The following is a 72,089-nucleotide window of genomic DNA, read 5'->3' on the forward strand; positions in this document are numbered from 1 at the left end:
AAAGCTGTAATTGAAAAGGTCAATTCCAAGTATCATGTCACGTCAAGCTTAATGAACGCCCTTGGTTCGAAATTTTGGCGTGTCCGACAGCTTATTCTAGAGAATTCAAAAGATCCTTAAAGCTTTGAAAATCTCTGACATGGTCCTACTAAAATCTACTATAATTGAATTTTTTTTGCAATTGACTCTAAACTTTCATGGTACCGGAGATTGTTGAAGTTGACTGTAAACTTTAAAGATCATTTGAAGTTAGACTTAAACTTCTGATCATGCTTGAAACGTTTGAAATTTACTACAAACTTCTAGTAATGCTTAAAGCCCAGTTAGAAGTCTTGGGGTATCTGGAACTGTGATGAATGAATCCTGGAATTTTTGAGATTTTCTCAAAAATTATATCCCAGTTACAATTCTCAATGTAACTTCAGTCTTGACTTGTTGGAGAGATCTTCTTCTTGAGAATTTTTGAGTCCCTCTCAAAATTCTGTCCCAGTTTCTATTGTAAAGAAAAATAGAAATCTTACGAGAGATACGATCGAGCAATTGTGGCGCGTACGTATCCTATTGAGGCAGGAATTAGGTTAAACGTAGTTGCCCCTCAAAGATAAATAGAAATAGGAAAAAAAATCTAAGGAACCGACCGAGGCCAACATAGGCCGCCTACGTATCTCATTCTTGAGAATTCAGGTAGAACGTAGTTCAAAGCAAAGAAAAAACATTAAAAGGGATAAAGGGTGACCGAGGCCGACATAGGCCGCCTACGTATCTCACTTTTGAGAATTCAGGTCAAACGTAGTTCATTACAAGAGATAATTTTCTAACTACAGAACATAAGACGATTACAAATAAAAGATGCGATTACAAGGAAAGAAATAAAAGAAACTCTTAATCTTCAAATATCATAGCTCTTAATAGCATATGCGTTGATTGGAAACTTGAGATGGATGTCTATGTTCAACCACGACATGTGATCAAACAAATGCATCAATGTATTTTCTAAGTAAACTGTTGAGTTCTTTTTTTCGAGCTTCTCTCAGATGGACCCTGATTCTGACTAGTTTGACACAGTCATCCTTTCCTAGATTTACAGTTTCTGTCTCATCCAAATTTGACTTACTCTAAGCCTCGAACTGTTTCAAATTTTTGACAAGGTGTTCGAATATCATGATCTCCTCGTCATACTCTTCAAACTCATCTCCATCTACCTCATTCTGTTTATTCAACTTGTGACATGACATGATATTGACAGGTTTAAAAAATTATTTTTTACTGAAACAAAACAAAGACTGTTAGATAGAAGAATTAAAGCAAGTAAAAATAAATTTTCTCAATAGAAGAGGCTTTCATTGAAAATAAGGAAATACGAACTTTGGCTATGACCATGAGTCATTTTGCCTTTTTCAAAACATTACGAGGGAAATTAAAACCCAATTAATTAAAATGACATAAAAAATGGGTTTTGGGCCGTATTCGGACTACCACCGATTTTAGAAATAGCCTAAAATTCATCTTTATCTATCAAGATGAGCGAGGAATCAAGAGCGGAGTCGAAGTCCGATTAAGAAATTGCTCAATTGGCTCGACATCTCATATGCTTGGTGTCTTGATCATCCTCTTAAAAAAGATCCCCAATTCCTTCTCCAAAACCGTCATCATTGTCATATTCTTCTACCAGAAAGGACTGGCATAAATGAGGCAAAGACTTTGGTGGAACATGATTATCCCCTTCTTGTTTTGACCCCCTCTTGACACTAAAGAAAAAGCTTGATGGGATGTCATGATCGTAAAATCGAGTTTCTCACTTATGCTCGGAAAAGCTACAACTTTCTCAAGGTTGTTAGGACAATCCGAAACTATCATCTTTACCATGCACCACTCATCCTCTGTCTCTATCATATTGATAGTGGCGTCTCCATAGTTTGGCAGAGGATTACTGTTGATGTTTGGTGCAGTGGTCCTGACCACTTTCTGGTCAATCAAGTCCTGGATCATGTGCTTCAAATTAATATAGTCTTCAGTATCATGCCCAACATTGTTGGAATGATACGCACAATTTCGATTGACTCAGTAAAATCTTGAGCTAGTATCGACTGGCTTGGGCTTGACCGGATGAATAATACCTACCGCTTTCAATCGCTCAAACAACTTCGTCCGACTTCCAATAAGAAGAGTAAACTTTTGAGCTGTTTCTTCTCAAGACGTGGACGAGAAGGATCATAATGGACCTGTTGAGGTGGAGCAATTGGACGATAATTTGGGGCGTTTTGACGGGGAGGTGCTTGAGACTTTAGGTTAATCATGTTAATAGTGAATCCCCCACCATTGGCATTGGAAGTGACAGTTTGAAGAGTGACAATTCTTTGATCAATCAAGTCTTGAATTTTATGCTTCAAATTGATGCAATCCTCAGTGATATGTCCAGTACCTTCGAAATGGTAAGCACAATGAAGATTGGGCCTGTAAAGTCTAGAATTTACATTGACATTTTTTTAGATCAATTGTTCGTATCAGACCAGCCACTTTCAATATCTCAAAGAGTTGGGTTCGACTTTCAACCAAAGGAGTAAAGACTCGAAAAAGTTTCTTCAAAAACTCCTGACAAGAAAGATTGTAATTATTTCGTGAAGATGGAGTACTTGGCAGTAACATGGAAGATTTTGGCGAGTGGGTCCTGGTGTTTGGAAACTTTGGTATTGTGGTGTTTGCTAGCTAGGATGGGCATTTGGATAGTTTAGCAAAGTGGCTTGGTAACTTGATTCAACATTTGGGTAATTTGGCAATGGAGCTCGGTAATTTGGATAATTTGATGGTGGAGCTTGGTAATTTGGTTAGATGGGGTGAGGATTTTGTGGAGCTAAAGGGTAGGTTTTGGATTGTAAAGACTTTCGAACATTGAGGCCGACATGCCTCTTTGATTTTTGGCTCGATTCAAATGAGATAGAGGAAATATCTTCCCTCTTCCTCCTCAATGGTCCCGAGGATTCATCTTGAGGAGTTATTCAGATGATTTTTCCGGTCTTGAGACCGTCTTCAATAGTTTCTATATTTTGACTATCTTACTGAAATTTCCTCCTAAAATGAGCAACATCCTATTGTAGTACTCCGACTCTTGAATGCGCACAAAGACTTCAATAATTTCTTTCTCGGTCATGGGAGGCCTAACCTTTGCAGCCTCTCTTCTCCAACGATAGGCATATTTTTGGTAGCTTTCAGTAGAATTCTGTTTGATTCTCTCCAAAGAGTATCGATCAGGGATGAATTCTACATTGTAACCAAACCTTTCAATGAAATCCTTAGCCAGAGCGTTCCAGCTTGGCCACTACTTGATTTCTTTAGAAATAAATCATTCCAAAGCTTCCCCTTTTAGACTTCGATTAAAGAGTCGCATTAACAAAGTCTCATCTTTCCCAACTCCAATAAGTTGATCACAATAACCCCTCAAATGAGTCAAAGGATTTTCAACTCCACTAAAAGTGTCAAATTTTGGTACTTTAAAACCTCTTGGGAGCTCCAAATGTTGATGACGATACAAATCTTCATAATTCAACTCCACAATGTCTGGGGTGTATTGAACGTCCTTCATTTCATTCATAACTTCCTCTCTGATGCTTTGCTCAACCTTTCTTCTTATGACCTTCCACTCCTTCTCCATCTTGTCATAATGATCGGGTTCAAAATGTGTGGTAAAGGGAGGGTACAATTCAGGTGATATTGGAAGATGAAATGCGGTTTCTAGAGGTATGGGTTGAGTGGTAGGTGGGTTTTGAAAAATTTGAGTAGGGATTTGATGGATCAGAGGAAAATTCTAGAAAATGTTGGTATTTGGATTTTGAGGAGTAGGTAACTTTTGGTGTGAGGAGCTAGCATGATATAGGTTGGGGGTGGTTAAGTCAGTGACGGGAGGTTTTGGATTCGTAGTGGTGGACGAATTGTTTGGAAAATGTTCGGATGTTGGATCCGAAGTAGCAAAATGAAGTGGAGGTCTTCCATTGTCTGGAGTAGGAGTGTTGGCAACAATAGCCAGATTCGTCAAATCTCGGGTCTTATCCATTTCAACCCTCATTTCAGCAATCTGTTGAAATAATTGTGCAATCAACTTGTTTTGTTCAGCAATGATAGGGTCATTCACAACAATTTCGGTCAAATAAGTGTTTTCAGCATTTTCAACCATCTTTTCTTTGCCTTTTGACAAACATTGGTCGAAGAAGGATTCTTTGGGGTTTTTGGACCTTGTGAAGTATGGATGTTCATCCATTTTCTCAACATATATCAGTTTTGTTTACCTACCAAAGAAAACTAATTCAAAAGATAAACGTGTTAGTCTTTGTAGATGATAAATAATACAAAATATCACACACATGACTACAAACACATAAAAGTTGTTTCCTTTGAAAATAAACTAGCCCACATAAATAGAGAAATGACTAAATAGAAAGGAATTTGTCGAAAAATTTTATGGTGAATAAGGTATGCCATGTAATAGTTGTATGAGGGATTTTTTTAATAGAAAAAAGTACATTTTGTAGGTCCCATGTCTTTTCAACCTCTCCCTTTCTCTTCTCACTCCTCCACCCCACCTTCTATTTACCTCTCTTTAATATGAAGTACTTGATATTATTATTTTTTAATTTTAATATATTTCATTACATAAATTTAAAATAATACAATAACAAGATCAAAGAAAAAAATAATACTATATTAAAATTAGCATTTCATTATTTCTTAAAATTAATATTTATTTTCCTTACCTTTTTTTATAGTTCATAATACTCATTTGTCAAAAATCAAATAGAGATAAATATATTGATACTAATTTAGATTTGAAGTCAAATAATTATGTACTTAAAAAAGTTAAACTAAGATGTGTGCACTTAATCTCATAAAAAATTAATTGTTTTAGTTTTAGGATAAACATAAATAGTTATTTAAATTACATTAATCAATTCTTTTTTTTTCCATTTTACTCTCTCCATCATTTTATTCGATTATTTTTTTCTCGAAATTCAAGCTATAAAATGTATTTTTTTCATATGCTAACATGATAAGAATTGCAACTTGTAGTTGGTTGAATTGCAACTTAGTGGGAAGGATTATTTATGAACAAACGTTATAAGTTGTAGTTCTTATGTTAATATAAAAAATAAAAATATATTTTAAAATATTAATTAAATTTTATATTGCTTGATTTCAAGAACAAAAAGATATCATATAAATTGATGGAAGAGTAGGTATATATTTAAGTGTTTATGAAAAAAATCGATTTTGGGTTACATTAAGATAGTACAAAAACTTATGTAATTATTTGTCAAAATTATTGATGCTCTTTCCATTATATTTTCTTGTGAATATTTGATGAATTTAAGTATATATGAAATTATTGAAAGAGAAAGAAATAATAATTTATACCCCTTTCGTTTTTCGTATTAGTTATTTATTTTGTCTTTTACGGATGTTTTATGAAATTATAAATAAAAATGATACTTTATTAATTTACTCCTTCAGAATTGTTTTTGCAATTTTACAAATTTTTTTATATTTTTAAGAATAATTAATTATTAGTGTAATGAAAATAAAAATAAAAATATTATTTAATTTGTTAGTTGACAAATAATTTTTAGTAATTGAATAATCAATACATGAAAGAAAATTAATATCAAATGTTAAAAGTACGATGAATTAGACTAAATTTCACATTTTTTTAAAAAAGAAGAAGAAGAAGAGATGTTGAAAAATTGAAGATTTCAATCAAAGAGAAAAAGTTAAAAAGGAAGAGAGAGAAATGGATTTGGCCCATTTTTCTGAAAATGGGACCCAATAATCCACTTGACAAATTCTAAGAAGAGCCTCATACAACTTGTGTTTACCACATCATATCTATCCCTCATCCATTATAAAATTTTTCGGAATTTGTCTATTCAATTTTGAGCTTGGTGAATAAGAAAAAGTCGACTTCAGTTGAGACAAAGTCAATTGTATCTTTCATTGTCGTACTTCTGATTTTTTGATTGATATGTACCTCTAATTTCTTTGTAAGAGTTGAAATTTTTTTTCTCAAAAATGGGGACCGAACCTTGAACGGCTGCCTATGTATCTCACGGAGGAGAATTAGGTCCTACGTAGTTTGACCCTTGAATAGTTTTTCGATTTGGGATAAAGGGTTAACCTTTTTTTTTCTGAAGTAAGATGTGAAAAATGAAGTTCAAATTTTGTTGAGAAACAATTAAGAATCGAAAAATATTTGGACGCACTTTTGATAGTGACTTGATATTTGTACTTAGGGGTTTCTAGAAAAATTCCAAAAAGAGTAGGCTAGAACATCTCCAAATAAAGCAACATAATCACAAAAGCAGTTATAACACATAAACAAATATTGCGCGTTCTAAACAGATATGTGACCCCTTTTTTGACAAGGGTAGGCCTAACGATTTGAAAGATATATACGTCAGTTGAAACATTCCATTTCCCCAAAACCTAAATTTATACAAGCTTTATGAATAAACTGAATGGGGATACATAATAGGGGAAAATGATACAAAATAATCAGTCCCGCGCAGGGGTACAATCCTAAGATATGCCTCCATGGAAAATCCTTCTTTTTTGAACTTCTTGTCATCTTCGGATGTCCACGTTTTTGGATGCAAATGATAAATCATGAAGACCTTCGTTTTTAACTAAAGTAAGCTCATTTAAAAAAACTTTCAACCTCGAGGGACAATGATTTGCCCAACGACATTTACATCCTTCAAATTTAAACACATAAGTATGATCGTTTGTTTAGGCCGTGGGCCATTTTGGACTCAAGATGGTCTCTCTAATGGGCCCAACACGACTTGGGTGTTGGGTCATCTTAGTTCAATGCGCTAAAAGGGATTTGGTTTCGCTCTATGCTAGTTGACTAAGAGTTGGTTTAGACAAGACCTGGTTACCCGAGTTGGACAAACTACAGTGTGAAGTATAATAAACAACGTTGGATGACCACAAGCCAACTATTCGTTTATCACTTCAAAAGAATTCAAAGGTGTTTTTCTGAAGGACAGCCGTGGAAAGCCACGTAACCGCCTTTTTTCCTAATGCAATCTATTTGTCGTTTGACGGAATCAGATGCCATGAAATGCAACAGTTTATAATATACAAGAATTGGAACAATCAAGCAATTTAAACAAATAGCCAAATAAGTTAATTTTAAGGTTAGAACCCATTCAATTCCCCAGTAGAGTCGTCATTCTGTTTTATTTAAAAAGAGAGAAAACGATGGGTTTTTAAGAGTCGCCACTTAATTTTTAAAGAAAAATCAAGAAAACTAATTTTCCAAAAGACTGAAACAGAAATCTAATGAAAAATATTAAAAGGGGGTTCGGGGTTCATATTAGCATTTCGGGAAGGGTTTGAAAGCACCCGAAATGCCCGCTAACATGAGGTTATCCGGTAATTAACTATTTGGCTTAACAGTTTTAAAGAAAATACGTCTACTTGAACAAATAGAGAAAGTAAAAAAAAATCACTTAATTTTTTAATGGTTAATTCAAAATGGCTATCTTTTGGGGCATTGATTAGGAAAACCTTAAAATTAGATAAACACACTAACATGCAAAGTTAAATAACAAAAGAGAGAAGATGATTAAACTAATAAGCTAAATGACTTAAAATTATAAATATACTTTAAACCCAATTAACTCAATTGAAGATTTAATTAAAACAAAATCTTTTTGAAACAACTTTCGAATATTTAAGAAACGCTAATTTCACATATAATTATAAAATACTATAAAATCGACTAAAATTACTTAAACTGACCTAGAAAAATATTTGGATTTCGTAAAGCTAATTGTTCCAAATCGTTTGAAAATTTAAGAAGTTCAAAAATTAATTATCGAAGAGGGTCAAAATTGGGTGTCAACACCCATTATTGTTGGTTCTAGGCTATGAGTTGGCTTACACCGGTGAAATTTAATAGGTGCCATCATGATCCTAGTTTTTGGGTTGTGACAGTTGTCTGAAAATTGTTTGCTCTTGCCTCTCATATATAGTAGAATAGTTGAATATTAGTTTTAATTTTCAAAAGTTATCCTTACAATCATGGGATAATTTAAGAGACCTCCCTTCAGGTTTTGCTCTTACTTCCCTTGTTTTGACTTTTTTTTTTGTAACAATTCTTTCTTTTATTTATTATTAATATTTAAAAAATTAAAATATGACAACTTTACCCTCACTAATATCCTTCACCAATAATTAGCTTAAAGTAAAATATTCTCATAAATATTATGAAAACACATGACACATAGAGGTGTTCACGGTTTGGATAAAAATTGTTCCATACCGAAAAACTAAACAAAACTGATTAAATAAATCGATTTTATTTGAGTTTGATTTGGTTTTCGATTTTTAAAAATCAATAGTGTTTGGTTTGGTTTTGATTTTGTTTGAGATAACCGAAGAAATAACTGAATTGAACCGACAAATTATATACATATATTTTATTATTATACATACATAATATATTATTTATATAACCAATTTTAAAGATCTTATATATGTTTTAATCAAAATTATTTATCTATTTATGAAAGCAAAAATATTCGAAATGAAAACATTTATCTTATTGATTTCATGTATATGAGTGTCTAAAACAATTCTTGGTAGGATTAGTAATGTCAGTGTCTCTTCCTTCTAAGACAAAATGGTGAATTTTGAAGCTTTATTCACAGTAAATTTTGTGATCGAAAGTTCTGTAATATCAACCGTTTTAATTATTTTTTATTTTGAATGGATTGTTCGTCACTTTTTTCCTGTTTTGAATGAACTGTTTCTTTTATTTTTGTGTATGGTAAATAACCAAATAAACGAACCGAATTGAACCGAACTGAAACCGATAACAACCAAACCGATAAATGTATATTATATTTGGTTTAGTTTGGTTTAGAGAATTTAAAAATCGATTATGTTGGTTTGATTTCTTATTTATCAATTTAATAAATAAGATAATAAAAAAAGTAATAAACGATATTTATACAAATGACTGAATGGAAAAGTAAATTGGTAAGGGAAAATTAGTCAAATCACGATTTTTCTACATCTAATAATAAATAAAACAAAGACTTGTTACAAAATAAATCGAAATAAGGGAGCTAAGCATAATATTGTAAATCATGAGGGAGGTTAGTGTTACTGAGCAAAATTTGAGGGGAGATCTCTGATAGTATCCCTATTTTTTTCAAATGTGGGTAAAAAACCTCTTGAGTAGGTTGGGGTTGAGAATTGGGGGGCCGTGCCCTACCCAGTGGGCCTAAGCCTTGTTACGAGAACTGACGCTTTCTAACTCTCAATGTGGAGTAAAAGTCACTTGACTGTAAGGAGAGGAGCTCATATAAAAATTCTATCTTAAAATATGGAGAAGTAATTAAAGAAACAAGAATGCTCCTTACAAATTAGTTGAAACAATACACTAAAACAATGATTATTGTAATTAATCAGCATGGACAATCCTTCATCTAGTTTTGTATAAGGTACAAGAGTTGAGTATAGTTGAGAAATGTATTGTCCATATGACATTGAAGCAGAGAAGCATTAGGCCATTAGTTGAAGCCTGTTTCCTGTAAATTAAGCTGAAAATGACATGTTTATTTTCTCTGGAAGTTAAAAGCCTTGATCGAGAAGGCAAAAATGAAGGCGAAGAGGATACAAAATGCGATGACAATGATGGCAACGTATGGCACAAAATCACTCTCGAATCCAAAATAACTCTTCACGAATTGTTCGAGTGTTAAATTTTCCTCAAGTTCATCCGTTAAGTCCCCGAACTGAGAAGCAACTAATCCATACAATGTCCATGAGACAGGACATACATAATAGTACCATCTCCACCACATTGGAATCCTCTGCAAGAGAAAGGAGCTAGAAATGAGAATAAGTGAAATTAGGTATAATTGTTGATCATCGGTGATGTGTTGAAGGAAGAACTTACTGTTTTGGGAACAACAAAACCGGAGAAGAGGTTCCACATTGCGTAAAAGAAATTTGATATTATTCCAGCAACACTCAGGTTTGGAGTAACAGCTACTGTCATCATCCCATAAAGTGTGAAGTATAACAAGGTGAAAAACATGAAGAATTGATACCAAAAGAACTTGGCTATTGTCCATTCAAATCCTATCATGCCATATGCTATCACGCCAAACACAACTGTTTGAACTAAAATGTAAGGAAGCTCAATCACAATCTGCAAAATAACAATAAACTTATAAGAAGGAGATCCAATCACGCAAGGCATTGGTCGCGTATACCTATATACAATGCTTAGTTACCTGACCAAAAGCATATGGAAAAGCTGAATACATGCCAGCAGCTCTTTCTCTATAGAAGACTGTTCTCTCAATGGAAACAACTGGCTGTGCTACGGAAGCATTTTGTATACCGAGAAATAGAACAGATGCATACATGGAACCTGCAGCATTAAAAAGATCTTGCTTCCTTCTCCTGATATTCCACACTAACATTATTTCAGGAATCAAATTTCGACTTCTTCTTTTTGTGGATAAAGAAAGCAACAAAATTGGTTACCTTCTAGAGCCAAGATCCCAGAAAACTGTTCCAAACATGAGGGCAGTAAATGACGTAAAAAGAATTCTCACAGCAGTGTATGATGGATTTCTCCAATAGGACCAATGCTGTTTCCAAAGGCAAGCTATGCATTGGTTGAAGAAAGATCGCGAGTACTTAGTCGAAAAATTCAATTCTTTTGAACCTGGGGTTGATATACTTGCTTCTCTGATCAAAGATTTATTGTTTCTGAATATTCGTCAACACAGTAATGATTCGTCAGTTTAGTACCATCCCATTTCAAAACTTGTTGAAAATAACTCTGCTCATAAGTAAAGGAATATGTAGCACTTTGACTACAAGTGGAATCTTTTTTGCCTAAGCTAGACTCTTTTGTGCAAAACTTATATGTTAACATAGGATCCGGTGATTTTAATCCTTGTAGTGTTGAAAGAACAAACATGCTTATATTGTATTTGGATTTACATATAAAGTGTGCAGAGCTGATATATCAATACAGGGTGAGAGTTCTAGTGGCATGACTAGAAGGAATATAAGCAATGCAAAATTAGTCATAAAAACAGCCGGGGATTCATTTATGCGGTACCAGTATAAAATGAAATGGGTCCAAATAGAGAGGAACAGATTCACATAGCTACTAGCTCCAATTAGTTTGAGATTTAGGCATAGTTGAGGGATTTCCGTTTGGTTATCAAAGAATACCTGTATAGTTCTGAGCTTTTATATAGTACTGCAAAATTAACGCCAAGGGCAGCTTCTTGTGCTTTTGATGTGATCTCTAACACCCAAGTGGCAGGATTATAACCATCCTTGATTTTAGGTACTCCGTTTATTCCCTTGGAAAAAGAAAAAGTGGCCAAATCATACATAAACATTGCGAGATGGGATAAAATCTAACCGAGCAAGGACGTCAACAACTTGTTATCAGTACTATACCTCAAAGTATTTGATTAACTCGGACGAATGATGGCCTAATGGACCAACATAGATTTCTTCACCTCCTTGTTTTAGAAGCACCAACTGTGCAGAAACAATTTTACAAGTCAAGTACGATGGAAACAGATATGTCAAGTGTCTGTAAGATAAACTGCTTAGTTATATTAAGCGAATCTACTTTGATCCACAAGGTAATTTTACTTGTTATTGGAATTATATTCTTATTTAACAGAAGTTTTGTATTAGCTACAGAGCTTGACAGAAAAAAGAAACAAGCTAAGACGGAATGGTTACCTCGTCAAATGCATCAAAGATGTCAATGCTGGGTTGGTGGATGGTACATACGACTGTTCGGCCAGTATCAACTGTGTTTCTAACTGTTCTCATGACAATTGCAGCGGCTCTAGCATCAAGGCCTGAGGTTGGTTCATCCATGAATATTATAGATGGATTGGCAACAAGCTCAACAGCTATAGTAAGTCGTTTGCGCTGCTCAACCGAAAGACCACTCCCACTGGGTAATCCAACAAGTGCTTCCTTCAGTGGGGTTAGTTCCACAAGATCCATCACCTCTTCAATGAACATCTGGATACATTTCATTTTGATATGTTATCACCTAGCCTAAATATTGCAAACACTTCTGTTGTCCTTCAAAAATAAATAATAATAGGCGTTTCTCTAAGCTGATTATCTGTGTATGATCTCTTAAGGAAAATCAATAACTTTTCTAGAGAATATAATAAGCAATACTTCCTCCATCTCATTTTATGTGAAGATGCACGACTAGACGCGGAGTTTACGAAATTAAGAAGATTTTTGACATGTAAGCTAAATATATGTAAGTATCAAAGTTGCATTTTTAATGAATGGTAGTGAGAGTTCCGTGTCTTTTCATTTTCCCTTTCCTAATAAAAGATTGAAGTTTTATAAATGAGGCTAAGTGCTGCAAAGTCACAACAATATGCCATTTTCAAAAGAATATAACGGAAGGTTGGAAAAACTAGAACATGTAAGAATGCACCTTTCAGTGAGATGAGAATAAAAGAATACATTTATCCTAAAATGAAGTCTGACATAACAAAAGAATACCTTTCTAGTTGCGCTGTCAACTTCTTGAGGCAATCGAAGCCATGCTGAAAATTGCAATGATTCATGTACTGTAAGGTTAGGAGAATGAATATCTGTTTGTTCACAATATCCTGCAATTCGTGCAAATGTTTCTTGCTTCTTCGGATATCCTGATATAGTTATGCTTCCTTCTATATATCCATGTGTCTTTCTACCAGCCAAAACATCCATCAAAGTGGTTTTTCCAGCTCCACTAATACCCATTAGAGCTGTAAGGACTCCTGGACGGAAAGCACCACTAATTTCCTTCAAAAGCTCTAACCGGGCCTCCAAAACACCTTGAGGTTTTATATCCTACGAGAGTAACATATCTTGAGTATGTATAGATCCAAAAGGACTGCAATGGTTTCAAGTACTTCACAGAAGCTTTCCTTTTTACTTAAATTTACGCTATAAGCAAAAATGTAATGTGACTATTTCCACCACATCCTAGATATAGATATGTTTATTTTAATAAAATTGTCCATCCGATAATTAATTAGCAGCTAGTCTCATTACTCATAGGACATCACTTTTTAGCATAAATTATCAAATTAGCTCTTTTAAGAGAATGCTCATTTTCTTGCAAGCAACAAATATATTCAAAAACAGAAAGCATTTGAATAGCGTGGAGAGTTTCAACGTTTTGGAAGAGTTAACATTTCATCTCTTTAAAAGCAAAATTATACTTGGAGCAGTTTGGTGATCTCTCCATGAAAACTAAATAAGGATAATTCCAAATGTAATATGCAAAAATACAAAGGGAACACTTTTTTATGTACCTGAGGCACATCGACTGCATATCTGATATCATCAAAAACTAGCGAAAGAGGTTGAAATGGTAAAATCATCCCTCCCTTCTTGATTGACTTGGTTTCTCGAATAGGTGCAGTTCTTTTGCCCTCATTTTTCATTTCTGCATGATTCAAGTAGCTGTTTTATATGAAGCATCCTGGGTATTTCTATGTTATTTTTTTGTTTAAGAGTAAACTAAACCATAAACCATTTTATGGATTTTAGGTGTCTAAGCATTTTCTAACAGCCTTAGACGATATTTTCCCGTTTCATGCATACTATGTGGCTTTAGTTTGTATAAGATTGACAAACTATAAACTTATCATCGTTATAGCAAACGTTGTAATCCATCTTGCTGATGAACTCAAATGTTAAGAAGTAATTTTGAATCATGTAGACAAGAAGTACCTCCTGTTGATGACTTTATGTCTATATTCCGTATCTTTGTGTTCCTTTCGACAACTTTTTCATCAGGTAAAACTGCACCAGATTTTCCAAATGCTGCATACAGTATATTAATTTCAGTTTTTCAGACGCATGTTAGAAGTTGATAGATGGAAGTGATTGCAACTCAAGTCAGACAAATAACACATACGCTTGAGGTAAGTTAAGGCCAACGTAGCCATAAAATTGAAAAATACAACGTATCCTAGCACTGCGCCTACTCCAATCCAGTACCAGTGTGCATCAGGAAACATTGCCCGAGACTTTAACACTACAACTCCTAGTGTATCTGTTGAGTCAGGAACATTCTGCAATAGGAGTACTAGTTCAGATGAAATGAACTTTGTGTATGGAATTTCAAAGCAAGAGAAGGATTGCTTACATTACTCCAACTATTGCCGAGAAACTCATTTACAGTGATGGCGTTCTGTGCGTACATCATCGGAGAGCACCAGTAACCCCATAACCACCATTTTTTCACATCATCTGCAAACAAATAGCACAGTTATCAGCACTTTTACCGAATGCAAAAATGTACTCCCTGTCTCCATGCTTAGCAACCTGGATCAGAAAATATGGATGAAACTACCCTCAACTTCAGAGACTAATAAAGCTCTAATAAGAGATATGGAAAATGTATTAGTCGTTACGTTATCATTGTTCTGTTAGATATTATCATAGTTCGCGTAGGTGTCACAAAATTCTACCTTCAGTTACTATTAAGCTACTGTGATCTTTTTTGACATGATAGCTGAGAAAGATATTCTCACCTCGATCCATTATGAATCCACCCATTACAAGAACAAGAAGTAATGCAAGCGATCCCAATGTGTTTGCGATTATCATTTTCCTTCCAACAGCTGCCATGAAGCGAAATAATCCAGAAGCCATCTGGTCAACACATATCACTAGAAATAACTGCTTGGAAAACCTGCCACGGTAATCCTTTCGTTCCACAATCAGTTTAACAAAGAAAAATAAGGAAAATGGATATGCAATAGCTTCAGATTGTGAATATCAAAATCCTAACTAAAGATATAAATATTCTCATTGCGAGAACATGTAAGTGAAAACACAAATTTTGTTCAACTTCGAAAAGTCTCTGCAAGTACACTTTCAAAGTTACAGAATAAGCATTAAAAATCAAGATCCAAATCCTCGAGATCCAATGTTACAGAAGCTAAACTGATACTAGTGTTGATTTACTTACCTTACAATGTTTGGATCAAATCCTATTGCATAGTATGTGATAGAAACCCAAATGGAAGACTCGATAATTGAGATTGGGATCTTGACTATCCATGCAGGCAAAGTATAAGCCCATACAGGAAAGAAGAGAAGGTTGTGCTGCTTGAAGAAGACCGGAAGCTTCAAGATAGTGAAAGGAACCTCTGAGCACCCATTGAACATAGCTGCAATTACTGTAAAGAACAATGCACCCATGAAGATGAATCCATCTGTCTGTGTCTCCTTCGGCATCTTGATTCGCAGGAACAGTGTCATTGTTATAGAAGCCAATAACAGATGCTGAAATCACCAAAGTCTTACTCTTAGTTTTCACCAAGAAACTAAGAATAATTACAAGTGTAATGATACAAATAATTGTATATAAATAGTTGTTTCAAATGCGTCCGCGAAACCTATATGTTTGCTCTGGACTATTGCATTACATAGAACATAAACTAGCATGGTGCTACAACTCCATCAGGATATTTTGTATAAGCACGGAACAAAAAGACAAGATAAAACTTGCTGGCCGACTCACTTGTATTATCTTGAACAAGTAGACAAATATATTTCTCTTCATGAGAAGGATTTCTCTTGACATGCAAGCTTTCAAAAGATCCCTCTTTTTAACGCCATACTTGTTGGTGGTTAGAGCATCAGGATTCTTGTTGGCCTTGTCAAAAGGAACAGAAAGGTCATTTGCAAGTACGCGTCCGACATGGAAGGACTGAAATGCTTCAAAGAACTCCCTGGATGAAACAAATTTGTATGGCTCATCTGTCCTTGCCCAGTATTGCTCCTGATCTTTCCTAGAGGTCACCTACGTAGGGAAATTTAATGGTTCAGTCGATACTATGGTTTTAACGTAAGTAGAAAATAGTAATGAAGAATGAGATTTACTTCTTGCAAGAAATCAGCTACTCCCTTTCTCCGAGGACATTTAAACCCCACATACTCAAAGAATTCAAGAACATGTTCACGTGGACCTTGATACACAATTCGCCCATCCGCCAAAAGAATCACGTCATCAAAAAGGCCATAAGTTTCTGGTGCAGGCTGCAGAAGGGAGATAAGAGCAGTTCCCTTAAGAATGTGGATGGATTGTCTAATGGATTTGACGATTTGGAAGGTTGTTGAACTGTCTAATCCAGTTGATATTTCATCCATAAATAGAGCTCTTGCTGGTCCAACCATCATCTCTCCTGAATCAGGGTGACAAGAAGAAGAGAGACTTCAACAACAACAATTGACGATAAAATGAAGAAAATCAAACATTTCCTCTGAATGCAAATTTAATAGCTTAAAATGATATTGTTGTTAAAGCAAGATAGACTACTTTCACAATATATAGCCAGGATTTTCACTAAGGGAGTTCGAAATACGGAAAGTAGACACACGAAGAGACCAAAAGATGTTCAACATCAACTATATATACATAACAAAATAGTTTTAACCATATATGAACAGTATGATAGTCAAAGGTGTTGAATTGTATCGAAATGACATGAGTACCTGTGGTGAGTCTCTTTAGCTGTCCACCAGAAATTCCTCGTACCATTTCATCACCAACTAGTGTCTCAGCACATATCTCAAGACCCAATATCTGTTAATTAAGAGTTAATAGGCGATAAATGCTTGCAAGAAATAGACTTGTTTAGGCACTAGTGAGTGTAATGAAGTTAGGATTACCTTGAGTGTATAATCTGTTATTATATTTGGCTCTTTCCCTTGAACTGATGCTGCCTGGAAAACAAATCATTTTGACAAAAACAGGTAAGCTATTAAAATTCCCTTTCATACCAGAAACTGAATGTTAATCTTCATACCTTCATAAACATGTCAATATCAGGATCTGGCTTTATATTTGCTTCCTTTTCTCTCTTTAACAACTCTTCCAACATCTCTGCATCATATTATTAAACTACTGAATAGACAGAAACATTATGATTTATGACCTCTTTACTTAGCCTATACTGTTAATCAGATGAACACAACAACGAGTTCAATCAAAATCAAAACAAAACATTAGAAAAAGACACTAAATCAAGCTTGTATAAAATTTACACGTGTGGGCCTATTCTTTTTCATGCGCCAAGCACGTAAAAATTCTTTTTTAATTTGGATGACGATGAGATTCGATCCCAGACCTCTACCTGCTCTGATACCATGTTGAAGTGTGAGAGAAACTTTTATTAGTTAATAATATTCTCAACAAAAATAGAATTAAAAGTATATACAAACTCATTTTGTTTTGCAAGTGTAATTATTTAAGTAAAGATTAGTATTCAAAATATTTTAGTATCATCTAACTCAAAAATCCTAAATAGTTGGAAAAAACTTTCTGGGTCGAGCTCGTCGCACCGGGCATGCCTAGTGCGGTTACCTCTCCTATGTGGTTTGCGAGCTATTGCATAGGAGATGGGGTTTTACCCTGTGCGCACCCAAAGGGTAGTGGCTGTGGGTTTCCCTTGTCATAAAAGAAAAAAAAAAGTTGGAAAAAACTAAAAGAAAATTTTATTTAATGTAAAATTTATAGTTAGTGATTATAGATAATCCTCTTAAGAAAAAAGATCAATTTGATTTATTTTGACTATTTATATCTTGTTTCTACAAGAAAAATGGAGGAAGTTTCAAACACAGATAGATCGATATGAACATCATCAGTTGTCTCGTAATAAAACCAATATATATGCATATAAAAAAAACATTGTATTCGCTTAAATACTAACCGTAACGAGGTCCAACTCCTTGACATCTAGCTGAAAATTCAAGAGTCTCCCTCACAGTTAGATTTGCTAGATGAACATCATCTTGACTTATATATGCACATGTTCTTTCTGGTACAAATTCATCCATTCCATTCCCATTATAACTTACTTTCCCAGAAACCTAATAATAATTTTTTTTTCAAGAAAAAAGAAGAGCATAAAGCATAGGTTAGTAAAGATAATAAAGTGTAGATGAAGAAAATTTTGTCTTAATCGATGCTAATAATGCTAGTAAAGTTTTTTTTCCCAATTTGTTGAGATGGGATAAAATTAGGGGAAATCTTTCAAACTTATTTCAACATTGGACCTTGGTGTAAGAGAGATCCTTTGTCTAATTATAGTCTTCTTCATCCCCTTACGAAATTTTCGAAATAGGATTAGTAATACAGTTCATATATTTCTAGAAATTTACATGGCATCATCAAATGATATAACTCTTGAATAAGAATATACAACGCGATCACTAATGTACACCAAGATTGGAGGGAGGAAATGGGCTTATACCAATAGTTGGGATTCAAACTAGAGATTTATAAATTTTACTTTTATGCAAAAGTATCGTTGTAGTTTAATCATAATAAAACACACACCAATATATACTGAAAAAAATTAAAAGTGAAACATAATTTGACTTTTAAGTTATTGCTCTTAAAAACGTGTGGTGGCTGCCTAAGACAAATGAGTCGGAATGCTAGTAGCTTATTTGATTGTCTAGCTAAACTCTCATCTTATCGGTAAGAATTTGATTTCTCACTTTGTAATCCTCTCCCTATTTCTCCCCCTCCCCTCCTCATGTATAACAAAAAAAATTGAGAAAAAAAGGATAGTAGACGTCCGGTTAGTTTTTTTCCCCCTCTTAGGAGCTCCCACCCTTTTTACTCCCTTGATGACTCGAACTCATGATCTTCTGATTTCATCATAGTAACATTTTTTTTGTACTCTAATGTGAACCATGTGGAAATAATAAATCAAAGTTGATGGAAGATGTTGTGGCAGTATGATTTTCCTCATCATTATCAAAACCTATAGAATTTGAAGAAGATTGAAAAATAATATTTCACTTTATTTTAAAATTTTAATGATTGTTTTGGCTTTGACTTGAGATAGTATTCTACCATATCTCATAACTTGGGCTAAGCTGGCAGAAATCATCGTGCAGATAATGAAGGAAAGGTGGATGTTTGTGAGAAATAATTTTTTTTTTATATAGGAATGTTAATTAATAAGGGAGTTAAATTTATAAATATCATAAATCACATAAAATATTAATGTTGCCAAGTCTAATTTTTTTCAAAAAAGAGTACTTTAATTTCCCCTTAAATAATAAATGTTAAGTATATAGTTTATAACCCTTGGAGTTTATTTAATTAATATGTATACAAAAGAATTATAATATAAGTTTCATGGCTCACCTTAACATCTGAATTTAGCTTTCCAGCTAAAGCTAGTAGCAACGTTGTCTTGCCGCAACCTGGCGGCCCTAAAAGTAGTGTCATTCTGCAAAACCAAACAATATTATTGACCATCCGATTTCCGTACTAACATTGAAGCTTCAAAAAATTTGGATTCGCGATGAAGGGTGTGTTTGGTATGAAGGAAAATGTTTTTCTAGAAAACAAGTTGATTTTTGACTTCTTTTCTCATGTTTGGTTGGTGAGTAGAAAATATTTTTCGGAAAAGATTTTTAGTGTTTGATTTATGAATGATATTTTTTTTTTGAGAAATATCTTTTATTTTTACTAGGATAGAAAATAATTTTTGAAATTGAAAATATTTTTTAAAAACAAACTTAAATTTTTTTGGGGGTGGGATGGGGGGGGGGTAGGGTGGGTTGAGGGTAGGGGTGAAAAATTGAAATTTTGAAGTTGAAAATATTTTTTAAAAACAAACTTAAATTTTTTTTGGGGGGATGGGGGCTGATAGGGGTGGGGTTGGGGTGAAAAAATAAAATTTTGAAGTTGAAAATATTTTTTAAAAAACAAACTTAAATTTTTTTGGGGGGGTGGTGGGGGGTGCTGGTAGGGGGTGGGGCTGGGTAGGAGTGAAAAAAATGAAATTTTGAAATTGAAAATATTTTTTAAAAACAAACTTAATTTTTTTTGGGGGGGGGGGGGGGCTGGTAGGGGGTGGGTGGGTGGGGGGTCGAGGGTAGGGGTGAAAAAATGAAATTTTGAAATTGAAAATATTTTTTAAAAACAAACTTAATTTTTTTTTTGGGGGGGGGGGGACTGGTAGGGGGTGGGTGGGTGGCGGGTCGAGGGTAGGGGTTAAAAAATGAAATTTTGAAATTGAAAAATATTTTTTAAAAAAAACTTAATTTTTTTTTTTTTGGGGTGGGGCGTGGGGGGCTGGTAGTGGGGCTAGGTAGGAGGTGGGTGGGGGGGTCAAGGGTAGGGTGAAAAAATGAAAATTTGAAGTTGAAAATATTTTTTAAAAACAAACTTAAATTTTTTTTTTTGGGGGGGGGGGGGGGGGGGGGTCAAGGTAGGGTGAAAAATGAAATTTTGAAATTGAAAATATTTTTTAAAAACAAACTTAAATATTTTTTTTGGGGTAGGGGTGGCGAGTAGGGGGTGGGTGGGTTGGAGGGGGGGGGATCGAGTGTAGGGGTGAAAAAATAAAAAATTGAAGTTGAAAATATATCTTAAAAACAATAAAAAAAAATTGATAGGGGGGGGGGGGCGAGGGTAGTGGATGGGGGTAAAAAATAAAAAATTGAAATTAGAAATATCTTTTAAAAATAATCTTTAATATTTTTTTGGGAGAGGGTGGGGGTAGGGATAGGGGTAAGGGTGGGTAAAAAAAATTGAATTTAAAAACAAGTTTTAATTTTATTTTTTTTTGGGGGGGGGGGGGGGAGGTTGGTTAGGGGGTTGGTTTGAGGGTAGGGACAAAATAAATTGATTTTTTCAACAAAAAAATAATTGTTGTTTGAAGTTAGAAGAGAGATTTGGAAAATGTTTTCCTTAAGTTTTGAAAAGGAAGTCATTTTCCTTAAATTTGAGGAAAATGAGTTGATTTGGAAAACATTTTCCAAAACATTTAATCCAACCAAACATGAGAAAATTGGAAAACATTTTGCAGAAAATGTTTTCCTTCATACCAAACACACCCGAAAAGTCCCACATTAGAGTAAGCCATTTCCTAACAAAGGCGACTTGTACTCAGAGGCAGAGGCGGACCCACATGGTATTGTGGGGGTGCACGTGCACCCGTTAATTTCGGAAAAAATATATATATACATATGTATATCTATCTTAACAAACTGACACAAACTAAATATAATTAATAGTGCCTCCATAAAAAATCTGAAATGGTGTTTTGTACCAGTGGTACTAGTTAATAGATCCACCCAAATGACTAGGATTTCAATCCCAAGTAGAACCTTTTTTTAAAGCTTTTTTTAGCTTAATATTGGTGCACCCGAATTTTTCAAATCTTGCGTTCGCCTCTGCTCAGAGCCCAGAGGGACTCGAAAGGCGCCTTCCTACCCGGTGTCGGTATCAAATTGTTGACATTTTACTAATTATCATTTGGGAAAGAAAAAAAAAAGATAAACTATCAACTCTCACCTTCCAGGCTTGATGATTCCACTAACATCATTCAGAATTGAAAATGACTTTTTTCTTTTTGGAAGAACATGGAAATAATTCAAGGCACCCTACAAATTTAAAGATAGAGGTTAGATTAGTTTTAGTTTAAGCAAAGTCAACAAGTAGAGAATATAATAGTTAGATCCAAAATTAAAATTAGAGAGACGATTTAAAGATTATTACCACCTAGAAATTGTTTTTTTCCTTTTTAATCTGTTTGCATAATTAAGATGTTGATTAATTAATTAAGGTGAATTACCTCAATCATATTGATTGTGAAGTTGAACATTGTAGGCAATGCTCTTGTCCCCGCATACGCTTCTGCTTCTACATTTAAATGTTCGAAACGAACTTCGATTTTCGGAAATTCAATCCCAACCCTAACTCAATTTAAGATGCAAACCATTAAAAAAAAACCTTGTTAATTAACTTCATAATCTAGCTATATACTAAAACTTACAAGATCAAATATTCATTCACAAAAAAAATAAAATAAAAAAATCTTGGTTAATTCATCAAAATTTTATCACACATAATCTTGAGAATTTTACAATCTTCTAAATAATAAGACCTAGAAGATAAAATTAAATATCATGTGGGGGATTTAGAGTGGATGCATCAGCCTTGAGAAATTAAAATGCCAAAAATTGTCCCTTATATTTGAGGTGGATTCAAAATAATCTATTAAACATATTCCTAAGCAATGTAGTTATATAGCATTGTCAAATATAAACATTTTTTATTTCCATCAAATATTTACAAACTATGGCCGCTTGATTTTATGTGAGCTATGAAAACAAGAAGAAGATTTAATCAGAAATATCAGGAAAGTCTCCTCTTTTCTCAATAAACCAAACACAAAAAATTGCACGATACACAAAGAATAGATAAGAAAGTACTTAGTTAATATTTAACGTAAATCAAAAGTGGTCAAAAATATATTTAAACAATCAAATGTATTAAGATTATATACCTATGAAAGCGTTGTTTGAGCTTTAACAAGAAGTTGTGATTGTCTTCTTCTTCTTGAGGAATGTTCATAAGCCTATCCAACAAACTCCTTTTCTCTTCCATGCTAAGACTAATTATTCTTTCATCATCACTTCCTCTTCTTATAACATTATTATTATAAGTTTGAACAATATCATGATCATTATCTTCCCATTTCAATGCTTCTTCTTCATCCTTTTTCCATTTATTTGAATCACTAATTTCAATACCTTCCATAATTCAATGTTGCTACAAGCTAGGCCTTCCCACTAATGAAACAATTAGTATATATGTTCCTTTTTTCTGATCTTTAAATGATTTTATTTTATAGAATATGTATATATTTTAATGATTTTTTGGTGTCTAAGAATTAGTTGTTACACAACGTGCATAAGTAAATTATATACATCTACAATGCCTTCTAGATGCCAACTAGCACTTTCGTTTGTTTCATTTCATTTTGTATATACTACTAAGTTTGACTAGTTCGTTTCTCCCAACATAACTTACATCTATATATTTATTATTAATTATAAAAGAAGGATTGTTTGCAATGTCATTAAGTCAAGTAATAAGCTATTAAGAATCGATAATATATATATATATATATATATATATACTAAGAAAACGGTACGATTGAATCTGTACGAGATTAAGGATATATGAGTCTTAGTTTAACTCCTTTGTATCGGTTTGTGAGCAATTGAATATGTTGATAAATGTAAATAAAAACGAAATAGAGATAATAAAGTATGTAAAAGAAGTGGTATAAAATGTTAGAGCTCAGATGATGAACGTTTGTATACTGAATCCAATGTTGTTCGATGACTCTAAGACTCAGATCCAAGATTGATATAGTAAATGAATGCTACAAAACAAAGACTACTTAGTGAAATATGAAAAGCTTGGTGCTCAAGAATAAAAGTGTGTTGATGGTGTATTCCTTGTAATCAAGTGAATTACAATTGTGTGAAAAGATACTATTTATAGGTTACAAAGGTAATACATTAACCAAAAGAAACTCAAGCCCTAAAGTACTACTACAGTTAGTTGCTATCTACGTGAAAATATCATTAGTGGTGTCAACCAATATTTCTCTATAATGATTAGGATATTTGTATGATAATATCTAGCATATCCATGCTTTTGTATATTTCCTGATAAGATATATGCGTCCACTATTAGTCAACGGACCAGGTCCCTCTACTCAGTAATAACAGTAATGAAGGCGTGAACAACAAAGAAAACAACACAAGCAGTTTATGTGGAAACCCCTTGCTCAAGGATTTGACTAAGCAAATACAACATTGCCCACTAATCAGTTACACTCAACTGAGTTAGACTTTTTGATGAACGAAACAACGATCTAATTCCTTTATATATTAGGAATAGATTTACAATATAAGCACGGAATAATCCTAAGACAACTAAGCAGCTTGCAGCTCTATCAGGTCCCTGTTGTTCTTGAGGATAATACTTCTTGATAGGAGCGGTTTTTGCTTGTGTTCTCGAGAATTTCAAGAATGCAAAAACTAAGGTTGTGTCTATTGAGGATAACCTTTATGAATAATAGAAACAACCTTCACATGCTATTTGTCGAGGATTCTTGCACCTTTTGGCCGTCAGGGTCACCTCATTGGTTGACAAGTTGGTAACAATGCATTTTTATGATAGAAATCTGACTTCATTTCCTTTGTCACATATTTGAGATACACTGAGAAGACTATATTTTCATCCACTCACATAGTAGACATTCTCAATAGAGTGTTTTAGTGATTTGCCAATTCTACCAACTCCAAGAATATACCCCTTCTTTCCATTACCAAAAAAGACACCTCCATCTTGAAGTGCCTTGAGCGAAAGGAAGTTTTCAGTCTTTTCGGTCATATGCTTTGAACATCCACTATCCATGAACCAGCACTGACTGCTACTCCCTCCACTCTCCTGCAACAAAGATCATTTGTTAGACTTGGGAACCCATTTTAGTCTGAGTTCCCAGTAAGCAGATAGAGGCATAATGAGAGTGCTTCTTAGCCAATGAGGCAAGTTAGTCTTTCTCAGGTTAGAATACTTAAGAATAGGAGAATGTCCCTTGTTATGTGCACCTTTCGGTCTTAGAGTAAACTGAATTTTTTTCTTGAGAGGCTTTCCAGCCTGGACAGTCCTTTTTCAGATGGCCATTGCGACCATAGTGAAGACTTGACAGATTGTCTGACACAGACACATACTTACTGTGGGGATTATAGGGAGGACTGATGTTTAAGCTTCCTAAACCATGTCTGTTGTAGTTACCTTGACTAGTAATGTTAGAAAGCAGCTTGGTGGAGTTGGTCCATCTCAGAGATTTTTTTCAGTTCTTCTTTGAGACCGACCAGGTCCCTTTTCATCTGATCATTTCTCTCCAAGGATAGTGCAAATGTGGTTTCAGCAATGTATAGACTGGCTTCTAGGTCTATTTGCAAACTGCTAGCATCACCCTTTCCTTTGCTAGAGTTCTCACTCAACGTCTTCAATTTCTCCTTGAGTTCTAGATTTTCAGTCTCCAGAATAGTCAATTGTTCCTCGATAACAGACACATGACCAACCAATGCTAACTTTTCTTCATGTACACTGTCTATACTATTGTTCATAGAGTCCTTTTCAGTTGTTAACTCCATAATGGAGTCAATCAAAATAACATCTAGATTTCTCAACTTTCTAACAAAGTAAGCATTCAAGTTTTGTTTAAGGTCAGAGAGAGTTACCTTTTCTTCATCTTCTTCATCGTCAGATTTTGCCATGAAGGCGAACATGCCATCAAACAAGTTTTCATCATCTTTAACAGCAAGCATGGATGCGTCTTTGAGATGTTCTGATTCTTCTGATTCACTTGAGGAGTCTCCCCAAACAGCAAGAGCTTTCTTCACCACATAGTCAGCTACATCTTTTCTTGCTCTCTTATCAGGGATCGGGTCCCTTCTCCTATATTTCTCACCTCCAGGCCTTTGATACTCTTTGGTTTCAATCTTAAGCATTGGACAGTCCCTCATGAAGTGTCTGAGCTTTCCACACTTGTGACACAAGTCACTTGCATTTGCTGCCCTGATAGAGTTCCCTCATTTTCGAAAACCTCCATGCTTCCTCATAATTTTTTGGAATCTCCTGGTAAGGTAAGACATATCCTCCTCTTCACCGAAGGTTTCACCCGAAGAAACCCTAAGAACTAGAGACTTATCTTTCTTTACCTCATTCTTTGAAGTTTCTTGGTTTCTATTCATTTCATGTGTTTGAAGGTTCCCAATCAAGGCATCCATAGTCAACACCTTCAGGTCCTTCGCTTTAGTAATGGCATCCACTTTGCTAGCCTAATACTTAGGAAGAATTCGAAGAATCTTCCTGACCTTTTTACTAGGATGAATAGGCTCTCCCAAGCAGCGTAGCTTTATTGGTTATAAAGGAGAATCTAGTATGCATTTTATGAATGGTTTCTCCTGCTTTCATTGTGAAGTACTTCTCATATTGGGTAGTCAACATTTCTACCTTTGACTCATTCACCTGCTCCATGCCCTCATGATCCGTCTTGAGACAATCCCAAATTTATTTTGCAGATTCACACGTCGAAATGCAATTGCACTCTTCAGCACCTATACCACACACTGACAACTTCTTCGCTTTGTAACTTTTCTCGATCTTCTTTATGTCTGCTTCATCATACTGCTGACGAGTCTTGGGAACAACTCTTATGATTTCTCCATCTTTCACTTCATTAGTAGGGATGAAGGGTTCATCAAGCACGATATCCCATAGCTCGATGTCTTCAGCCATTAAGAAGTCATACATCCTCGTTTTCCACCAGCTATAGAACTGACCATTGAAACGAGGTGGTCTTGTTGACGATTGTCCTTCTTCTAGATTCAATAGAGCAGCGATCTTTCTGCAGGAATCTCTCTTGGTGTTAACCAGCGAGAGCACCTACTCTGATACCAATTGATAAGATATATGCTTCCACTATTAGTCAACGGACCAGGTTCCTCGACTCAGTAATAACAGTAATGAAGGCATAAATAACAAAGAAAATAACACAAGCAGTTTACGTGGAAACTCCCATGCTCAAGGGCGGTGAAAACCACGACCCGTCCTCCCAGGCTTTCAATCCAACTCCATTTCACTCAAACGGAGCAACAATTTAGATTACAGCAACTTCAACCTAGGAATTTACCTCTAAATCCCTTCCCCCTCTATGTAGTAACTCTACTACAAAGAAAGCAACTAAGCAGATACAACACTGCCCACTAAGCTACCTAACTCTAGATAACTTAGACTTTAACTAAGCAGATACCACACTGCCCACTAAACCACCTAACTCTAGATGATTTTGAATTTGACTAAGCAGATACAACACTGCCCACTAAATTAGTTACACTCAACTAACTTAGGCTTTTTGATGAATGAAACAGCGATCTAATTCCTTTATAGATTAGGAATAGATTTACAATATAAGCACGGAAGATATAATCCTAAGACAACTAAGCATCTTGCATCTCTATCAGGTCCTGTTGCTCTTGAGGATAATACTTCTTGATAGGAGTGGTTTTTACTTGTGTTCTTGAGAATTTCAGGAATGCAAAAACTAAGATTGTGTCTATTGAGGATAACCTTTATGAATAATAGACACAACCTGTAACATCTCACAACTAGAAAGAACTAGAAGGAAGTTTAAAATTTGGAAATAGTTATTTTTGAAAAGTATAAGGAAATCTGGAAAATTTTAAGTAAGTTAAAATTGAGTTTTTGGTTAACTTAAATCGGCCATAACTCCTAGCTCAAGATGAGTTAGGTGTAGTTCCAGATATGGTTAGAAATATCTTGGAACGATCTTTCCAATGCCACCAAGTTTGCGCAATTCCGAGTTCGTATGTGTGAGTTATGCCCTTTGGAAGTTGGGCTGTTGGATTAAGGAAATGTCCAATCCGGAATTTTAAGGGGTATTTTAGTCTTTTCATTGCCCTATTAGTTTAATCCATTTTTAGGAGTTTAATATGGGTCAAATTAGATTTTAGTTAGTTTTAGAATTTGGGATTTCACGCTAGGGCTAAGGAGAAAGGAGAAGAGAAAAGAGGAAGGAGAAAAGGGCAAATTCATCAAGATCGATCAAGGAAGTTGGTGTTTCACCAAGGATTTGCTTCTATCAGGTATGTGTGGCTCTCATAATGTTGGGATTGTTATCCCACGTGCCAAGCATATTTATTTCAGTTTGGATTCGTCCTAAAAGCATATGAATATTGATGATCTTGATACTTATTCTTGTATTCATATATTGTTCTTGAATTTGACTGAGTTGGGAAGTTTCTGAGTTCGTTACGTCGCATTATAGGGTCGTTTCGAGTTATGTTCTTAGGTACTTTTGCTGGATATCTGTATCTAAAGGTAATCTGGAGAAAGAAAACCAAGTTTAGGTGATTTGGGTTGGAAAACGAAGAAGAAATTTTGTCGAACAAAATTAAGGAGTGGCCACGCATCGCACGCCTAATGCTCAAATTTGAACATTTCAGCTTCGCGTCGTGGAGCTGACACGAGGTGTTCAGCCTCAAAAGATGTTTTCGGAACCAAAATTTAATTATGCCTCCACGTCGCAGACCCACCTTCAAATCTTGAGTTTCGCTCTTTTCTCATGTTTAGCTATCTAAAATAATTCCTAAACAATATGAGATCTTTCCAAATCACAAATCTTAATCCTTGAATCCATAATTCAATTCAAGGATCAATTAAGAGTCAAGTCAAGAGCAGTTAAGATCAAAGTCAAGAGAAGTCAAGAATCAAGTAAGAGAAGTTCATTTCAAACTTTCATAAGTCTTTTACAAACGTTTTAACTTTGTTTTAAGACTTAAGTTTTGAGTTCAGTAAAGAGTAATGTTGAAGTTCTTTTCTTCAAAGAAACATATGGGGACTAAGTATTTCCCAAAAAGATTTAAAATGTTTTACACATTTAAATAAGAACGAAAATTGAGATTTCCAAAGGGCCTTCGGGCTAGTTTTCAGAAAAGAGTAATAGCTTTCTAAATGAAACAAGTAGGGAAACTGAGATTTCCAAGATAGCCTTTGAGCTAAGTTTTTGAGCACTAATCTCAAATCACAGAAGAAGTATATTTTTAAACATAAGAGCTAGTATATTTTGGGAGTAGTATTGAGCACCGAATTAGGGGCGAGCCTGAGTTCAGATAACTCACGTCTCCATAAAACCATGTAGCCACCATGGGTAGAAAATAGTCATACTTTTTAGATGAACCTTTTTCACAATCGACTAGTGGATCCACTTAGTAGTTCAAGTCCTATACCTCTGGCCGGGTATAGGATGCGTTGGCAGCGTGAGGTAGATCGTTGTATCATCACTATAGCTCTTATGTGATGGCTGTCGGTTAGAGAAACTCCCACAAAAGTTATTGTATTTTTATATACATCAGTTTATTGTATTTCTTACATACATTTCAGAGTTGTGTTGTATCCTTGTATATACATAGAGTTGACATCATGTTTTTAAACAACTTTTCTTTATATTGCACTTGTTTGAAATTGCTTTATATTGAAATGAGTTTAGTTAAGTATTCATTAGTTGAGAAAAGCCAAGGTAAGTGTTTCTTTGAGATTCTCTTTCCAGCCTATGTTGTTTTAGCATTCCAACTCGCATACTCGTACATTCAATATACTAATTCCAGTTGGCTTGCATCATCTTATGATGCAGACACATGTAACTAGGATCGGCATCCCAGCGCACCGTTGATCCAGTGAGCAGTTCAGAGTCAGTCGGTGAGCCACTTTGCATTCCGGAGGATCTATTTTCATTACTTTCTAGTTAGTTCATTAGGATGTTGTGGGGTTTGTCCCAACATCCATCTCAGTTGTTTTAGAGGCTTCATAGACAATCAGATGTTAGTTCTTTAGTCTTTACATTGTCATTATTCCATGTTGAGACTTGAGTTTGCCTTAATGGTCAGTTGAATGTTCCTTTATAACATTCCAGTTTATTATATGAACTTATCTTTGTTGAGTTTAAGTCTTTCGCTGAGTTAAGTAAGCCAGGCCAAGGGTTCGCGTGGGGCCAACAATGGTCTTCGAGTGTCGGCCATGTCCAGGGTGTAGGCTCGGGGCGTGACAAACTTGATATCAGAGCATAGAGTTCAAGAGTCTTAGGGAGTTTATGAAGCCATGTCTATAGAGTCTTAGTTATCGGTGTGAAGCACACCACATCTATAATTAGGAGGCTACAACATTTAGGAATTCCTTCACCTCTTTCACACTCATTTCGTGCGTTAGAGTTTATCTCTAAAATGTTTCCCTCTAATTCGTGCCTGCACGTGTTTCAGATAATCATGCCTCCACGAAGAGCAATCAGAGGTCGTCCAGCTAGGAGAAATGTTGAGGAACAAGAGTTACCCAATGCACCTGAGGTTGCTGAGGAACAAGAGTTACCCAATGCACCTGAAGTGCAACCTCAAGGAGAAGTCACCAATGCTTAGTTCAGAGAGGCTATAAGGATACTCAGTTAAGTTGTGACCAACCAAGCTGGGCAGCAGAGAGGAGCTCGACAGGAAGAAGCTGACACTTCAAGGATTCGTGAGTTCTTGAGGATGAATCCTCCAAGTTTCACTGGTTCAAGCATTGCAGAGGATCCAGAGAACTTCATTGAGGAAATAAAAAATGTGTTCGATGTGATGCCTGTTACTGATGATGTGCCGGACTAAAAGAGATCTCACTTTTGACTATTGAACTTGACTTTTATATCCATATTGGAACTGCACTTAAACGTCTTTGGATCCTGCTTAGGGCCGGCTTTCACTTTCATATCAGGAACGTCGACTTGCACTTGCAATATAGAATTTGACTTTCCGGAATCCTTGCTCCTGGCATATATTCACATAGGCCACTCATAAGAATAAGACGTTCAACTCCCTAAAACACGTGTAATTGAGAGAGTCATCATATCAGTGCCTTGGGGAAATGCCTACCTTCAGGAGAAGATTACCGAATGAGTTTCAAACCTGTCCTCTGAGTTAAGCTAGCTGCATATCAGATAAAGAATGTTGTTAGGACTTGGTTTGATCAGTGGAAAGGGGGTAGGGCTGAGGATGCACCACCTGCAAGTTGGGCATGTTTTGAAGAGGCTTTCTTGGGGCATTTCTTTCCCCGAGAATTGAAAGAGGCTAAGGTACGGGAATTTCTAACACTTAAGTAGGATTCTCTCAGCATTCATGAATATGGGTTGAAGTTCACCCAACTATCCCGATATGCTTCGGAGATGGTTAAGGACGTGAGGAGTAGAATGAGTTTGTTTGTTGCTGGGTTGGGCCATCTATCAAGCAAAGAAGGCCGAGCAACGATGCTTATTGGGGATATGGACATTTCTAGGTTGATGATCTATGTGCAGCAGGTAGAGGAAGAGAAGCTGAGAGATAGAGAGGAGTTCAAGATCAAGAGGGCTAAGATGGGGAATGAGTCTGGGCAGCAGAAGAGTAATGCCAACCGGTCATCCTTCCAACAGAAACAGAAGAGACTTGCTCCATTATCTACTAGTGCACCTGCACCTAAGAACAAATGTGAGTACAATGGTCAGAATTCCAGAGCTAAGCTTGCTTATTCCTAGGGTAGTGTGGCGCAAAGGGGTAGTAAGCCTCCTGCCTACACCAAGTGTGGTAGGAACCACTCAGGTATTTGTCGTGAGGGCTCCACTGGTTGTTTCAAGTGTGGTCAGACTGGGCATTTCATGCGAAAGTGTCCAAAGAACAAGCAGGGAAATAGTAGTGGGGGCAATAGAGCTCAGTCTTCTTCAGTTGCTTCACTAGACAGGGTTGTGCCTAGAGGAGCTACTTTCGGTACTGGCGGAGGAACAAACTGCTTATATGCTATCACTAGTCGCCAAGAGCAAGAGGATTCACCAGATGTTGTCACTAGTATGATTCAAGTCCTTGACTTTACTGTTTATGCCTTGCTAGATCCAGGAACGAGTTTATCATTTGTAACTCCATATGTTGCTATGAATTTTGATGTTATTCCTGAGCAACTTAGTGAACCATTCAGTGTTTCCACACCTGTTGGTGAGTCTATTCTAGCAGAGAAAGTCTATCGTGATTGTCCTATTTTCGTCAATCATAATAGTACCATGGCTGATTTAATTGAGTTAGACATGGTAGACTTTGATGTCATTCTTGGTATGGACTGGCTTCATGCCTGTTATGCCTCAGTTGATTGTAGAACTCGAGTAGTCAAGTTTCAGTTTCCAAATGAGACAGTCTTAGAGTGGAAAAATAGTTCAGTAGTGCCTAAGGGTCATTTCATTTCGTACCTTAAGGCAAAGAAGTTAGTTTCTAAGGGGTGTGTCTATCACTTAGTCCGAGTTAATGACTCTAGTGTTGAGATACCTCATATTTAGTCAGTTCCAGTAGTAAAAGAGTTTCCAGAAGTCTTTCCGGTTGATCTTCCCTGAGTCCCTCCTGAGAGAGAGATAAACTTCGGTATAGATCTTCTTCCAGATACTCGTCCTATCTCTATTCCACCATACAGAATGGCACCAGCAGAGTTGAAAAAGTTGAAAGAACAGTTGAATGATCTATTAGATAAGGGCTTCATTCGAACAAGTATCTCACCTTGGGGCGCTCCGGTCTTGTTTGTGAGAAAGAAAGATGGTTCCCTTAGGATGTGTATAGATTACCGTCAGTTGAATAAGGTTACCACTAAGAATAAGTATCCTCTTCTAAGGATTGATAATCTTTTCGATCAGCTTCAGGGTGCTTTCTGTTTCTGAAAAATTAACCTCAGATCAGTGTATTATCAATTAAAAGTGAGGGAATGTGACATTCCAAAGACAGCTTTCAGAACCAGATATGGTCATTATGAGTTTTTGGTCACGTCCTTTGGTTTGACAAATGCACCAGCAACGTTCATGGATCTTATGAATAGAGTCTTCAAACCTTATTTAGATATGTTTGTTATCGTCTTCATTGATGACATACTAATTTATTCAAGGAATGAAGAAGATCATGCTAGCCATCTTAGAATAGTTCTTCAGACTTTGAAAGATAGATAGTTGTATGCCAAGTTCTCTAAGTGTGAGTTTTGGCTTGAGTCTGTGGCGTTCTTAGGCCACATAGTTTCCGATGATGGAATTAGAGTGGATACTCAAAAAATTGAGGCAGTGAAGAATTGGCCTTGACCCACATCTCCAACTGATATTAAGAGTTTCTTTGGTTTAGTTGGCTATTATAAAAGGTTTGTAGAGGGGTTCTCATCTATTTCGTCTCCTTTGACGAAGTTGACTCAGAAAATAGTGAAGTCTTAATGGTCTGAAACTTGTCAGAAAAACTTTCAGGAATTAAAGAAGAGGTTGACTGCTGCCCCAATTTTAACCTTACCAGAAGGTACTCAAGGTTTTGTGGTGTATTGTGATACATCTAGAGTTGGTTTGGGTTGTGTCTTAATGCATAATAGCAAAGTTATAGCTTATGCCTCCAGACAGTTGAAAGTTCATGAGAAGAGCTACTCAACCCATGACATAGAATTGGCTGCTGTGGTATTCGCTTTGAAGATATGTCATCATTATTTGTATGGTGTTCATGTTGATATATTCACTAATCATAAGAACCTTCAGTATGTGTTCACCCAGAAAGAGCTTAATCTCAGACAGAAGAGGTGGTTAGAATTACTCAAGGATTATGACATGAGTATTCTTTACCACCCAGGTAAGGCTAATGTGGTTGTTGATGCGTTAAGTAGGTTATCTATGGGTAGTACCACCCATGTTGAGGAATAAAAGAGAGAGTTAGCAAAGGATGTGCATAGACTTGCACGCCTGGGAGTCAGACTTATGGATTCCGCAGAAGGAGAAATAGTGGTGACGAATGGGGTTGAATCATCATTAGTGTCAGAAATGAAATAAAAGCAAGACTAAGATCCCATTTTGCTTGAATTAAAGGAAAATGTTCATAAGCAAAAAGTATTATCTTTTGAACAAGGGGGAGATGGTGTTTTGAGATATCAAGGTAGATTGTGTGTACCTATGGTGGATGGACTCCAAGAGAGGATCATGGAGGAAGCTCACATCTCCAGATATTCCATTCATCCAGGTTCCACAAAGATGTATCGTGATTTGAGAGAGGTTTATTGGTGGAATGGCATGAAGAAAGGCATTGTTGAATTTGTCGCTAGGTGTCCAAATTGCCAACAAGTGAAAGTAGAGCACCAAAGGCCCGGTGGTTTGGCTTAGAATATAGAACTTTCGGAATGGAAGTGGGAGATGATCAATATGGATTTCATCACAGTTTTACCAAGGTCTCGAAGACAACATGATTCTATTTGTGTGATTGTTCGACAGAATGACAAAATCAGCCCACTTTTGGCCGGTAAAGACTACCCATTTGATATACTGTGAGTTTACGATATTTCTTATACATTTCACTTACAAGTTGTGTGTGTCTAGGGCCTTTTTGTATTGGTTTTTATGTGTTTTTATCATATTTTGCAGGAAAGATGTTCAGGCGCAGAAGTATAGAGACAGTTGAAAGAAATGCAGAAAAGGGGATTCACGAAGGTGATCTATAGACCGTAGGTCCATTGACGGTCCGTAGGTTGTGACCGTAGATCAGCGGGCAAGGTATGGAAGACAAATCAGGGAAATCTAACCACGTGTGGAACCACAGTGGCAATTAATGGTCCGTAGATTGATATACAGACCGTACTGTTGATCCGTAGATTGATACTGCGAGGGTTCCAGTACCTGATTTTTTGAAGATTCTAAGTGTGGAGCTACGGAGGGGATGGAGGGACCATAGATCGATCTACGGTCCGTACTGCAAGTCTGTCGTTTGCTTCAGAGAAGCTGATTTTTGGAAGCTGAAATATTTTCTAAGTCCTGGCTGACGGAAGGGACTTACGGACCGTAGATCCATTGACGGTCCGTAAGTCAGTCTCGTGGAATGAAGACGTGTGCCTGAACAAACTTTCCTTAATTTGTTTCCCTTTTTTATTTAGGCTTTGTTTTCTATAAATAGGGCATGAAAACCTCGTTTAGAGGGGTTAGACATTATTATTCTAGTTTTACTTTGTGACTTGTGAGATTAATTCGAAAACCTAACAATTATTGATTTCCTAAGTTCATTTTGAAGATTTTGGCTTTGCAATTCAAGTTGAATTTCTGGGTTTATTATTCTCTTTACGTAAGTTCATGATTTCTTCATCTAAAACTATGAATTGTGTTCTTGCTAATATGGGTAACTAAATTCACAACTAGGGTTGTGGGAACCATGAGCGATTAACAAAGTATGAATAGTAAATAAGCAAATCTTAAATAGTGTTTTGCATGCATTGATAATTCTTTCGTTTAGAAGTCTTTTTAACGGTGGCCAACGTTAGAACTTGCCTTGTTACTACTTGCCGGACCAAGGAGATAATTAATGGGAAAAGAATTATCAACATAGATTTAGTGTGATACTATCTAATAGGCAAGTGTCGATTGGTGCGAAGAAATAACTAAGCCAAACATCGATTATGATGTCTAATATGAGGTAGAGGTAAGGGTTAGTAAATTATACACACGTAGACGGACCAAGGTGCAGGGTGAAATTCTCTAGATGTCGGACCAAGGATTTAGAGATACCTAACTTATCACTTTGCATGTAGTACACTAGGAAAAAGTTGCTATTACTAGGATTACTGCGTTATGAGCTTGTGGGGAACACATATACCCTAGTTATTTCTCTCATCTTGATAACAACCAAAATTGAGTTTTGATTACTGATTAGTTATTAAATTCTTACTATTTGTTTCACCAAACAACCCCCCCTTTTAATTACCTGTTTCTGGAAGTAATTTGACTAATTGAATATAATTGTTGGTTAAAGTAAAGTCTAAACCATTTTCCTCGTGGGATCGACCCCAATCTACAAGTTGGGTTCTTTACTTGATAACGATAGTTTATACTTCTGCAGAGAGGTGTAATTTGAGCTTATCACCATTCAGCAGAGGATTATGCTAAGCTATATATTCAAGAAGTGGTAAGACTTCATAGAGTTCCGGTCTCTATTATATCAGATAGAGGCGCACAATTTACTGCACAGTTCTAGAAATCTTTTCAGAAAGGTTTGGGTTCGAAGGTGAATTTAAGTACTGCTTTTCATCCTCAGACATATGGGCAAGCAGAGCGCACTATTCAGACTTTAGAAGATATGTTGAGGGCTTGTGTGATTGATTTCAAAGGGAATTGGGATGATCACCTACCTCTCATTGAGTTTGCTTACAACAACAGTTATCACTCTAGCATCCAAATGGCTCCTTATGAAGCTTTTTATGGGAGAAGATGCAGATCTCCTATTGGATGGTTTGAAGTTGGTGAAGTAGGGTTGATAGGACCAGATTTAGTTCACCAAGCTGTGGAGAAGGTGAAAGTGATTCAAGGAAGGTTGAAAACGGCACAGAGTCGTCAAAAATCTTACACTGATGTTAGGAGAAGGGCGTTAGAGTTTGAAGTAGATGATTAGGTATATTTGAAAGTTTCACCCATGAAGGGTGTGATGAGGTTTGGTAAGAAGGGAAAGCTTAGTCCCCAGTATATTGGACCTTATCAAATATCCAAAAGGATTGGCAATGTAGCTTATGAGTTAGAGTTACCACAAGAGTTGGCAGTAGTTCATCCGGTATTTCACATCTCTATGTTGAAGAAATGCATGGGCAATTATTCATTGATCATACCAACTGAAAATATTGGGATCAAGGATAGCTTATCTTAGGAGGAGAATCCTGTTCAGATTCTAGATCGCCAAGTTCGCAAGTTGAGGACTAAGGAAGTAGCATCAGTCAAGGTCCTTTGGAGGAACCAATTTGTTAAAGAAGCTACTTGGGAAGCTGAGGAGGATATGAAGAAGAGATATCCACATCTCTTTGAAACCGGAGCAAATGCTGACCAAGGTACTAATTTTCTTCTTAGTACTACCTAAATTATGAGTAAGAATGTTGTTTGTTTGCATTTGCTTGTTGGGTGTTTGAACTTGATGTTGTTACCATTAGCTTAGTAAGAGTAAATCTCATTCGAGGATGAATGTCCCCAAGGGGTAGATATTGTAACATATCGCAACTAGAAAGAACTAGACGGTTGTTTAAAATCTGGAAATAGTTATTTTTGGATAGTATAAGGAAATCTGGAAAATTGCAAGCAAGTTAAAATTGAGTTTTTGGTCAACTTCAATCGACCATAACTCCTAGCTCAGGATGAATTAGGTGTAGTTCCAGATATGGTTGAAAATATATTGGAACGATCTTTCCAACGCTACTAAGTTTGCTCAATTCCAAGTTCATATTTGTGAGTTAAGCCCTTTGGAAGTTGGGCTGTTGGATTAATGAAATGTCCAATCCGGAATTTTAAGGGGTATTTTATTCTTTCATTGCCCTATTATTTTAATCCATTTTTAGGAGTTTAATATGGGTCAAATTAGATTTTAGTCAGTTTTAGAATTTGGGATTTCACGCTAGGGCTAGGGAGAAAGGAGAAGAGAAAAGAAGAAGGAGAAAAGGGTAAATTCATCAAGATCGATCAAGGAAGTTGGTGTTTCGCCAAGGATTTGCTTCTATCAGGTATGTGTGGCTCTCATAACGTTGGGATCATTCGCCAAGCATATTTATTTCAGTTTGGATTCGTCCTAAAAGCATATGAATATTGATGATCTTGATACCTATTCTTGAATTCATATATTGTTCTTGAATTTGACTGAGTTGGGAAGTTTCTGAGTTCGTTACGTCGCATTATAGGGTCGTTTCGAGTTATGTTCTTAGGTACTTTTGCTGGGTATCTGTATCTAAAAGTAATCTGGTAAAAAAGAACCGAGTTTGGATGATTTGGGGTTGGAAAACAAAGAAGAAATTTCATCGGATGAAATTAAAGGGGTGGCCACGCGTCGCGCGCCTAATGCCCAAATTTGAACATTTCAGCTTCACGTCGCAGAGCTGACACGAGGTGTTCTGCCTCAAAAGATGTTTTTGGAACCAAAATTTAATTATACCTCCGCGTCGCGGAGCCACCTTCAAATCTTGAGTTTCGGTCTTTTCTCATGTTTAGCTATCTAAAATCATTCCTAAACAAAATGAGATCTTTCCAAATCACAAATCTTAATCCTTGAATCCATAATTCAATTCAAGGATCAGTTAAGAGTCAAGTCAATAACAGTTAAGATCAAAGTCAAGAGAAGTCAAGAGTCAAGTAAGAGAAGTTCATTTCAAGCTTTCATAAGTCTTTTACAAACGTTTTAACTTTGTTTTAAGACTTAAGTTTTGCGTTCAGTAAAGAGTAATGTTGAAGTTCTTTTCTTCAAAGAAACATATGGGGACTAAGTATTTCCCAAAGAGATTTAAAATGTTTTACTCATTTAAATAAGAACAGAAACTGAGATTTCCAAAGGGCCTTCGGGTTAGTTTTCAGAAAGGAGTAATAGCTTTCTAAATGAAACAAGTAGGGAAACTGAGATTTCCAAGATAGCCTTTGAGCTTAGTTTTTGAGCACTAATCTCAAATCACAGAAGAACTATGTTTTTAAACATAAGAGCTAGTATATTTTGGGAGTAGTATTGAGCACCAAATTGGGGGTGAGCATGAGTTCAGATAACTTACATCTCCATACAACCATGTAAGCCACCATGGGTAAAAAAGGGTCATACTTTTTATATGAACCTTTTTCACAATAGACTAGTGGATCCACGTAGTAGTTCAGGTCCTATACCTTTGGTCGGGTATAGGATGCGTTGGCAGCGTGAGGTAGATCGTTGTATCATCACTATAGCTCTTATGTGATGGTTGTCGGTTAGAGAAACTCCCACAGAAGTTATTGTATTTTTATATACATCAGTTTATTGTATTTTTTACATACATTTCAGAGTTATGTTGTATCCTTGTATATACACAGAGTTGACATCATGTTTTTAAACAACATTTCTTTATATTGAACTTGTTTTAGACTGCTTTATATTGAAATGAGTTCAGTTAAGTATTCATGAGTTGAGAAGAGTCAAGTTAAGTGTTTCTTTTAGATTCTCTTTCCCGCCTATGTTGTTTTCGCATTCAAACTTGCATACTCGTACATTCAATATACTGATTCCAGTTGGCCTGCATCATTTTATGATGCAGTCACAGGTAAGTAGGACTAGCATCCCAGCGCACCGTTGATCCAGTGAACAGTTCAGAGTTAGTAGGTGAGTCTCTTTGCATTTCGGAGGATCTATTTTCATTGCTTTCTAGTTAGTTCATTAGGATGTTGTGGAGTTTGTCCCAACATCCATCTCAGTTGTTTTAGAGGCTTCATAGACAGTCAGATGTTATTACTTTAGTCTTTTCATTGTCATTATTCCATGTTGAGACTTGTGTTTGCTTTAATGGCCAGTTTAAAGTTCCTTTATAACATTCCAGTTTATTATATGAACTTATCTTTGTTGAGTTTAAGTCTTCCACTGAGTTAAGTAAGACAGGCCAAGGGTTCGCTTGGGGCCAGCAATAGTCTTCGAGTGCTGTCCACGTCCAGGGTGTAGGCTGGGGGCGTGACACAACCTTCGAAGCAATGCTATTGGCCGAGTATTCTACCACTATAGGAGACTGTGCACCAACCTCACCAAACAATTGTACTTTTTACAGCCTGTCATTTGAATTCATATTAGCAAGAAGGATCATGTCCCATTATAAGATCCCTTTGTTTGTCAGATCATCAAAACTAAGAATAACATTTCCCCACATCATGTGGATACAAGTCCTTTTCTTCCTTCAAATGATAATCATTATGATGTCTTTGGAAACTCATCGAGACCAATTTTGACCTCATCTTACTTTTTAGAATCAACTTCCTTGAGTCTTTTTCGCGTAATGTGTTCATCCCTTATACTACCACATCCTCAAGTTATTTTTTATTCAATAAAAATAGTCCTTCTGTTTTTCAGTTTTGATGTCAGACTGATTGGGAAGCAGATTAATTTTCACTCATATCCATTTCTATTGTTACATAATTAGCACCAGAATCATTTCTTCAACCTATTTTATCAATTATGATATTGTATTTTCAGATATTATACTCGTTGATTTTTTTCCTCAGAGATAAGCCACAACAATTATGTACCATTTTTTATCTAGAATTTAAGAAATGAACACCAAATTCTATCAAAGACAACTAATTTATTATTGACAACTTACAGTTAGTATCAATTGAGCCAACATAACATCTCCAAAAATCCGTACAAAGATTGCTCTAATACTTTAATACTCAATAGTTGTAGAGTGTATAGAAGCTCAAGTTAAATCTTCAAGTACTGTAAAATTCAAATACATATCTAATATAACCAAACATTTGAAAAAGGAAAAGAACAATCCAAGCTTTTTTTTTCCTACTTTACCCCAACTCAAAACCAGAGCCTGATAGAGACAAATCTATACACAAAAAGTCAATAGAAAACTCAACATTCAACTGAAAAAAGCTAGAATTAAAGTTGGATGAAAGAATTAAGTATTGGATTATGCGAAGAGCAATACAAATCCTCATTGATTTTACTACCCACTCATTCTTTAAAAATCTCACCCAACAACATTCTCCTATCATATGCTTGCAAAGTCAAAACACATTACTTTTACAAAATAAAGATAAGATAACACGGTAACATTGATAATCTTCCTACAGTCGATTTGAACAAGGGCTCTTTAAAACTAGAAACTCTTTAAAACTATAGTCGACCAAAGATAATTGATTAAGGACCAGCTTACTAAAGAACATTATCTTCAATTATGTTTGTATTCGCCTTTTTAGCGAAAAAAGTTATGCAGGACTTCCTTAGCAAGACAACATAGGAGGAGGAGGAGGAGGAGGAGGAGAAGAAGAAGAAGAAATAACACACCTAGATTGTTGTTGCTAGAAGATGGATGATTGAAAGGTTGCATAGCTTCTTGCGGTGACTGAACATCCAATGTTGCAATCATGTCGTCATTCAAATTGAAGTTCATGATACATATGATTAAGTCGTCCAAGGATATCATATGTAACTTCTTGGTGTATGGTTACTTTTATTCTTCTAATTTTTCCACCATCCTCTGATGCATCTTCAAATTCCTCCATTTGTTTTTGCATCATCTCATCATTAGCACTTAAATAGGGTTCAGAATGTGCTTTCCTTTTCAAAGTAGTTTTTGTAACTCCTCGTCCATACAATATCAAGCACCCTAGATGTTCATGTCCCATGACTGCTGCAAATGCATCAATTGATTGATTGTTCCTTCACTTTGTTGACTTTGCATTTTCTCCATTTCAGCCTAGAAATCAATTTCAAATAAATAAAATCAAGTCTTTAAGAGAAAAAGGATCTCAACAACCTTATAATAAAATAAAATAAAAGTAATAAAATGTTACTAATTGTATCCTCATTAGAGTCCTTGTATACTCGATCAGATTTTCTTGATCTTGTAGTCATAAAGATGACAGCTCATCGGAGGGATTGCTTCTCTTTTTCCTAATTACATAGAAGTTGGTATCAAAGATCTTTGTATGCCAACAAGTTAATATTAAATAATTAAGAGGAGGACATACCAAATTATTGTGTATCACAACAAAACTTGTTTTACCAGCAATATATGGATTCGTTATTTTTTTTTTTTCAATTCTTGGTATTTGTTTCGCTCATTTTCTGTAAATAAATGAGTCAATAAAATCTACTTAATTAAGAAATCAAAAATTGAAAAATGAACTTGATTCACTTCAGTTTTGATTTTTAAAAAAGAGTGATATGGAAACAAAATAAAGTTATGGAATGTGTGTAGTTTATATAGATGTTTCCATAAAATCAAAATCTAACCTTGAATTTTTCAGAGTTCCAATATTTGAGCAAATCTTTAAAATATGTCACGACTCAGATGGTCGTGATTGGCACCCACACTAACCCTCTGGTGGGAGAACCAAAACTACAGCCCAACTAATCAACTTAACCAAAGTAATACACATTTAAAGCAACTGAAGAAGGTTTAAATGACAATAAAAATGGAGTCCCCATAAACTCCAAAGGTTTAAACAAATAACTAACCAAACTAATGCAGAAATTCAGCCCCTAGAACCTGAAAGTCATTGTACTAAAACTCTACTAACGACAAGTCTAAGAAAAGGGGTACAACCCCGAAACTAAACAATAGCTTAAAAAAATAGTCTGAGTTCGAAAAGAGTAGACTTAAACAAGAAAGATCTATGGTAGCCCGAAAGAACTGGCTCTCCCTTAAATCTGGTCACACTAAATAGTCACCTAACTGAGGTCTATCAATAGCCACCTGAAGATGCCTTGTACTCAACAAAGAAAGAGCAAGTGCGGTATCAGTACACAACCACAGTGTACTAGTAGGATCACACGGCTATCCCAATAAGTGAAACACATGCAAGTAACCACAACATTATAAAACAGGCATATACCGAACATATACAATATTGGTCATCTTTTTAGGATCAATGTAGCATCCCACATTCTCAATAACACACATTGGTTATCAATTTAGAGCAACATACAGTCTTCCAATATCAATCATCATTAGATATGAACGTAATCATCACAAGTAGATACACAACACAATTCAATAGTCCTCTCACGGAACCAATTCAATGGTCCTCTCATGGAACCCACACCCAAACTGTTAACATACCAGAACGTGGTACTCGATCCAATGTTTATGCCAGAACGTGGCAATCGATCCCATATTTATGCCAAAACGTGGCAACCAATCCCATATTTATGCCAAAATGTGGCAACCAATCCCAGTTAGTGTCTCGGATCGTGACACCCGCCCATTCTGAAAACCATAATGACAATCGCAATGTATATTCTCACAATCATACAACAAGAGGTGATTCATGGCATACAATTATTCAATTATCCTCATTTACGATTAGGGTGATCAATAATGCAACATTCGAATACATACATGCATTGTAATGAAGCAATTACAAACATTTATCACACCAACATGAAATCACAACCATCACCTACCTTGAAACCAGTTTGAAACCCTAAGAAACTTGATTCTTCTCTTTCCTCATTTGTTTCTCTTGTTCCTTGTCTACAAACAATCATAATAACACGGGAATCAATAAACCATCACTAATTACTCGGATTACTAACAATTCTAACAAACCCTAGATCATACCCATGATCCTAAGTACCCAATTTAGGGTTGTTTCCACCATGGAATCTAGATCGAAACTCTCCCCCATCCATAATTACCCATTCTATTGCATACTACGGATTGAAAAATGGATTCGGTGAGTGAAAAGCTTACCTAGCCTCAAGAATGGTGGAAAACGGTCAAGAGTCGCCTGAGGTTCGTTCCTTAGTTCTAATAATCAAAAGTGCAGAATAAGGTCGTTTAGGGGTTTATTTACGACCTTAAGTCACGTCGAACCCGCCACAGTGTCCCTCACCCCACTGCAGCGGCCCCGCCCTGGCGGCAAAAATCCCACCCCAACGGCTTACACGAAACCAGTGAGCTATTTTTAGAATTCTAAGACCCCCATTTCACAACACACCTTTAACCAATGACGCTCAGTAAATACCGTTTACGCTAAGATCGATTCCGGGAGTTCTACTCACCCGAATTCACTTTCGTAAAGTCGTACGAATTACTTAACAACTTATCTAACTACTCATGTAATCAAAATCATAAATAATTCACCCAATTTTTACCAAATTTCCCTACACCTTAATGACTCTGATTTCGTCCAAATCTGGACTAGGTTGGGAAATTTCAAGTTACTGCGAAAAAGTTTTCCGACCCAAAAAATTTTCCCCGTTGGCTTTTCCATAACGACGGAACCTAGTCGTTACAATATATACCATTTTACCCATCACTCGTCCTCGAGTGATCAACTAGGGAAGACTGGCTAAAGTAAGGGTAGAGTAGTATCTGAAATGTCGAATTACTGGGGATACTTATCTCGCATGTCCTTAGCTTCCGGACTTTGTTATCAAGAATTTCAACCGGTTCTTCCTCACACTGAAGGTCTTGTTTAACAACACTGAGTCTCACTTTATGATATGATTTCATGAAAGGGGAAGGCTAGTTTTGGAAATAAATAAATTAAAAGGGAATCCTAGTTTGTTGTGGCGCCACATAGGTGGGCCTAGGGTTCTCTTTTATATATATATATAATTCCTTTAATTTTTAATAGCAACAACTGAAGAGTTCATCAGGGCTACAAAACCCGATCAATGACCACCACTAGTACATTCACGAGCATAGTGACCGTCCTCACCACATGTGTAGCAGCCACCACAACCGCCTCGGCCACCATCACCGGAGTATCTACCACCTCCATCACCATCACCTTCACTCTAGGTATACTCTCTAGAGAAGTGGCCAGATTCTCCTGAAACACCACTTCCTCCACCAACTCTTCTGCCACCATATCTTTCGTCTCCAACGTATCCACGGTTATCGTATACGATTGAGGTGGCGTTTACGGTGGCAGAAGAGGTGGAGAAGGAAGAAGTTTTTTTTAGTGTAGCGAGTCTAGCCAATTTGCTAGGGTGTGATCCAGAGTGAAGGAGAAGACGTCGAAGGTGGTAGATACCTCGATGGTGGTGGCCGTGGTAGTGGTGGTCACACTATGTTAATTAAATATTTTATTTTAGAAAATCATATATATTATTAATTAGTTGATTGACAAATGTAAAAACAATAGCCATTGAATATACATTTTTGAGATATCACATTTTCTATCAAAAGTTTTATCGTAATTTGAAGATTTCATTGTTTAACTCTCTTAAAAGGTTTGGTTTCCCTATATATTGGGATGGTATCGATTAGAAAGACACTTGAAGGGATATAATAACTTTCCTTCTATATATGTCATTACCTTAACTATATTTAAATATTATGTATTTAGGTTTTTTGTTTAATTGTTATATGTAGATGGATATGCTAAGTCATTGATTGTATACATGTTTTCTGATAATACAAGAAGCCTCCAATTTTATTTTTATTTTTAAAAATAGTTTTAGGCCACTTAATTATTGGTTTGCTAATGCTAGTTTAATTAACAAAATCATGGTTTTCAGTTGCAAAGGATAAATATGTTTCAGATTTTCTTAAAATGAATCAATAAAGAAGTGAGATTCAATATTTGTAAAGAACAAACTTTATTTAGTTTTAACCTATCAAAAACAATATGCAAATGAACTTTAATATTTGTAAATTGATTGGTGTTCCCCCAAAAATGACAAATAGCAAAAGTAAAAAGATTTTAACTTTCCTTTATTTATAGAGGGTGGGTGGAGCGTTACCAGTTAGAAAATAGAAAAATATAATAACACATGTAATTTTATAATGGCAGTCATGTACTAAACGACAAAAATTAAATGTGAGTATATCGTTCACACCTATCACAATAAAACATAAAAAATATTGCTTAACTAAGAGTGTGTTTGGTTCCCATAATGAATTTTTGGTTTGTTTGTTTTGGAAATTAAGTCAATTAAGTATTTATAATGAGAAACTTTTTATTTGACAAATAAATTAATAAATATCATTCAAAAACATTTACATATAGCCTAACGAGTAATGAACTTGCAATGAGATTTATCATGCTACTATTTTGTTTAGAAGAGTCATATTTTCATTTCAAGCAATTTATATGTACAATATATTTTACTTAAACAACTCAAATGCCATGTAAATTCATTACTAAAGAAAATGTATCCCCTAAGAAACGACTATATAAACAAGTCTCCTTCATTCTTTTCACTGACAAAGCCTTCTCTGTATACAAAAGATTCCTTCAATATCTTCAGATGGTAGAGAGAAACCAGTGTTTGAGCTATGGCGACGACAAATGTAAACCCATTTGAGGTTCGATATAGGGGTGTGAGAAAAACGCCAAAGGAAAAGTATAGAGCTGATATTACAAACTCATCCAAAAGGTACATGTCAGGCTTAAGACCTTTGATATGAAAGAAGAAGCATCAAGAGCATATGTTAATGCGTCGAGGATATATCGTGACCCTAAAGCCAAACTTAATTTCTTATGTCAAATGATGATAACCTAGAAAAATCTAATAAAAATGATGAGCATGACCATCATGAGCTCAATGATGAACTCACCCTTGCTTCTCCAGGGAGAAAATGAAATTGTCTGTATTTGTTAGCAAGTATGGCATGCATCACAATTATTTGAAGAGATAATCTAATTTTCGTTCTAGATTTTCGTAAGGAAAAACAAGGAGTAATGCAAAAAAATTATCACTTCTCCTGATGATAGAAGAAATGTTGTATAATTTTAGGAACTTAATTATGTCTTCTTCGTTGTATTTATTTTTCTGTCTTTTATAAGAATCACAATTGGATGAATTTTTATTTTGTGGCATTGTTCGATCGGCAAGTCAAAAGATGAGGGAGCCATGTGTAGTTTGTTTTCCTTAATTGTGTATTGATGAAGTAAAACAGAGGTAGGAATATATATATAATCGCTTTGAACACATAATTAGAGTTGGTTTAGTTGTTTAACATATTAAAAATTCACCTTAATATTTCAAATTTATCGTGATTGGGTCACCTTGACCTACATACATAAATAAAAGATGAGCATATTAGTTGACACCGACAAATGCAAAAGAAAGTACCACGCACAAACGGTACAAAATTAAAGTAATTAAATATTGTGTATTAGATTTAAATAAGTCCAACTCTTTTCTAATTTTATATCAATATAATTTATAATTTTTCAAAAAGGGCCCATGTTCCTAGGTATTTAAAATTCAGTAGATATTAAAGAGAAAGTTTCAAATAAAAGTGTGATAAGAAATTAACTTAAACTGAGAATGAAAGATAAATACCCTGTGTTGAAGCTAAACAAGAAGGAAGAAAAATTATTTTTCCTAACATATAATGGTATTTATTATATAAATTATGATTAAATCTTAGCCTTTAAATTTAATTTATGTCATATATCAATTATCCAAGCAAAAAATTGAAAAATAGGAGGAAATAGTACTCGAAGTAACAAGGTAATTACACATTTATAGCACATGTCACCTTACCTATTTTTTTTTAAAAAAAATTTATTGTTACTAAAGATTATATAAGTTGTAACTAAATTAATAAATTTCCCTTTTTAGTGATTCGCTTACGTTTGAGTAAATGTTAATTGGTTACGAAGTTAATATTAACGAAAATATTCTTTTTGTTAAGTAAACTTAGTGGACTTTAAGAGAATTTGCCTAGACAAAATTCATGTAATCTTTAGGTTTTAACTAACTAGCTGAAGTATTGACTATATATATTATTAGTTAACAAATCAATAATTTTTTTCCAAATGTGACTAATTATCAGTTGACCAAATTAAATGTATCCCTTTGAAAAAATGACTATATAAATCACTTTTCCTCTTCCTTTTTCATTTTCTGAGTTTTCTCTATATACAAAAAAATTCCTTCATTTTTTAGTAGCAACAATTTAAAAATTCATCAGGGCTACAAACCCCGGTCAATGACCACCACTAGTACATTCACCGGCATAGCGACCATCCTCACCACATGTGTAGCAACCATCACAATCGCCTCGACCACCGTCACCGTAGTATCTACCACCTCCACCGTTGTCGCCTTCACTTTAGGTATACTCTCTAGAGAAGTGGACACATTCTCCTGAAACAACCACTTCTTCCACCAACTTTTCTGCCACCATATCTTCCGTCTCCACCATATCCACGGTTACTGTATACGATTGAGACAGCGTGTATGGCAGCAGAAGCGGTGGAGGAGGAAGAAGTTGTTTTCAGTGTGGCGAGTCTAGCCACTTTGCTAGGGTGTGATCCAGAGTGAAGGCGACGACGGCGAAGGTGGTAGATACCTCGATGGTGGTGGCTGTGATGGTGGTGGTCACGCTATGTTAATTAATAATTTTATTTTAGAAAATCATATTTAGTCTTAATTATTTGATTGAAAAATGTAAAAACATAAGCCATTGAATATACATTTTGGAGATATCACATTTTCTATCAAAAGTTTTATCGTAATTAGAAGATTTCATTGTTTAACTCTCTTAAAAGATATGGTTTCGTTATATATTGGTATAGGATCGATTAGAAAGACACTTGAAGGGATATAAGTGTCACTCCCCGAGTTACCCTCGAAACACGGACACGGGACCTAGGATCACAAGTAACCCCAAGCTAACCATGCTGACATTACATGAGCATAATAAGAATAATAATAACTGACGCGAAAGCTTAAATATCATGAAAATGAAAATAATGGAGAATACCCATCATAAAACTACAGATATGAAATCTGAGAGTTTTAATACAAGAGAAATATCAAACTCCAATACTAAGTTGAATCTAACAATGTCTGAAAATGACCTCTAACTGACTAGAAGTGTTGGGACATGCCCCAGCTAGATCTAGCAAAACTGAAACTAAAAGACTGAATACTGAAGTAAATAACATAACTATTGTCCTCGGAGAATGAGGAATCACCACTGATGTTGCTGATCTAGAGATCGGGATAGGATCTATGTGTAATCTGACGACTGAGGACATCATGAGAAGATGTAGCGCAGAGTATGCGTCAGTACTTGAAAGGTACTGAGCATGTGAGGATAGAGTAAATCTGAAATAACGTATATCTGAACTAGCAATAAAGTAAGAGTATAATCTGAACGTGATATAGATACTGAATACTGAGCTAACTAAATGCGATGACCAAATTTATAACATGCTAAGGTTGTATACTGATTGTACTGAAATGAGGTCAATGCAATGGACTTCGACTGAACTATGGGAGCTACTAATAATCGACATAAAGAGCTAAATGTGGAGTCCGATGTATACGCCCAATCGAGAGGACCCAATACATCCGGCCAAAGGTATAGAGGCATGCTGGCGTGATCACTAAAATGATGCCCACAGAGGGGACTTACAAACTAGGTGGCTCGTAGTTCTAGGACTATATGGGTGACTGACCCTAGTCCAACTTGGTATTATGCTACTCCCAATATATTAAATGATTTAACACATTAAGGTTGAATTTCTATAATATACTAGATAGCTCAAAACTGACATGCAAACTGAGAATGAACAATTATGACTGATAGTGTGACATTAGTAAACTGAAGCATGGGTATTTCTATAATAACTGAATAATCTGACCTAGAATGCATAATTCATGAACTAACGAATATATACAACTAGGGTTCTGAATATCATATGAGAAACTGAGTAATAACATGGTAATCTGATTTGGAACATTAAATTAACTAGTTCATGATAATCTGTTGAGGTTCTAGAAATCGTAGGTCTAGTTAATAATGGGGAATCAAGAATCTGACAGAATTATGGGGACCTAATGGGCGAAAGGAACCCACTACTGAAATCCCACATAGCTAGTGATCAATTCAACGGAGAAATCTTTCAATTTCCAGGCTGGAACTGATGGAACCTTGTTGTGTTCTTGAACTAGGGTTCTTGACTTCTTTTTCCTCTTAGCGTTCTAACTTTCTAAGTTTTGATGAATGATTTGACTTAGGTAAGTTCTAGTTATGTTTCTAGGCTAAAACTAACCAAAACCACGTAGTTGGGGGTTAAACTGATGTAGTTTAGGGGTCCAACGAAATAGGAAAACACCAAAAGACCCATGACTTAACTACTGTCGAAGTGACCAACGGACGGGACTGATGGACCGTCTATCGACTGACGGTCCGTGCTGGTCAACCGTCGATCAGTACTGGAGGCTGGTTTCTGGGGTCTGATCCACGGACGCGGACCATGGTCCGTGATCTAACCTACGGTATGTGGATCTGGCCGTGGGTCGACCCTTCGACGAATTTTGGGGATGAGTTCTGGGGGAGGTTGTTGATGCGAACCACAAACCACTAGCACGGTCCGTGGGTCACCCTACAGTCCGTGGGTGGCGTCCGTGAGTTGCACCTGCAACTTTTGAAAATTTATTTTAAGGTCTGTTTTCGGATATGGGGTGTTACACTATCTCCCCCTTTGAAACATTTGTCCTCGAATGAAGACTAAACTAACTTAAATGGAGGGAAAGAGCTACAACCTTACCACTAAACACTGGAAACTGACTTATAACTAAACTAAGTTCCAAAAACGTGCAAATACGCTAAAAATGCAAGTACAAACTGAACGAACATGATACTAAGACTGAAACTGCACATCAATGACTGAAAAGCTGAAGAGGAACTATTACGTCAAGCTGGAATGGAATCGGAAGGAAAGAGGTGAGGATACTTGGCTTTCATGGCTACTTCTGCTTCCCAAGTAGCTCCCTCTACGGACTGACTCCTTCACAAAACCTTGACTGAAGGGACTTCCTTGTTTCTCAACCTTCGAACCTGACGATAAAGGATTTTGACTGGTACCTCTTCATAAGTGAGACTATCCTTCACAACCACTTTCTAAGGGTACAATAGATGCTGGATCACCCACACACTTCTTCAACGGTGAAATGTGGAAAACCGGATGCACTGCTGCTAGTTCTATTGGCAACTCTAACTCATAAGCCACTTTACCAATCCTTTCCAAGATCTTGTAAGGGCCTACATATCTAAGATTGAGCTTACCTTTCTTGCCAAATCTCATAACCCCTTTCATAGGAGACACTTTTAGGAAAACCCAATCATCAACTTGGAACTCTAGTTCCCTTCTCCTTACATCTGCATAAAACTTCTGGTGACTCTGGGCTGTCTTAAGTCTATCTCTAATGAGTTGCACTATCTCCATAGCATCATGAACTGAATCTGGTCCTATCAAGGCTGTTTCACCCACTTCAAACCAACCAACTGGAGATCTACATCTACGCCCATATAGTGCTTCATAAGGGGCCATCTGAATGCTGGAATGGTAACTATTACTGTAGGCGAACTCTCTAAGAGGAAGGTGATCATCCCAACTACCCTTGAAATCGATCACACAATCTCTCAATATGTCCTCTAATGTCTGGATGATACGCTCTGCCTGACCATCCGTCTATGGATGAAATGTTGTACTAAGATTAACCTGAGTACCAATACCTTTCTGAAATGACTTCCAGAAATGAGAGGTAAACTGGGGACCTCTATCTGGGATGATAGACAAAGGAACCCCATGCAACCTAACTATCTCATTAATGTAAAGCTTGGCGTAGTCCTCCATCAAATTTGTAGTCTTAACCACCAAAAAGCGTGAAGGCTTAGTAACTCTATCAACTATCACCCAAATGGAGTCATGTTGTCTGCAAGTACGAGGTAAACCTGTGATGGAGTCCATGTTGATCACTTCCCACTCCCAATTAGAAATGTTGATCTCTTGAGTCATACCTCCTGGTTTCTGATGTTCTACCTTGACTTGCTGGCAATTGGGGCACTTAGCCACAAAATTTGCTATATCTCCTTTCATGCCATTCCACCAATAGACTTCCCGTAGATCAAGGTACATCTTAGTGGCACCTGGATGAATAGAATATCTGGAGTTATGGGCTTCTGCAAGAATCTGTTGTCTCAACTCATCCATCTTAGGAACACATAATTGACCCTGATAGCAAAGTACACCATCTCCCCCTTGGTAGAAAACCCCAACCATCTGCTGGTGGATTGCACCCTTTAGTTCAAGCAATATCGGATCACTTTCTTGCTTTTCCTTCACCTCCACTACCAAAGAAGATTCTGACCCATTCTGAACTGTTACGCCACCATCTGATATGCTCATAAGACGAACTCCTAAGCGAGCAAGTCTGTGAACATCCTTTGCTAGTTCATTTCTTTCTTCCTCAACATGCGCTACACTACCCATATATAGTATGCTAAGAGCATCTCCTACCACATTGGCCTTACCAGGATGGTAATACACACTCATATCGTAGTCTTTCAGGAATTCAATCCATTTCCTATGGTGATGATTCAACTCTTTCTGGGTGAACACATACTGAAGGCTCTTATGGTCTGTGAACACATCTACGTGAATACCATAAATGTAATGTCTCCAAATCTTAAGTGCAAACATCACTGCTGCTAGCTCGAGGTCATAAGTTGGATAGTTCTTCTCATGCACCTTAAGTTGTCTAAAGCATAAGCTGTAACTTTACCTCGCGGTATCAACACACAACCTAGGCCGACTCTGGATACATCACAACAGATAACATAACCGTCTGAACCCTCTGGTAGAGTCAGAATAGGAGTTGTAGTTAACTTAGTCTTCAATTCTACAAAGCTTTTCTCACAATCATCTGACCATTCAAACTTGACCTTCTTCTGAGTCAACCTAGTCAATGGGGAGGCTATGGATGAAAATCCTTCCACGAATCTTCTGTAATAACCTGCTAGACCCACGAAACTTCTGATATCTATAGGAGAGGTAGGTCTGGGTCATTGTTTCACTGCTGCTATCTCCTGAGAATCCACTCGAATCCCTTCGCTAGACACAATGACCAAGGAAAGCAACAAATTGCAACCAAAACTCACATTTGCTAAACTTAGCAAATAACTGGTGATCTTTGAGACTTTGCAGAACAATCCTCAAATGATTCGCATGTTCTTCCTCATTCCTACTAAATGAGGATAGCATCAATAAAGACGATAATGAACAAGTCCAAGTACTGCTTGAACACTCTGTTCATCAAATCCATGAAATTTACAGGAGCATTGGTTAGTCCAAATGACATAACTACAAATTCATAATGACCACACCGAGTTATGAAGGCTGTCTTCGAAATGTCACTATCTCTGACTTTGAGTTGATGATAACCCGATCTAAGGTCTATCTATGAGAAATGACTAGCACCCTGAAGTTGGTCAAACAAGTCATCAATCCTGGGATGGGATACTTATTCTTGATTGTGACCTTGTTCAACAACCTATAGTCAATGCACATTCTGAGAGAACATCTTTCTTCTTTACGAACAACACTGGTGCACCCTATAGGGAAACACTAAGTTTGATGAAGCCTTTATCTAAAAGGTCTTTCAACTTCTCTTTCAATTCCTTAAGCTCTGCTGGAGCCATTCTGTAAGGAGGAATAGAGATAGTCTGGGTATCTGGAAGGAGATCAATTTCGAAGTCAATTTCCCTATTGGGAGGAACTCCGACAAGATCTTCTGGGAACTCATTAACTACTGGAACTGACTCAATAGTTGGGGTCTCGGAGCATGAATCCTTAACCCGAACTAGATAATAGAGATAACCCTTAGAAATCATTTTTCTGGCCTTAAGGTAAGAAATGAATCGACCCATAGGCGCTAAGCTACTACACTTCCATTCTAAGATTGGTTTGTCTGGAAACTAAAAACGAACAATCCTAGTTCTACAATCAACTGAGGCATAACAGGAATGTAGCCAATCCATGTCTAGAATGATATCAAAGTCAACAATTTCTAACTCTACAAGATCTGTTGAGGTGACTTTCTGAGAGACTGTTACAGAGCAATTTATGTATACTCGTCTAGCTATAACTGGGTCACCGACTGGAGTAGAGACTAAGAAAGGTTCTGAAAGAGTTTCTGGACTAACATCGAATTTGACTGCTATATAAGGAGTAACAAAGGAAAGAGTAGCCCCTGGATCTAGCAAAACGTAAACATCTAAGTCAAAGACTCGTAATGTACCAGTGACTACATCTGGAGAGTCTTCCTGATCCTGGCTAGCCTGAAAAGCATACAACCTGTTTTGGCGCTGTCCGCCACCTGTACCAGATGAGTTACCCTGCTGAGTCGGGCGACTTGTTGGTGCTGCTGAAGTTGTGTATTGAGCTCTACCATTGTTACCTCTTTGACCCTGTCTCGAAGGACAATCTTTCAACCTGTGACCAGAGTGACGACACCCAAAACATCTTTTTTTTCCTGGAAGGCACTCGCCTGAATGGTTCTTACCTTACTTAGGACAAGTTGGGTAGCTTTTGGAACCTGAAACACTTCCCTGAGACTTAGAACCTGATGCCCTACCCTTCTGATCATTACAGAACTTGGAGGATGGAACACTAGTTGATGAAGGTGCTGGAGTTGAAAACTTCTACTGAAATTGCAAGCTATTACCACTACCCGATTTTTGTTGAGGATAGTCATAGTTCCTAGTCATAGCCTTCTTGTTCTCCTTAGCTTGTTCCCTCAGCTTATCTCCCTTAAACTGCTGAGCATGAGTCATGAGCTTAGAGATGCTCATATTTTCCAGAAACATAGCATTTCTACACTCTATCTTTACCAAGTCTGACACTCTATATAGAAACTTATTCATTTGGTCCCTGGAATCAGTAACCATGTGAGGAGCATACCTAGAGAGTTGGGTAAACTTGATCCCATACTCTTGGACTATCATGCTACATTGCCTTAAGTTCAGAAATTTCTCAACTTTTGCCTCTCTTAACTCTCTTGGGAAAAACCGGTCCAGAAAGGTCTCACTAAAGCAATTCCAAGTGATAGGAGTGGCATCTGTACCCTTGTTCTCTTTCCACTAAGTATACTAGATATGAGCCACATCCTTGAGTTGGTAAGATGTTAACTCAACCCGATCATTCCCAGTTACCTGTATCACTTCAAAGATCTTCTTGACCTCATCAATGAAATTTTGCGGATCCTCACCAATTTGCGATCCTAAGAACTCTGGCGGATTCATCTTAACAAAATCTCGCACTCTGGCTGCAGCTGACCTAACATTAGCACCTGCCGGAACTGGATCCCGCTGATTCTTCTTGTTGGTCACACTCTGAGCCAACATCTAAATGGCGTTCCGGAACTCTGCATTCAAAACTTCTTGATCTGGGACTGGAGAAGCTCTACGATGAAGCATGATCATTGAAATGTAGAACATCGAGTTAGAATGGAATTAGATCATACCTTATGTACGATAAGATTGACAAGAAAATGAAGATTTTTCCTAAATCGCTTTGTAGCCTCCCTCTCATTAGATGAGTTGTGCACTACACATCTATGAAAAGAAGTCTACCTAGCGCGGCCTTTCAGACGTCCTAGGACACTTAAACCTAGTGCTCTGATACCAAGTTTGTCACGCCCCGAGCTACCCCCGAGATGCGGACACGGGACCTAGGATCACAAGTGACCCCAACCCAACCCTGTTGGCATGACATGCGCATACTAAGAATAATAATAACTTATGCGGAAGCTTAAATATCATGAAAACAAAAATGATGGGAAATACCCATCATAAAAATGAATATATCAAATCAGAGAGTTTTAATACAAGAGAAATATCAAACTCCAATACGAAACTGAATCTAATTATGTCTGAAAATGACCTCTAACTGACTAGAAGTGTTAGGACATGCCCCAACTAAATCTAGCAAAACTAAAACTAAAAGACTGAAATACTGAAGTAAATAACATGACTATTGTCCTCGGAGAATGAGGACTCACCAGTGATGCTACTGATCTAGAAATTGGGAAACGATCTATGCATGATCTGACTGCTAAGAACCACAACCTACATCACGAGAAAATGTAGTGCAGAGTATTCTTCAGTACTTGAAAGGTACTAAGGATGCAGGATAGAGTAAAACTGAAATAACGTATAACCGAACAAGCAATAAAGCAAGGGTATAATCTGAACATGTTATAGATATTGAATACTGAGCTAACTGAATACGATGACCAAATTTATAACATGCTAAGACTGAATACTGACTGTACTGAAATGACGTTAATGTAATGGAGTCTGACTGAACTATGGGAGCTACTAATAACCGAAATAAAATCACACGAATTAAATGCGGAGTCCGATGTATACACCCCATCGAGAGGACCCAATATACCCGACCAAAGGTATGGAGGCATGCTGGCGTGATCACTAAAATGATGCCCACAGAGGGGACTTTCAACCTACGTGGCTCGTAGTTCTGGAACTATATGGGTGACTGACCCTAGTCCAACTCAGTATTATGCTACTCGCAATAGAATATATGATTTAACACATTAAGATTGAATTTTTATAATATACTAGATAGCTCAAAACTGACATGCAAACTGAGAATGCAACAATTATGACTTATAGTGTGACATTCGTAAACTGAAGCATGTGTATATCTATAAGAACTGAATAATTTGACCTAGAATGCATAATTCATGAACTAACGAATATATACAACTAGGGTTCTGAATATCATATGAGAAACTGAGTAATAACATGGTAATCTGATTTGGAACATTAAATTAACTAGTTCATGATAATCTGCTAAAGTTCTAGAAACCCTAGGTCTAGTTAATAATGGGGAATCAAGAATCTGACTGAATTCGAGGGACCTAATGGGCTAAAGGAACCCTTTAGTGAAATCCCACATACCTTGTGATGAATTACACGGAGAAATCTTTTGATTTTCGGGCTGGAAATGATGGAACCTTACTGCGTTATTGAACTAGGGTTCTTGACTTCTTTCTCTTCTTAGCGTTCTAACTTTCTAAGTTTTGATGAATGATTTGACTTAGGTAAGTCCTAGTTATGTTTCTAGGCTAAAACTAACCAAAACCACGTAGTTTAGGGGTCCAACGAAATAGGAAAAGACCAAAAGACCCCCGACATAACTGCTATCGGAGTGACCGACGGACCGTCGATCGACTGAAGGTCCATGCTGGTCAACCGTCGATCAGTACTGGAGGCTAGTTTCTTGGGGTCTGATCCACAGACGCAGACCATGGTCCGTGGGTCAACCCTTCGACGAATTTTAGGGATGAGTTCTGGGAGAGGTTGCTGATGGTAACCACAGACCAATAGCACGGGCCGTGGGTCACCCTACGGTCCGTGGGTGGCATCCATGAGTTGCACCCGCAACTTCTACGAATCTGTTTTAAGGTCTGTTTTCATATAGGGGGTGTTACAATAAGCATTTTCCTTCTATATATGTCGACACCTTAACTGTATCGTAGTTAAATATTATGTAATTATTTTTTTGTTTAATTGTTATATGTAGATGGAAATGCTAAGTCATTGATTGTATACATGTTGTCTAATAATTAAAGAAGCCTGCAATTTTTTTTTTAAAAAACAAAATAGTTTTAAGCCACTTAATTATTGGTTTGCTAATGCTAGTTTAATTAACAACATTGTGGTTTTCAGTTTCAAAGGATAAATATATTTCAGATTTTCTTAAAAAGAATCAACAAAGAAGTAAGTGAGATTCAATATTTGTAAAGAACAAACTTTATTTAGTTTTAACCTATCAAAAACAACATGCAAATGAAATTTAATATTTGTAAATTGATTGCTCTTCCCCCATAAATGACAAATAGAAAAAGTAAAAAGACTTTAGCTTTCCATTATTTGTTGAGGGTGGGTGGGGAATTACCAGTTAGAAAATAGAAAAAGATAATAACACATGTAATTTTCTAAGGACAGTCATGCACTAAAAGACAAAAATCAAATGTGAATATATCGTTCACACCTATCAGAATAAAACATAAAAAATAAAGCTTAATTAACTAAGAGTGTGTTTGGATCCCTTAATGAATTTTTTGTTTTTTTGTTCTGGAAATTAAGTCAATTATGTATTTATAATAAGATACTTTTTATTTGAAAATAAATTAATAAATATCATTCAAAAATATTTACATGTAGCCTAACGAGTAATAAACTTGCAATGAGATTTATCATGCTACTATTTTGTTTCGAAGAGTCATTTTTTCATTGCAAGCAATTTATATTAACAATGTATTTTTCTAAAACAACTCAAATGCCATGTAAATTCATTACTAAAGAAAGTGTATCCCCTAAGAAACGACTCTATAAACAAGTCTCCCTCTTTTTTTCACTGACAAAACCTTCTGTGTATACAAAAGATTCCTTCAATTTTTTCAGATGGTAGAGAGAGAAAACAGTGTTTGAGCTATGGCGATGACAAATGTAACCCCATTTGAGGTTCGATATAGGGGTGAGAGGAAGAGGCAAAAGGGAAAGCATAAAGTTGATATTACAAACTCATCCAGAAGGTACGTATCTGGCGTGGGACCTTTGATATGAAAGAAGAAGCAACAAGAGCATATGATGATGCGACGAGGATATATCGTGACCCTCAAGCCAAACTTAATTTCCAACGTCAAATGAGGATAACCTAGAAAAATCTAATTAAAATGATGAGCATCACCATCATGAGCTTAATAATGAACTCACCATTGCTCCTCCAGTGTGTAAATGAAACTATCTGTATATGTTACCAAGTATGGCATGCATCATAATTATTAGAAGAGATAGTTTACTTTCCCTTATAGATTTTTGTAAGGAAAATCAAGGAGTAATGCAAAAAAAAATCTCATTTCTCCTGATGATAGAAGAAATGTTGTATTATTTTAGAAACTTAATTTTGTCTTCCTCGTTGTATTTATTTTTCTGTCTTTCATAAGAATCACAGTAGGATGATTTTTATTTTGTTGCATTGTTATATCAGCAAGGGAAAATATGAGCGAACCATGTGTAGTTTGTTTTTCTTAATTGTGTATCGATCAGGTAAAACAGAGATATGAATATATATATATATATATAATCCCTATGAACACATAATTAGAGTTGGTTCAGTTGTTTAACATATTGAAAATCCACCTTAATATTTCAAATTTAACGTGATTGAGTTAGCTTGACCTACATCCATAACTAAAAAAGAGCATATTACTTGACACCGACAAATGCAAAAGAAAGTACCACACATAAAAAGGTACAAAATTAGAGTAATTAAATATTGTGTATTAGATTTAAATAAGTCCAACTCTTTTCTAATTTTATATCAATATAGTTTATTATTTTTCAAAAAGGGTGCGTGTTCCTAGGTATTTAAAATTCAATAGATATTAAAGAGAAAGTTTCAAATAAAAATGTGATAAGAAATTAACTTAAACTGAGAATGAAAGATAAATACCCTGAGTGAAAGCTAAACAAGAAGGAAGAGAATTTTTTTTCCTAACATATAATTGTAGTTATTATATAAATTATGATTAAAGATTTACTATGATAAATTAAATCCTAGCCTTAAAATTTAATTTATGTCATATATCAATTATCCAAGCAAAAAATTGAAAAACAGTAGGAACTAGTACTCGAAGGAACAAGGTAATAACACATTTACACCATGTCACTTTACTTATTTTTTTAAAAAAAATTATTGTTACTAAAGATTATATTAGTTGTAACTAAACTAATAAATTTCCTTTTTTAGGGATTCACTTACATTTAAGTAAATGTTAATTGATTACGAACTTGTGATTAATGAAAATATTCTTTTTGATAAGTAAACTTAGTGGACTTTAAGAGAATTTCCCTAGTCAAAATTCATGTAATCTTTAGCTTTTAGCCAACAAGCTAGAGTATTGACTATATATATTATTAGTCAAGAAATCAATAATATTTTTCCAAATCTGACTAATAATTAGTTGACCAAATTAAATGTATCCCTTTGAAAAGATAACTATATAAATCACTTTTCCTCTTCTTTTTTCACTTACTGCATTTTCTCTATATACAAAAAAATTCCTTCATTTTATAATAGCAATAACTTAAATATTCATTAGGGCTATAAGCCCCGGTCAATGACCACCACTGGTACATTCATGGGCATAGTGACCGTCCTCACCACATGTGTAGCAACCACCACAACCGCCTCGGCCACCATTACAGGAATATCTACCACCTCCACCTCTATCGCCTTCACTCTAGGTATACTCCCTAGAGAACGGCCAGATTCGCCTGAAACAACCACTTCCTCGACCAACTCTTCTGCCACCATATCTTCCTTCTCCATCGTATCCACGGTTATCGTATATGATTGACGTGGAGTTTACGGTGGCGGAAGAGGTGGAGGAGGAAGAAGTTGTTTTTAGTGTGGCGAGTCTAGCCACATATCTAGGGTATGATCCAGAGTGAAGGCGACGACAACAAAGGTGGTAGATACCTTGATGGTGGTAGCCGTGGTGGCGGTGGACACGCTATGTTAATTAATAATTTTATTTTAGAAAATCATATGCATTCTTAATTAGTTGATTGACAAATGTAAAAACATTAGCCATTGAATATACATTTTGGAGATATCACATTTTCTATCAAAAGTTTTATCATAGTTTGAAGATTTCATTGTTTAACTCTCTTAAAAGATTTAATTTCCCTATATATTGGGATAGGATCGATTAGAAAGACACTTGAAGGGATATAAGCATTTTCCTTCTATATATGTCGTTACCTTAACTATATCATAGTTAAAAATTATGTAATTAGCTTTCTGTTTAATTGTTATATGTAGATGGATATGCTAAGTCGTTGATTGTATACATGTTGTCTGATAATTCAAGTAGCCTACAACTTTTTAAAAAAAATAGTTTTAAGCCACTTAATTATTGATTTGCTAATGCTAGTTTAATTAACAACATTTGGTTTTCAGTTGCAATGGAAAAATATATTTCAGATTTTCTTAAAAAGATTCAATATTTGTAAAGAACAAACTTTCTTTAGTTTTAACCTATCAAAAACAACATGCAAATGAAATTTAATATTTGCAAATTGATTGGTCTTCCCCCAACTATGAAATTGCAAAAGTAAAAATGTCACGACCCAGATCGTCATGATTGGCTCCCACACTAATATTCCAGTGGGAGAACCACTACTACAACCCAAACCAAGCAAATAACCAAAATTAAGTCATTTAAGTATATGAAAGCAGAAATAATAGCTAAAAACTAAAGTTCCCATAAACTTCAACAAAAGATATAACAACTAACAACGCGAAGAATAGCCTAGAACCTGAAAGTCAATGTACCAAAACATCTAACAATGAACCAAGTCTGAACAAGAAGGGATATAACCCCATACTAATGAACTAACTATAAGAAATGTCTAAGTCCGAAAATGGTGGACATAGACAAAAGAGAATCCCATGGCAGCCCGAGAGAATTGGCTCACCCTTGAATTCGAAGTGACGATCATTGATCTCCTAAGCAAGGTCTGTCAGTAGCCGCTTGAAGATGTCATGTACTCAAGAAAAATAAGAGCAAGTGCAGTATCAGTACACTACCATAGTGTACGGTAGGATCACACGGCTATCACACTAGTGCAACATAAACAAGTCAAGACAACAATATAACCATAAGCATATATATCAACATATACAACATTATCAACATTTATGAACAACGATCAGGTTCACATTTTATATCACATCTTTGGTCCTCTCATAGAACCCAAACTCAAACAGTTAGCATACCGGAACGTGGTACCTAATCCCATAATTATGCCTGAACGTGGCAACTGATCCCATTTTTATGTCAAAACGTGGCAATCGATACAAGTTAGTTATGCTGAAACGTCGCAACCGATCCATTCAACACACCCAATCACAAACACAAGTATATCTTCAAGATCATACATTTAAGTCGTGATTTCATGGTAATCATCATTCATCTATCTCAATTACAATAAGTGTGATCAACATTGCAACATTCATACATATACAAGTATTATAATGAAGCAAGAACAAACATACATCACACAATCATAAATCACAAAAATCATCTACCTCGAAATAAGCTTAAAACCCTAAGATACTTGATATTTCCCTTTCTTAATTCGTTCCGCTTGTTCTTAGTCTACAAACAATCAATATAATACGGGAATCAATAATCAACCACTAATTACCCGAATTACTAGCAATTCTATGAACCCTAGATCAAACCCATGATCCCAATTATCCAAATTAAGGTTGTTTCCACCATAGACTCTATAACAAAACCTTCCTTCATCAATATTCACCCATTTTATTACGTTCTACGGATTGAAAAACAGATTCGGGGTCTGAAAAGATTACCTTTAGCCTCAAGAATGGTGAAAAATGAGTAGGAGTCGCCTGGGGTTCATTCCTTAGCTCTAAAAGTCAAAAAGTGCATAATGAGGTCATTTAGGGGTTTATTAATGACTTTAATTCGCGTCGAGCCCGCCACAACGGACGTCACCCCGCTGTAGTGGCCCCGCCAGAGTGGTAAAACCTGGCGCTAAAGCGGGTTACGCGAGACAGTAAGAATTAAAAATTCTAAAATCCCCATTTCACAACACACCTCTAAGATTGATTTCGGGAGTTCTACTTGCCCGAATTTAATTCTGTAAAGTCGTACGGGTTCCTTAATGAGTTATCAAACTACTCATGAAACCAAAATAAAAAATGACTCACCCAATTGTTACCAGATTTCCCTACACCACAAAGACTCCAATTTCGTCCAAATCTGGACTAGGTTGGGAAAATCCAAACTACAAAAAAGTTTTTCTGGCCCTAAAGTTTCCCTCGTTGGCTTTTCTATAACGACAGGAACAGGTTGTTACAAAAAATTTTTTAACTTTCCATTATTATTTGAGGGTGGGTGAGGCGTTACTAGTTAGAAAATAGAAAAAGATAACAACACATGTAATTTTATAATGACAGTCAGGTACTACAAGACAAAAATTAAATGTGAATATATCGTTCACACCTATCATAATAAAATATAAAAAATATTGCTTAACTAAGAGTGTGTTTGGTTCCCATAATGAATTTTTTTTTGTTTGTTTAGGAAATTATGTCAATTATGTATTTATAATAAGATACTTTTTTTTAGCAAATAAATTAATAAATATCATTCAAAAATATTTACATGTAGCCTAACGAGTAATGAACTTGCAATGAGATTTATCATGCTACTATTTTGTTTAGCATTGTCATTTTTTCATTTCAAGCAATTTATATTATAATGTGTATTACTAAAATAACTCAAATGCCTTGTAAATTCATTATTAAAGAAAATATATCCCCTAAGAAACGACTTTATAAACAAGTCTCTCTCTTTTTTTTCACTAACAAAGCCTTCTCTGTATACAAAAGATTTCTTCAATATTTTCAGATGGTAGAGAGAGAAAACAGTGTTTGAGCTATGATGACGAAAAATGTAACCCCATTTGAGGTTTGATATAGAGGTGTGAAGAAGAGGCCAAAGGGAAAGTATAGAGCTGATATTACAAACTCATCCATAAGGTACGTGTCTGGCTTGAGACCTTTGATATGAAAGAAGAAGCAACAAGAGCCTATGATAATGCAGCGAGAATATATCGTGACCCTTAAGCCAAACTTAATATCCGACATCAAATGAGGGTTACTTAGAAAAATCTAGTAAAAATGATCAGCATGGCCATCATGAGCTTAATGATGAACTCACCCTTGCTCCTCTACGAAGCAATTGAAACTGTCCGTATTTGTTACCAAGTATGGCATGCATCACAATTATTTGAAGAGATAGTTTAATTTCCCTTCTAGATTTGTTTTAAGGAAAAACAAGGTGTAATACAAAAAAAATTCTCATTTCTCGTGATGATAGTAGAAATGTTGTATTATTTTAGAAACTTAATCATGTCTTTTTCATTGTTTTTATTTTTCTGTCTTTTATAAGAATCACAGTTGGATGAATTTTTATTTTGTTCCATTGTTCGATCGGCAAGAGAAAAGATGAGGGAGCCATGTGTAGTTTGTTTTCCTTAATTGTGTATTGATCAAGTAACCAGAGATAGGAATATATATATAACCCCTTTGAACAAATAATTAGAGTTGGTTAACTTGTTTAAAATATTGAAAATCCACCTTAATATTTCAAATTTAACGTGATTGAGTCACCTTGTCCTACATCCATAACTTAAAGAAGAGCATATTAGCTAACACCGACAAATGCAAAAGAAAGTACCACACACAAAAAGGTACAAAATTAGAGTAATTATATACTCTGTATCAAATTTAAATAAGTCCAACTCTTTTCTATTTTTTTATCAGTATCGTTTATTATTTTTCAAAAAGGGCGCATGTTCCTAGGTATTCAAAATTTAATAGATATTAAAGAGAAAGTTTCAAAAAAAAAATGTGATAAGAAATTAACTTAAACTAAGAATGAAAGACAAATACCATGTCTGAAAGCTAAACAAGAAGGAAGAGAAAATATTTTTCCTAACATATAATGGTATTTATTATATAAATTATGATTAAAGATTTACTTAAATAAATTAAATCTTAGCCTTTAAATTTAATTTAAGGTATATATCAATTATCCAAGCAAAAAATTGAAAAAAGGAGGAAATAGTACTCGAAGGAACAAGGTAATTAAACATTTACACCACATGTCACCTTACTTATTTTTTTTTTAAAAATTATTGTTACTAAAGATTATATAAGTTGTAACTAAACTAATAAATTTCTCTTTTGAGTGATTCACTTACATTTGAGTAAATGTTAACTGGTTCCGAACTTATAATTAATGAAAAAATTCTTTTTGATAAGTAAACTTAGTGGACTTTAGTAGAACTTTCCTAGTCCAAATTCATGTAATCTTTAACTAGTTAGAGCATTGACTATGTATATTATTAGTCAACAAATCAATAATATTTTTCCAAATGTGTCTAATAATTAGTTGACCAAAGAAAATGTATCCCTTTGAAAAAACATTTATATAAATCACTTTCCACTTATTTTTTCACTTACTGAGTTTTCTCTATATTCAAAAACATTCCTTCATTTTTTAAAAGAAACAACTTAAAAATTAATCAGGGCTACAAGCCCCGGTCAATGACCACCACTGGTACATTCACGGGTATAGTGACCGTCCTTACACCATAAGTAGCAACCACCACAACCACCTCGGCCACCATCAACGTAGTATCTACCACCTCCACCGTCGTCGCCTTCACTCTAGGTATACTCCCTAGAGAAGTGGCCGGATTCTCCTGAAACAACCACTTCCTCCACCAAATCTTATGTCACCATATCTTCCTTCTCCACCGTATCCACGGTTATCGTATACAATTGAGGCGGAGTTTACGGCGGCAGAAGAGGTGGAGGAGGAAGAGGTTGTTTTTAGTGTGGCGAGTCAAGCCACTTGCTTGGGTGTGATCTAGAGTGAAGACTACGACGGCAAAGGTGGTAGATACCATGATGGTGGTGGCCGTAGTGGTGGTGGTCACACTATGTAAATTAATAATTTTATTTTAGAAAAACATATATAGTCTTAATTAGTTGATTGACAAATGTAAAAAGATTAGCCATTGAATATACATTTTGGAGATATCACATTTTTTATCTAAAGTTTTATGATAATTTAAAGATTTCATTGTTTTATTATGTTAAAAGATTTAGTGTCCCTATATATTGGGATAGGATCGATTAGAAAGACACTTGAAGGGATATAAGCATTTTCCTTCTATATATGCCGTTACGGTAACTATATCGTAGTTAAAAATTATGTAATCAGTTTTTTGTTTAATTGTTATATGTAGATGGATATGCTAAGTCGGTGATTGTATACATGTTGTCTCATAATTCAAGTAGCCTACAACTTTTTTAGAAAAAAAAATTATTCTAAGACACTTAATTATTGGTTTGCTAATGCTAGTTTAATTAACAACCTTGTGGTTTTCAGTTGCAAAGGATAAATATATTTCACATTTTCTTAAAAAGATTCAATAAAGAAGTAAGTGAGATTCAATACTTGTAAAGAACAAACTTTATTTAGTGTTAACCTATCAGAAACAACATGCAAATGAAATTTAATATTTGTAGATTGATTGGTCTTCCCCAAAAAATGACAAATAGCAAATGTAAAAAGATTTTAACTTTCCATTATTTGTTGTGGGTGGGTGAGGCGTTACCAGTTAGAAAATTGAAAAAGATAATAACATGTAAATTTGTAATGGCAGTCATGTACTAAAACACCAAAAAATAAATGTGAATATATCGTTCACACCTATCAGAATAAAACTTAAAAAATATTGATTAACTAAGAGTATGTTTGGTTCCCGTAATGAAATTTTTGTTTGTTTGTTTGTTCTGGAAATTAAGTCAATTATGTATTTATAATAAGATACTTTTTTATATCGCAAATAAATTAATACATATCATTCAAAAACATTTACATGTAGCTTAACGAGTAATGAACTTGCAATGAGATTTATCATGCTACTATTTTGTTTAGAATAGTCATTTTTTCATTTCAAGCAATTTATATGTACAGTGTATTTTACTAAAACAACTCAAATGCCAGGTAAATTTATTGTTAAAGAAAATGTATCCCCTAAGAAACGACTTTATAAACAAGTCTCCCTCTTTTTATTCACTAACAAAGCGTTCTCTATATACAAAAGATTCCTTCAATATTTTCAGATGGTAGAGAGAGAAAACAGCGTTTGAGCTATGGAGACGACAGATGTAACCCCATTTGAGGTTTCATATAGAGGTGTGAGGAAGAGACCAAAGGGAAAGTATAGAGCTAATATTACAAACTCATCCATAAGGTATGTGTTTGGCTTGGGACCTTTAATTTTAAAGAAGAAGCAGCAAGTGCATAAAATAATGCGGCGAGGATATATCGTGATAGCCAAACTTAATTTTCGACGTCCAATGGGGATAACCTAGAAAAATCTAATAAAAATGATGAGCATGGCCATCATGAGCTCAATGATGAACTCACCCTTGCTCCTCCAGGGAGCAAATAAAACTTTCCATATTTGTTATCAAATATGGCATGTATCACAATTATTTGAATAGATAGTTTAATTTCCCTTCTAGTTTTTTTTTGAGAAAAAACAAGGTGTAATGCAAAAAATAATTCGCATTTCTCCTGATGATAGAAAAAATGTTGTATTATTTAGAAACTTAATTATGTCTTCTTCGTTGTATTTATTTTTCTGTCTTTTGTAAGAATCACAGTTGGATGAATTTTTATTTAGTTGCATTGTTCGATCGGCAAGTGAAAAGATGAGGGAGCCATGTGTAGTTTGTTTTCCTTAATTCTGTATCGATCAGGTAAACCAGAGCTAGGAATATATATATAATCCCTTTGAACAAATAATTAGAGTTGGTTCAGTTGTTTAACATATTAAAAACCACCTTAATATTTCAAATTTAACGTGATTAAGTCACCTTGACCTACATTCATAACTTAAAGAGGAGTATATTAGCTGACACCGACAAATGCAAAAGAAAGTACCACACACAAAAAGGTACAAAATTAGAGTAATTTAATATTCTGTATCAGATTTAAATAAGTCCAACTCTTTTCTAATTTTATATCAATATAGTTTATTATTTTTCAAAAAGGACCCATGTTCCTAGGTATTTAAAATTCAATAGATATTAAAGAGAAAGTTTCAAATAAAAATGCGATAAGAAATTAACTTAAACTAAGAATGAAAGATAATGTCACGTCCCGAGTCTACACCCTGGACGTGGCCGGCACTCAAGAACCATTGATGGTCCCCAAGCGAACCCTCATCCTGGCTGACAACAAGTGGAAGATTAACTCAAGAATACAAAGCTTAAAACTGAATAAAATTCAATAAACTCAACTTTTCAAAACTTCAACTCAAATGAAATACTCTGAATATAAAAATAATACTCAACTCGCCATAAAATAGGAAACTTAAGTCTTTAAAACATTTAATAAAATAAATGAATAATACAAACTTCTCAACTATACTGGCTATCTATGAAGCCTCTAACTGATAAAGATGAAAGTCGGGACAAGACCCACGACATCCTGAATAAACTAAAAAGTAAATGAAATCCTTTGGAAAATAAGGAGGCTCACCATAGCTAACTCGAACTCTCGTATGTATCAACGAATCTCCTGTTGATGATCCTGAATACCTATAAAAAGATACAGGCCAAATGACTCAGTACGTGGAATGTTCGAGCATGTAAGAGGAATTTTAAAGCATAACATAAGCTTGAAACTTGATACAAAGGAAACATACTTACCTTTTCTCAACTCACTCAACCCAAGAATATGATACTCAACTCATAGATTAGATACTCGACTTCAAAGATTTGATACTCGACTTGAAATACTCAACTCTGGATACTCAACTCATGAATACTTAACTGAACTCATTTCATTATAAAGCAGTTTAAAACAAGTGCAATATAAAGAAAAGGAAAATTCTTTAAAACATGATGTCAACTCATAATCATAAATTCATAAAAGACATACCATGCTCCCTCTCAAAGTCTACTTGTGCAATGCATGAATGAAGTCCCATACCCCTATCCATACTAAGCAGAACCCCTTGAGGAACTATGCAATTACTATTGTGGGAGTTTCTCTAATCGACAACCATCACTTAAGAACTATAGCGATGATACAATGTTATTAGCCCCACGCTGCCCAGGCCATTCTATACCTTGCCGTGGTATAGGACCTGAACTACTAAGTGGATCCACTAGTCTATGTGAAAAGGGTTCATCTAAAAAGTATGACCATTTTCTACCCATGATAGCTACATAGTTTTCATGGAGACTTGAGTTAATATGAAGCTAGCATCCCCACATTGGTGCTCAATAATACTCCCAAAAATATACTTAGCTCATATGTTTTAAAACTTCTTTCTTTAGTTTGAGATAATTGCTCAAAAACTTAGCTTAAAAGCTCTCTTGGAATCGATGTTCCCTTTTCTTGCTCAAAACTCTTTTGGAAATCTCAGTTTCCTCTCATCTTAAATGTGAAAACGTTTACTCTTGGGAATACTTAGTTCCCATATATCATTTTAAAGAAAATGAACTTTACTCTTACTCTTTACTCAACTTCAAAGCTTAAGTCTTAAAACAAAGTTTAAACAGTTGTAAAAGACTTCTTAAAATATGGTTCATGCCGAATGATGGAGATGAACGACTCAATGCAAGGTTTTCAATAACCATAGATAGAAATCAATAATTGGAACTCAAGAACTTCACTAATACTACTCATTTCAAGAATGCTTAACTCAGAGTTCATGCGGAATTATGAGCATGAACTACTCAACTCAATGACTCAAAGATACTTCTCATCTCAAGATTGTTCGACTTATAATGTTCATGTGAATTATGAGCATGAAATATTCAACTCAAGGACTCAAAGATACTCCTCAAAAGAGATTAGGAACTCAACACTTAAAGGCTTAGAACTTGAAGATGCCACTTCTCTGAAGGATACTCAACTTATAACGTTCATGCGGAGTTATGGGAATGAAATAACTCGACTCGATGGTCTACATAACTATATGGAACTCATGTATACGACTCTTCTTATTCTCTGACTTACTTCCTCAAAACTTAGTTCAAATTGATAGTTGATCTCAAAGGATTCACAATTGAACTCAAAGGCTTTCTTGAACTCTACTCTTAACTCTCTCTTGAATGTGAATTATGAATTCAAGAGTTATGGTTCATGATATGAAAGATCTCGTGATGACAAGGTAGACTCATGAATACATCTTCTCACTCTCATACTCACTTGCTCCAGTCTTGAAACAAGTTACTAGAAATTGTAGAAGACTCCTCAAAAGATAAAAAGGGATTTTCTGAAAAAATGTTCGAAAGAACTCTCAAGACTAGACTCTCAACTCTACCTTGAATGTAATTTATGAATTCAAGGTTGTGATTTGTGATAGGAAAGGTCTCATGATGTTTAGGAATGATTTTAGATAGCTAAACATGAGAAAAGACTGAAAAACCAATATTTGAGGGTGAGTCTGCGACGCAGAGAGGCTTTTAAAATTTGGTTTTGAAAACGTCTTTTGAGACAAAACACCTCATGTCAGCTCATCGACGCGAAGCAAAAATTTTCAAAACTGGGGAGTGGGGGTGCGACGCGGGGGAAGGTTCAAATCTCGACCGACGAAATTTCTTCTTCGTTTTCTAACCCCAATTCGCCTAACTTCGATTCTTTTTCTCAATCTCTCTTTAGATTTAGATACCCATCACAAGAAAACAAGAATCTAACCCTAACAACTCTATAAATCGAACAACAACCTCAAGAACTCCTCAATCTCAGCCTAATTCAAGAACGAAAGCAATTTCATAAATACATAACAAGAACATCAAAGCTTCAACTTTCTAGAACAAATTTAACGCTGAAATTAACATGATTGGCGTGTGGGTGAACAAACCCAACACTATGGAAGCTTACATGCTTGAAAGAACATCTTCTTGAAGCAACTTGAAGGAAAACCTTTGAATGATGAACCCTAGCCTTAGCGTTCTCTTGAATTTCTTGAGCGTAGAATCTTTGGAGTGAATGAGAAGGTTTAGATTTAAGAAAACTGATTTTCTACACGTTTAGGGTAATTTAGATGACCTCCTGAGGGTTTTTAGGACTAGAATACCCTTAAAGAAATAATCAAAACGAGCTGGGAGTCGGAATAATTTTTCACCAGACAGTGAGGTCAGTATTGGCTCCGCGTCGCGGAGTCATCGAAGAGCTGCTACCAGGTTTGCGCGTCGTTAGTAAATCAGTCATAACTTTTTACTCAGAGCTCGTAATTTAGCAAACTCGGTGGCGTTGGAAAGAGGACTGGAAGGGATTTAATTTTCTTTCTTGTATCACACCTAACTCATCATGTACTAGGAGTTATGGTCGTTTGAAATTGATCCAAAACTTAAGAAAAACTTAGGAAAGACTTGAATGAACTCTCTTTAGTTCTTCTTGGAACTCAAGGGGCTACATCTGGTGACCTTAATACTCGAGAAATTTTAAATTCCTTGCAAAAATCTCACTCACTACAAAGAACGGTTCGAGTCTTAGCTCAAAATTTTCTGGGGTGTTACAGATAAATACCATGTGTGAAAGCTAAACAAGAAGGAAGAGAAATTATTATACCTAACATATAATGGTATTTATTATATAAATTATGATTACAGATTTACTTTGATAAATTAAATCTTAGCCTTTAAATTTAATTTATGGCATATATCAATTATCCAAGCAAAAAATTGAAAAACAGGAGGAAATAGTACTCTAAGGAACAAGGTAATTACACATTTACACCACATGTCACCTTACTTATTTTTAAAAAAAAAATTAGTATTACAAAAGATTATATAAGTAGTAACTAAACTAATAAATTTCTCTTTTTAGTGATTCACTTACATTTGAGTAAATGTTAATTGGTTCCGAACTTATGATTAATGAAAATATTCTTTTAGATAAGTAAACTTAGTGGACTTAAAGAGAATTTCCCTAGTCAAAATTCATGTAATCTTTAGCTTTTAGATAACTAGTTAGAACATTGACTACTTATATTATTAGTCAACAAATCAATAATATTTTTTCAAATGTGACTAATAATTAGTTGACCAAAGTAAATGTATCCCTTTGAAAAAATAACTATATAAATCACTTTCCTCTTCTTTTGTCACTTACTAAGTTTTCTATATATACAAAAAAATTCCTTTATTTTTAATAGCAACAACTTCAAAATTAACCAGGGCTACAAGCCCGGTCAATGACTACCACTGGTACATACACGGGCATAGTGACCGTCCTCCCACCATGTGTAGCAACCACCACAACCGCCTCGGCCACCACCAACGGATTATCTACCACCTCCACCGTCATCGCCTTCACTCTAGGTATACCTCATAGAGAAATGGCCAGATTCGCCTGTAACAACCACTTTCTCCACCAACTCCTCTGCCACCATATCTTCCTTTTCCACCGTATCCACGGTTATCGTATACGATTGAGGCAGAATTTACGGCAACGGAAGGGGTTGATGAGGAAGAAGTTGTTTTTAGTGTCGAGAGTCTAGCCACTTTGCTAGGGTGTGATCTAGAGTGAAGGCAACAACAGCGAAGGTGGTGGTGGCCACGCTATGTTAATAAATAATTTTATTTTAGTAAATCATGTATAGTCTTAATTAGTTGATTGACAAATGTAAAAAATTAGCCATTGAATATACATTTCAGAGATATCACAGTTTCTACTAAAAGTTTCATCATAATTTGAAGATTTCATTGTTTAACTCTCTTAAAAGATTTAATTTCCTTATATATTGGGATAGGATCGATTAGAAAGACACTTGAAGGGATATAAGCATTTTTCTTCTATATATGTCGTTACCTTAACTATATCTTAGTTAAAAATTATGTAATTAGCTTTTTGTTTAATTGTTATATGTAGATGGATATGCTAAGTCGTTGATTGTATACATGTTATCTGATAATTCAAGAAGCCTGCAACTTTTCTAAAAAAAATAATAGTTTTAAGCCACTTAATTATTGGTTTGCAAAAGCTAGTTTAAGTAACAACATTGTGGTTTTCAGTTGCAAAGGATAAATATATTTCAGATTTTCTTAAAAAGATTCAATAAAAAAGTAATTGAGATTCAATATTTGTAAAGACCAAACTTTATTTAGTTTTAACCTATAAAAAATAACATGCAAATGAAATTTAATATTTGTAAATTGAATATTGGTCTTCCCTCAAAAATGACAAATAGCAAAAGTAAAATTATTTTAACTTTCCACTATTTGTGCAGGGTGGGTGAGACGTTACCAGTTAGAAAATAGAAAAAGATAATAACACATGTAAATTTATAATGATAGTCATGTACTAAAATACAAAAATTAAAAGTGAATATATCATTCACACCTACCAGAATGTAAAACATAAAAAATATTGCTTAACTAAGAGTGTGTTTGGTTCCAGTAATGAAATTTTTGTTTGTTTGTTTTGGAAATTAAGTCAATTATGTATTTATAATAATATACTTTTTATATGGAAAATAAATTAATAAATATCATTGAAAAACATTTACATGTAGCCTAACGAGTAATGAACTTGCATACAAATTAATCATGCTACTATTTTGTTGAGAATAGTCATTTTTTCATTTCAAACAATTTATATGTACAATGTATTTTACTAAAATAACTCAAATGCCATGTAAATTC

The 72,089-nt window shown here is 35.4% G+C and overlaps 1 protein-coding gene and 1 pseudogene across 1 annotated transcript; one reads left to right on the forward strand and one right to left on the reverse strand.

Moving 5' to 3' along the window:
- Window positions 1–9,489: 9,489 nt before the first annotated feature.
- On the reverse strand, window positions 9,490–22,651 carry LOC125823474 (pleiotropic drug resistance protein 1-like). The gene is made up of 24 exons (XM_049502852.1): window positions 22,398–22,651; window positions 21,684–21,804; window positions 21,404–21,492; window positions 19,244–19,328; window positions 17,793–17,952; window positions 16,890–16,966; window positions 16,753–16,806; window positions 16,576–16,666; window positions 15,964–16,265; window positions 15,602–15,883; window positions 15,047–15,363; window positions 14,607–14,767; window positions 14,219–14,322; window positions 13,988–14,144; window positions 13,856–13,893; window positions 13,380–13,499; window positions 12,580–12,912; window positions 11,785–12,075; window positions 11,491–11,574; window positions 11,257–11,390; window positions 10,555–10,782; window positions 10,299–10,470; window positions 9,959–10,213; window positions 9,490–9,872 (listed from the first exon to the last, which is right to left on the reverse strand). Exons 1-24 carry the CDS (start codon window positions 22,649–22,651, stop codon window positions 9,615–9,617), a joined length of 4,167 nt encoding a protein of 1,388 aa, XP_049358809.1. The 3' UTR covers window positions 9,490–9,614.
- An 8,116-nt stretch (window positions 22,652–30,767) lies between these two features.
- LOC125823475 (uncharacterized) lies at window positions 30,768–43,969 on the forward strand (annotated as a pseudogene).
- The last annotated feature ends 28,120 nt before the right edge of the window (window positions 43,970–72,089 follow it).

This window comes from Solanum verrucosum, unplaced genomic scaffold (assembly GCF_900185275.1).
Source record: "Solanum verrucosum unplaced genomic scaffold, falcon-dt-bn FXZP01000012.1, whole genome shotgun sequence".
Classification (NCBI taxonomy): Eukaryota; Viridiplantae; Streptophyta; class Magnoliopsida; order Solanales; family Solanaceae; genus Solanum; species Solanum verrucosum.

Bases quoted from the DNA above. Each gene is read 5' to 3' on its own strand.
- LOC125823474 (XM_049502852.1), bottom strand. From the start codon at position 22,651: ATGGAAGGTATTGAAATTAGTGATTCAAATAAATGGAAAAAGGATGAA. The intron at 21,805-22,397 runs GTATATAATCTT...AAATTGAGTTAG, and splicing joins CTCAAACAACGCTTTCATAG to GGTTGGGATTGAATTTCCGA. The intron at 11,391-11,490 runs GTATAGTACTGA...TCTTTTTCCAAG, and splicing joins AGTTAATCAAATACTTTGAG to GGAATAAACGGAGTACCTAA.